General features: G+C 44.3%; 3 protein-coding genes across 3 annotated transcripts; all 3 read right to left on the bottom strand.

The window, feature by feature from the left end:
* Nucleotides 1-2,446: 2,446 nt before the first annotated feature.
* On the bottom strand, nucleotides 2,447-5,204 carry nutf2l (nuclear transport factor 2, like). Its single transcript, XM_036516112.1, has 5 exons — nucleotides 5,151-5,204; nucleotides 4,793-4,914; nucleotides 4,348-4,419; nucleotides 4,028-4,126; nucleotides 2,447-2,593 (listed from the first exon to the last, which is right to left on the bottom strand). Exons 2-5 carry the CDS (start codon nucleotides 4,889-4,891, stop codon nucleotides 2,477-2,479), a joined length of 387 nt encoding a protein of 128 aa, XP_036372005.1. The 5' UTR covers nucleotides 4,892-4,914; nucleotides 5,151-5,204; the 3' UTR covers nucleotides 2,447-2,476.
* Nucleotides 5,205-7,740: 2,536 nt separating this feature from the next.
* On the bottom strand, nucleotides 7,741-10,990 carry bloc1s4 (biogenesis of lysosomal organelles complex-1, subunit 4, cappuccino). The gene is made up of 5 exons (XM_036516128.1): nucleotides 10,657-10,990; nucleotides 10,125-10,196; nucleotides 9,548-9,649; nucleotides 9,196-9,330; nucleotides 7,741-8,401 (listed from the first exon to the last, which is right to left on the bottom strand). The coding sequence occupies exons 1-5, from the start codon at nucleotides 10,924-10,926 to the stop codon at nucleotides 8,300-8,302; spliced, it is 681 nt and encodes a 226-aa protein (XP_036372021.1). The 5' UTR covers nucleotides 10,927-10,990; the 3' UTR covers nucleotides 7,741-8,299.
* A 5,103-nt stretch (nucleotides 10,991-16,093) lies between these two features.
* Nucleotides 16,094-57,039, bottom strand: pard6gb (par-6 family cell polarity regulator gamma b). Its single transcript, XM_036515575.1, has 3 exons — nucleotides 56,822-57,039; nucleotides 48,402-48,624; nucleotides 16,094-18,444 (listed from the first exon to the last, which is right to left on the bottom strand). The coding sequence occupies exons 1-3, from the start codon at nucleotides 56,891-56,893 to the stop codon at nucleotides 17,447-17,449; spliced, it is 1,293 nt and encodes a 430-aa protein (XP_036371468.1). The 5' UTR covers nucleotides 56,894-57,039; the 3' UTR covers nucleotides 16,094-17,446.
* Between the last annotated feature and the right edge of the window lie 14,903 nt (nucleotides 57,040-71,942).

Raw genomic sequence — 71,942 nt, 5'->3', positions numbered from 1 at the left:
CAACATACTCTGTGGAAGACACTTGGCAATATGCTTGGAAGTGCATAGCATACCAATTACAAATACGTAGTTGTCTATTCAAGTATGCGAAACACAGACTAAGTAGGGCAACGAGTTCCGCAGATGCTGTGTGCGGATAATGTTTATACCATTTTAATTGATGATTTTTACATAATACGCAAATTTTATGGAAAAAACTTCGTTACCCGCTTTCAGAAAAAAAACAGGTTCGAAGAGTGATCACAAAAGCGCTAAATTAACAAAATTACCTGGTGACATCGAGCAAGCTACTGCAAATGCCAAAAAGTATCAAAATGATGTTGCGGTTATTTTGCTGACGAGCAAGCAAAATCTCTTTTTTTCTGTGTTGGCTGTACATAACCAACTATTCCAGATTTCCGATGTTTTGCGGCTCCCCTGGGGGTTTGGTGATATTTTGGTGACATCGGAAATTGTGATGGCGGCTTCTTGGTTTTGAAAGCTTTTCAATAATCTCCGACCCAGCTGTAAAAAGAATAATAACTGAAAGATGTAACTGCCGATTTAATAGCCAGCTGAGAGGTATCTGCTCAAAGTATTTCCATAGTTATAACATCAGTATTAGCGCACTTTAGCAAGTTAGGGGGAGCAGTGCATCATTTAAGACTGATGATGGCTTCAAAAAATTAGCCAATCACAAGGAAACACAGCACACTCTAAATTCTAAATCCTGGTCTTAATGCAGGTAACTGCAAGGCTTAAGCATAAAATCGGTAAAAGTAGGGGTAAAATTCCAAATATGTGTAATGGTACAATAATAACAGCATCACAGATTTAAACTCCGTGTGGAACAAAGGTGTTAAAGGACTCGGGCGGAGAATGCAGTTTCACAGGTATGTGTTTTGTAAGGACAAACGTGAGGTTAGAGTGTAAAACTGGATTACTTTGTGAGCAGTGGAATATTTGTGGTTGATCATATATTACAGTAAGTTAACAATAAACTTCCATTATATCAAAATTATGCATTACGCAGAAAGTTTCTTTCTGCCCTTTGAGGGTGTATAGTTAATTTATCAAGGACAGGATAATATTAAAAACATTGATCACATGCCACGTGATGCAGTGTAGCAACATTACACACAGGCTACTTTTCATTGGTGGTCCAGGATCAGATGGACTAAATAAAATATCATACATACTGTACATGCACAGAGCATTAACGAATCAAATTGAGAAAGAAGAGAATGACAAGTGAAGTAGCTCCTTTTTACAGGTTACCAAGAGTCATTTCACTGAGGCGAGCAGTATGCTGAAACAATTTAATGTTTAGCCTCATCTTTTTTCTAAAACGTTGAGTGAGAATATTTTAGGAATCTAGCTACTGAAATTGTTTTGACCTGTGAAATTGTTACAGGGTTACATAAGGGTGTGATGAAATTCTTTTAAAGATGGTAGCAATATTTTTCTTCAGATTTGTTGCCTGAAGTTTGGAATTTGGCTTGTACTTGTAGCTGTATCTCTTACCTTGTATTTGTAGCATGTTTTTGCCTAGGTAGTATAGCGGCACTTGTCCCAGTGACTGCATTCGATATATGTAACCTTAGATCAGATTAGTTCGGGCTTGCTACATCGACCTTGTGCTCAGCTTCAGCACTATCTGCATTGTATGACCTGTACACATCTTGCCCGTGTGCCTGTTTGCCCACTATATGCACTTTTGTACATCGCTTTGGATATAAGCATCTGCTAAATGAATAAATGTAAATGTAAATTTATTAACATCCTTACTGAAAACAAAGGCATTGATTAGGAATACCACACTAGCTTGTACATCTGTGTTCACCTATTACGTTCAGTTTATATACAGCAGGTGCTACTACTTTAACATGATTTAACCATGGCTTTTATGGCACTGCTGTTTATTGCTTATATGTAGGTTGGCTCAAAAATTATATCCCATAGGGTTTCTGGAAAAATGACTTTCTCCCCAGCTCAGTGATAACTGCAAAATTAAGACAAGAAGAGAGAATAAATTTGTTTTACTTGTGGGAGGGTACCTCACATCAATCTGTGGCTGTATAATTCACTGGATAAAATGCAAGAAGGCCATGAATTTATCACACAACAGTGGGAGAAATAAATATGACTTAAAAAAAATGGGGAATTTTAAGGGCATGATGTGTTTATGAGAAATGCAAGTGTAATAAAATTAATGGCCCAGAAACAGTCATACATTTTTTTCCCATGTATTCACTACATCTCCATTGGGACATGTCTTTGGGCTCTCCCTGTACAATTTTGCCTCTCATATGTTTTTCTTAAGCACAGATGTACTGTAAACCAGGAAAAGAACATGAGTACAGTATTTATTGGAAAAAGCTGAAACCATTTTAATCGTACAACACAACTGTACAGTGCTACAACCGTTGTCAGCATGAAATGTGAGACTAATATGTCAAATGCAGTGGACTGTGGAGGGAATCGGTACTGTATCATTCTAAGAGCCAAAGTTGTGTAGCGCCAATCTGAAAACATCATTGCAGCAGATCCACTTGTTGTCGATATTCTTCAGCAGAAACATCTGGTGAAATCCCATGACTTGGTCCTCATCTGCCTATCAAAACAAAGCAACAAAAACTGCTTACAATGATGGAAACAGCCCCCACTGAGGCTCAAGACAGGAGCCATTTTGGTCAACAGGTTGGAGACAACACCATTGATTACGTTTTTCCCACAACAAACTCAACACCAGATGGATGTCATAGAGCTTCAGCCATGATATTTTAGACCCGATTGGATCTCAACAGTATTGCCCTCCATGCCTGTAACCAGCTATGAGGTCACCGAGGTCCGGACCTCAGTAATTTTTTAGAGCTAAAAATAAAATTTGAATCTAAAAACAACTGGATAAATAAAATCAGTGGTTGAGAACTTCTCCTCCGAGATGAGCGCAAGCTTAATTCAGTTTAGAATTGTTATTTAGTGTCCGCTGTGTGTGAGAGTTCTGAGAGAGGGCGTGAGTGCAGCCCCTTGCATCATCAGCACTTCCACTGACAGCAGCAATTGGAATTTATGCACATTGGCAGCAGCAGGGGGCTTGTGTGTGAACTGGCAGCATACCATTCGGTAAGCCAAAACAATGATCGTTATGCCATTATCTGTACAGCCATGTGGTACAGCGTGGCAAGGCAATTGTATGAAACATGATAAATATGCGTACTCTGGCCATGATGAAGGCTAGGCTATTTCTTTCATATTAGTAGGCTAGCTAAAGTTTCACACAATGCCATTGATTAAAAAACAAATTATGTAGGTGACGGTATCAATAATAGTAGTCGTACGAAACATTTCACAGCCAAATTTGGAAATGAATATAAGTGTATAATGACGTTAGCTTGTAATGGTGTTACTCTCAAGCATTTTTCTTTTGTTTTTATAGCTAGCTAAGGTTACAAATAACCTTAGCTTAATTATCATGCTTCATACCGGAGACCTATGTATTTTGATGCTCTAGATCAGTGTTTCCCAAACCTCTCCTGGGGACCCCTTGTCCTGCATGTTTTAGATCTCTCCCTGCTCCAACACAGCTGATGATCAAATCTTCAAATGATCAACTCGTTATGAACTCCTGAAGCTGCTTAATAACAAAGTGATCATTTAAATCAGCTGTGTTGGAGCAGGGAGAGATCTAAAACATGCAGGACAAGGGGTTCTCCAGGAGAGGTTTGGGAAACGCTGCTCTAGATAATGTTCTTAATTTATTATTCATTCAGCAAAGCATATTAATATGAAAGCTCCACACATGAGAGGTTATTCAGTACAATCCAGTTCAGATGGTGTACCTTACAATTAGAACACAAATAAAATAAGAATGTAATGTAATGTAAATAGCAAAAGGTCCTCCCGGACCTCGCTATTTTTCAAACCCTGGATATGGCCATGTTACTCTACACAGGAACATTACTCTCACTGGTGGATATCAAGAAAGCCTACTAAGCTGCAAAAACACCTTTTTTAACTAAAACCAACCAAACTGCCTACCCCTTACCTTCAGCTGTCCCACCACCATGCTAAGGACGCAGCTGTCTGGGGTCGGCTGGTGATCCTGTGCCGTGATGCTGTGCTGAATGGTCTTAAAGGGCAGGCTCTAACAGGGGAAAAACAGTTTTCAGAACTGAGGTCATTATCCAATGATTTCATTCAATTGATAAATGGTCAAGGAAAATAGATCCATGTAGTGAAAAGATCAAATCTACCTTTACATATGCAGTATAACACATTTTGCAGAGTTGGCATTAAAGTTTGATCACTTTGTTTACTGTGTTGAAGTACGTGTCCAAAATTGTAAATTCATCCAGCATCACTTACATTGATTTTTCCCATAATAGCATTCTTTCCCTGGAAGCCTTCTCCCTCCCACGTCAAACAAGAGGCATCAGTCTACGGAAAAACAACAACGCATACTATAGTACACAACACTACACTATAGTGAATGTTAACTATACTCTTGAGATAAGGCAGAAGTAGGTTAGCTTTACAACAGGAATTTGATAAGTAGCAAGTTAGTATCACGTTGCCGATTTGTATGCTAGTTAGGGGTCAATTATTTAGGAACAAATATGTTCAGAAATATATTAATTATCCTGAACACGTCTGATCATGCACTACCTAGACTCCTGTCCATCAGCTATAGCACATCTAAAGCTGCAACAAGTAACAGCGCAATTGTCACAGGTCACAGGTAGTTGCGCGGACGAGCTGGCGTTAGCCAGTTAGCTAGGAAGCGAGCTAGCTAGCGAAACAGTCTACTTACATAAAGGTCTGCAAGGTTCATCCGATTTGCGTCAAACTGCTGATAATAATGTTGCACAAAACCAGTACCGATTTGTTCCCACACCGGCTTCTCTGCCATTGTGATCGAGGTTCCGATTACACCTGAAATGGGATACGAGAGATATCTTCCACGTGTTGCAGATCTACTGTCAGCCAGCTCCTTCAACAACACCAATGTAACAGCGTAACCGGCTTTCTAACTAGCTGGATAAATGGCAGGTAAATTCCTTGCCAATATAAGATACATGTCACAAGTTAGGTGCAAACATGAAAACACTATCTTGCGCTATTATTTCAGATTATTTTTTTGCTCAAATCACATACAACTCAAAACCCACCGCCGACAGAATGACAAACTTCCACTCACTTCGCGCCAGAAGCAAGAACTCCCGTCGTACCCGGAAAGAAAGAGTCAAGCTAATAATTTACTCCAGTTGCAACCAAGAGGGAGGGCCCTCTTTTGAGTGATGAGCAGCTCATAGGCTGTTCTGTAGTCTCTGAGGAGGTTACTCCGTTGAACAAAGACACTTGAGTTTGCATTTAGCTAGTGCACGTTGTTTCGGACCCAGTATTTCGTGTTGTTTGTTTTGGAGATGTTATCGGTTATTTTGGCTCTCCTAAACATTCTGTTCTTAATTTCCTATTTTGGGTCAGGCTTCTTCCTTTAAAATTTCCAGATATGTGTAGTGCTAACAGGACCAAACCGACAAAAAGATGGAGAGAGAACTTCTTTAGCTGCTTTTAGATTGTAGTTTAAATCAGATATTTTATTGAATTGTGTTCTGTATGTTATTGAACTGGGGTCCGGTAAAGTTTTGGGGGGGGGGGGGGGGGGGGGGTTGGGGGGGTAATGGATTTTGCAGCGGTAGAGAGGCAATCACTCACTAGTTGAGACAGTGCACGTGAAAATGGAGCAGCTTATTATTTTCCCCAATACAATTCAGCAATCTTTGTTGCTGTTGATACTTGTACATTTCACGAAAATAAAAAGATTAAATTACACAAAATACAGCTTTGTTTTAGGAAGTGTGTAAAAGTAGCAATAGCTCTGTCTTAGCTCTGTCACTGAAAGCAGAGAGAATCCAAAGCTACTGGCCACACAGTTTAGCAATGTTTTACTGAGGAGAGTGCTCATCATCCAGATCATATTCAACCATGCAGCAAAACCAGCATGAATTCCTTTGTAACAGCCCATGTCTATGGGGTTAAAGTTTTATTTAGTCAAGGTGTCAAATGGCAGTTTCTGAAAGTTTTTATCCCAAAGATGCCAGGGATTGTTAAAGAGAGACACAACCTTCGAATGGGGGGGGGGGGGTTTGGGGGGACTAATGACCTCCTAATTAAGACTTGATGCCTCCAAAAGAGGTAAAAACAGTTGGGTGGGGGGGGGGGGGCATTTATATGTCCTTCTTACCTGTAATTGTAAATATTACAAAGTATGGTCCACTTTAGGGGTGTCTGAAATTGTATTACAAGATTCTTCCAGGCATGAATACGAGAAATATGTGATAAAACCTGCAACCTTCTAGTGATTCCTCGACCGCTACCTGACACTGCCATGAATTACACCTAAAGACAAGTGCTGCCCTGAACAGCAAGAGAACTGCGTACTTTTCCTGTAAGACATGATAACAGGATTCTTAGCACCTCACCTCTGCCCCCATGAAAAAAGTGTAAAGTGTCTGCTAAATCTTTACCACTTGGAAGTAAGGAGAAGGAACTGAGCTGGTCATAGGAGACATAACTAGAATGCACAAATGCCTAATTTTGTCAGTCAGAAGAACGTGGTGTAGGCAAATGTCTCTCTCTGTGGAAAGTCAAGACTTGGTGTGATGAAAATATCAAAATGAACAATGATTATGGTAAAGCATTGCATTTATGTAGTACCTTTCAAAGACCTCAAAGCACAGTCGAGGCAGAGTCCGTGTGGGGTGTGTGTGATATGTGTGGCACTCACCTGCGTTTAAACGGGTACAGAGATCAAGCCCAGAGATGGTAGGAAACATCGCAACCTTTGCTTAAGGGCTTCACTGTAATGTTTATATGTTAATGTTATGGGTATTTTTCTATAGGGCTGTCCATTGCTTTCACCCTGGGTGAAATACATGCCCAGATGAGCTCACTGTATCCATCCTGTAATGCTGCCTGTCCAGTCAAATGCCTTCATATTGTATTCTAGTTGTTATGCACAAACACAGAAGTGTCACCAGTGACACAAGCATCCACACTATCACCGTCTGCAACCTCAACTTCTGTCACCTTGCCCCTACACAACAAGTTTTTACTAGTTTCAGTACTGCATGTTCATTCTGGCTTTTGAATAGTCAGTTCTTTCAAAGTACTTTAACTAGTCTGATGCTTTTTTTTTTAAAAAAAAAAAAACTTAAACATCTAAATATTTGTACTGCAGTGTGCTACCAACCAAGTTTCTCCATAAAGCTTTAGATGAAACATGTTGTGTAGAGATCATCCATTACTAAGGACATAATAGAGAACCAAGACTGTGGTGCAATAAAGGACACACTTCCCTCTGTACTGTAGCCCCCTGCAATAGGAAGAATTGGCTTTATTTAATATTACTCAGTATTTACATCACTGGTAGGTTATCAATTACAGTCTAAACAATTTGGTTAAACTTCCCAAACAAACTACCTGGGGATGTGAAAATATGAGTGAAGACAGTAATACGCACACAAGCTGAGGAATGTTTGATAAGGGGTAAAACGCTGATATAATTAAGTTTAGCAACAATTTAATACTACAGTTGTAAATATGAATATGACAATGAGTAAAAAACAAAATGACAAGAGTAACAACTTTAACATTTTGAATGATCAACATCTAGAAAAAAACAAAATCTCTCTCTATATACACACCAGTATATACTAAAACAAGAAGTTCATTAAAAGAAACCAAATTTGACGTGTTATTCATAGCTCTTTAATTGGAAATTGTGGAAAAGGCTCCAGTATATGTCAAGAATCATATTGAAGTAAATTCTGTCATAATTATTTGTACAACTCTTTGTTCCACAGTTTTTCGTTTCGTTTTGTACCTGGTACCTAGCCTATTTGCCCAGTAAATTCATCGGCAGCCAGTCTTAAGAGTCCAACAGTAACTGATTCAGACTGAATAATCTTGCCTCCAAGGCAGAAAACAGTTCAAAGAAAAAAAATTCAGGCACTTTCTTTACAGGATCTTAGTAAATATACAGTTGAAAATCTAGGATAATGTTTGGCTACAAAGTCAGCTGCTCTGAGAGGGCAGTCCGGATTCTTCATTTGCTACGCTAACCAACTTTTATGATTTGATACGTTGTGCATCTGCAAGTGCTAAAAAGGACAGTATTGCTTGTTAAAGCTGTGCACCAAAGACCACACCTTCTTCCAAAATATTTATTGCCTCCCTCCGTTGTCCAGACAGTCAGGCACTGATAAAGCAGTGCGCCCACTGGTGGTGGGAAAATGAAGTCCATGTTGGAGATCACTCACTGCTCTGCTTGTGATGTGGATTTGAAGTAGTCCTCAGTTCTGAACACAGTGGGCAACTCCTGATGGTGGTGCTGCTGTCTTCTGGGACTGGCTGGTTTCTGCAAGGCAGTCCGAGTTTTAACACAAGAGGTTTGAGTAAAGAGGTCATTATTCTAACACAGAGGCACACAACTTCTGCTCTGAAGGGCCATCTGTTCAAAAGTGATGCAGCAAGACAAGTTCTACAGTGAACGATAGTAGGATTATTGTCGTTATTATTATTATTATTATTGCTGCTACTAATAGGACTTTACATAAAGGCAGCAACAACATAGTGCAAGAGAATGGAGCAAAAACACAAAAAACAATGTAAACAAGTAAAACTGGTAAAAACCAGATGTGTGAGAGACAAAAAATACACAAAAGACTAATAATGTAGTGTAAATGTCAAAGCAAGCCAGTATAGCAAATAAAAAAAACTGTAAAGCCAGGACATAAATGCATAAAACAGCCAGTGCCAGAAACAGGTTGAAAGGATGCAGTTACACATTAAAAGCCGGGTTAAACAGGTAACTCTTTAAAGGGCTTTTAAAAGCACAGCCGTTTCCACCTCTCTGACAGGTTGCAGAGGATTGTTCCATAGGCTAAGTGCCGCACTTAAAAATCTCCCACCGCAGCTGATAGTTAGAAGTGGGCACGGCTATGAGACCACATAGCTCTTGAGTAATGGTGTTTTGTCGTCTTTTTTTCTTACAAGAATCTACAAGATACAAACGCCTAATAATTCCCTTGCCACAGTTCAAGCAAGCGACTCCGTTTCATGATTGTGAACCACACTTTGCCTGAGCATATGCTTGCATTATGCTAACCCATTTAGGGAGAACATGTAGAACATGATACTTGAAATACTCACATTTAAAAACCCAGGGACGTTCATTGTGCGAAAGATCTTTTTGAAGGCGCCTGGGAGAGTACCCTGTTCACCCTCTGCTTGCGTCACCTGTTCCTCCATCGCGTTAACGTTGGCGGCAACCATCTTCACAAAAGCCTGGGAACCAAACGATGGGACAGTATCAGCCATTTAAGATTTAAACCATGTCCAAAAAACAACAATGTTCTCCTTTCTATTTGATATGCCCTGATAGCAAAGGCCATTACTCTTAAAAGGCTGAAATGAATTATTTCTCTCTCCCCACATTATTCTTACATTGTATTACAAATTTGCATTTAGAAAAAGTACACCTCTCATTGGCAACAAAACTTACCTCAAGTTTATCTATCTTTCTGTATATTTGTCTCATTTCTTCAGATTTTCTGTGGATTTGAGGTAGGTTTTCATTGACCACCTGAAACGTGTCACTCCGGATCTGAGGAGATGAACAAAATTTAATACATAATAAAAAATAAACTATTAACTGTGGTAAACTATAAACTGTAGTGATGACGTGAGCTTCAGACTTGCATTTCTCAATTCAAAATAAAACTCTACAATGATAAGCCTATTACACTGTTACAATCTCCAAACTGTGGGACCCAGTCACTGTATCGTAATTTGGGTGGATTGCACTAAAAAAATCCCCTTCCCAATTCCAAGGCAAATAGGGTCACTGTGATTCTGCCAATGACCCGCTCTGCATGAGACAGGTCACGGAGCTTTGCGAACTGGATGCGTTGACTTAACGGCAAACTTCAACTTTAGCCGTAGGGTTTGAAATGCAAGATGTTCGTGAGATATTACACGTCTAGCACGTGGATTGTATTTAGAACATTAAACTGACACGAAGTCCAGCTCACGTAGCTGTATCCATTTTTTTTTACATTTCGTTCTTAAAACGGGCGTACCATGTCAAGCATGCCAACAAACTCATCCACCCGGGTCAGCATTTCCTCAAGGCTCTTCTCCAAACCATGGATCTGCGAAAACAGTTTTGTGAGAATCTCATGTATGCATTTGGTCTTATCTTAACTCGCAGTTGATATGTTTCAAGAACATATTTCTTGCAGGGCTACGCCTGTCCTTCGTTTAGCATCTCAGACTAAGGTAAATTGTTTCCCCTAGCGTGTTTACTTAATACAGTACATTTAATGAACAACAAATGACAGCAAAAACTCGCATAGATGCTTACTAAAAAGTTCTTCACAACACAGCTATTATGCCCCAGGAAATGAATTAGCTACCCACTCGGTAGCGTGACGACAACACAAGCTTCTTTGTTGGCTACTTAGAAATATTTCCTTAATCGTTTGCCACGCCTTCCCAATTAAAACATGTCTGGACGCCCGGGCCATGGAGTGGGTTTATTGCGATCTGCAGTAAATAGCCTTTAGCGTAGCTACTCTATCATAGCGCCTGCATTAAACAGCGTGGACTCACCTCGTCGATGGCAGTGGCCCTGATGTAGGAAGAGTAGCTCTGAGCGGTGTGCAGCAGGATCAGCTGCTGATCGTCTGGCTCCTCCGACTCTGCCTGTGCCACCGCCGCGTTGAAGCTCTGGCTCTGGGACACCGTGCCGCTGCTCAGTCCCTCGCTGACCATCGACAGGCTGCTGGCGCTCTGGGACACGACCCCGCTGTCCCTGCTCACCTCGGCGCTGGACTCCTCCAACGGAGACAGGAGCCCCGCTCCGCCTATCCGCATTTCCATCTTTCGTTGCTCTCTTTCTTCCCTTCCTTTAGCCAGCTACCCTTGTTGTCGTTCAGCTGATCCGATCACGTGGGCAAACTAGGGCTAAATGTGGACGGGGGCTTGTAAGGGTCAGTTAGAACTAAGCGGAGGAAAGCGATTTTTCGTTTTCTCTTTTGTCATCGCGTCTGACTTTCTATGTTCTAAAACGACACGGACAAAATAACCCCCTCTCATCGAAACAAAGTAAAATGCACAACTTTTATACGAACACATGGCTACTAAATCCAGCATTTGCAACAAAAGATATTCATTTACGAAGTGTTACCGTTTCATGCGAATTGTAAGTATTGTCTCCTGACAAGTAAAAGTGTTGATCTGTTCGTTTTAAAGACATGTCTCATACAATATTACTTCATGCAGTAAGGACGTCTGTATTGCTACACAGTGAGTCAGACAGTGACGTAAGTGAAATTTTCTTTCAGCGTCACCTTCCGCCTGTGAGCCAGGTCACTTACACCTTCACAAATGTTGTGCGAAAAAGCAGCTGGACCAGACATTTCCCAACGGAAGGTGACATGAAGTTTCCTTCACCCAGACTGAATACAGCCTACATTTAGTTTTTCCTGTATAAGACAGGAAACTATACCTTTTCATGCCTTAGCATCAGTGTTTCGGGGTATAAAGCAGAATAATGTCAGTGGCCAGCCATGAATGCCTAACACAATGTTATGTAAGGCTATAGTACAGTGGTCTGAAATTATGAAGTTGACTGAGAAGCGTTTTTATTCCACTATAAGAAGCTCCAGGGCAGTTAGGCCTCTGATGCCACTCTCTCACCACCCCAGAACTGAACATTAATGGAGGTTAATGTACTATAATGACATGATATACAGATGATCCCTGTTAATATCACTTTGCTTAACATCACAATCCTCTTAATGTCATGCTTTCCCCCTCAGACCTACTTGGCATGCACCATTGGTTTCAGTGTTAAATGAATTCTTTATAGCACCAGGCAACGTGATTATTGTCTCCTTCTGCTAAACCAGCTACAGCTTTTACTGACTCTTTAGGTTAGTAATTTTAAATATTTGATTTAAACGATAACACCATACTTAGCTGTAGAATCACCATGAACAACCAATGAAAGTCTGTGGGACGTTGTTGCAAAGGTGTATCATCAACAATGTCATTTTGTCATAGCTGTACACTGGACTCAAAACAGTCAACAATACACTCATTTTTAGAAAAATGTCAAGTGTTGCCTAATGTTCACTTTTGATTTTGAGGCATGTCAAGACATCTCAGATAGCATCATCTAGCCAGTCTACCTGCAGTTAGGGACATGCAGTTGCATATCCTAAGTAAGCTGTATATATCTACTTAGGCACTATGACTGTTCTTCTGGCGGCTTGACTGCCTATGCTTCAGTGGTCCTGACATTTTAAGAGAAGATCAGTAAATCAGTATGACAACTCAACAGAAACAGATGTAATTCACATTTGCCTGTTTCAACTTCCTAAATACTATTCCCTGAGAGAAGTTTATAACTGAATGCGCAACTGTGTGCTGAGCTGTGTGCTTGTTATCTTAAAAAAACACTGAAATGCACAAAATGTAATTTAATTAGTTTATTTAACTGCAAAAAAATACAAATAAGGACATACTATTCTTTGTTCGGACATGTGATGGTGCCATTGGATACTAATGGAACTGTTAAAATCACACAGGCTTAACATCACATACGTGGCAGATGTGATATTAAGTGGGTTAACACTGTATTATGTTAAAGAACACTCATCTCCTACAAATCAGCTCATCATATCAATGCTAAGCAAACACAGAGGCCTCAATATTATTGTTCCTTTGACACCAAAACCTCATGTTGTGTTGCATTACTTTTTATTTTACGCTTACCCAGACTATTAATGTTACCTAGACTATTAGTTTAACAAAATGTACCATCTCAGGATAATCTCACATACAAAAGAAATGCATTAAACTAAAAATCATTTGAGTGCTATTTAATCAGATTAATTCAGACAAAATGACTCAATTGCCTGCTGTTCCTGTTCTCCTGAAAAGTATAAATATCCCAGAACTTCTCAAGATTGTGTACAGAACAGTTTGATGACTCTATTTAAATTATTTTAATTGTTTATGTATACATTAACTAGCCTATAACTTGCCAGAGTATGAAAATAACTTGAACATCCTGAATCACTGGCACTCTAACCCACCCTGAATTACAACAGATTTCGGCAGCTTTTAAAATGCCCCTAGACCTCCAATAAAAGATAAGTTCCAGAATAGTAAGCATTCCATTTTCAGAAGCCTGTTCGATGAAAGGCTGGAGCAGATTGGGGATGGAAAGCATTGTTCTGTGAAGTGGGAAAGTAGGACATCAAAGCTTTGTAGTTTACTCCATTTACACAATGAAAAGATCAAATTAAAATAGGAATGTAAGTACAAAGCACATTCAAAGTAAAGAATGTACTCAGACTATCCCACATGTCCAGCTTTGGAGGAAAATACTGTTTAACAGAACAGCTGGGTTCTTGCTCAATCAGCTGTCTAAACATACAATTTAAATTTGCTCTCATGAATATTTTTATTTTGCTTACACAAACATGAAGTATGTCAATAATATAAATGCAATGCATTTCAACAATGCTCTTGAATGCAATTTGGAACTCTCAACAAACGTTATGGTAAAGTTTCATAAAGTGTTTTTTTTTTTTGTTGGTTCTGGGTGTAATATTTGTGGAATGACATTTCAGACAAGGAAGTCTTTAAAATGCTGTAACTTCCATTTGTAAGGATGCTGTGAGGTTCATTTAGTTATTTTAAATAACATTTTGATATTCAATATTCAAATCATTATCTTGGTATGGCATTTATTTTAATAAGGAACAGTAACATAATGGATCATACAGGACAAGGGTAAAAGTGGGAAAAAAGCCAGAATGAGACTTCTTTATTTCCTTTATTTTAAGTCTTCTCTTCAAAATACAAAATAAGTTCAATTAAACAATAAAACAATAATAAGGAAGTGATATTCACACACAATTAAAATGAATTGTATTAACTGAGGGTTCCACGTTCAAGTGACACATACTACAGATTAAAGAATGCACTACCCAATTTTATCCCCTAAACGTGGGAGAGAAATGGTTTTAAGCGTGGTCAAATTATAGTACTAAAGTACAAGTGATGGACGAGGTTTAATGTTGTGCAAAAAAAAAAAAAAAGTGTTTAAGATTGTTTAGATCTGTCTCAGAGTACTGTCACTTCAGAGACAATAAAGGAAGCTGTCCATTTTGTAATTCTGTAAAACTAAGTGTTTTTTCAAGTTCTTATCTTCTGTTGTGCACCACTAGTTACTGCAGTCACAAATGCTGACTTATTTCTTAATACTTAAGTTCAAAGTTCTGTCCATGCAAAATTCAGCATTTAGCAGAGAACATATCATTGTACCTTAAAAGCATAGTGGAACTCTTTGCCAAACTTGAAATTTGAGAATATAAGACTATATCTGACCATTCTTTATTACATTACGCTGTAAGGAATACCAATTTGCCAGCAACTGAACATCTCACAATGCAATGTAAAAGTGGTGTGGTTCCTCTCTGGTAAAAATCTTCTCGTACCTCTAAACTCTTTCCAAATTAGCTTTGCTCATTAGTGTTTTGATTGTTGGGTAGAATTATTACATATAAGTTGTAACGTCTATTGTAGCAACATCATTAAAATGCACTAAATGTGTACACTAAGAGGACAAACAAGGACAATAAAACAAGAAGAACATTCAAGCAAATTCAGAGACGTTTCAATAATAAATAATAGTAAAAAAAAAGTTACAATTTAATTCCTCGTGTTAGGCGCTTCTGTGGAGTTCAAATCACACAATGACTGCTTCCTACCAGCAGGTGGTGCTTTCCTTAAGAAAATCATATCCAGCTTGTAGACAACAGTGTGGTCTAGATTAATGTTTTCCAGTTGTAGAGATGCAGGGGATTTTTGTTCTCTAAAGTCAAAGCTCTACAGTAATAAAAACAACATGAAGTCGTAAATGGAAGATGAAAAGCGAACAAATTAAACAGATTCTGATCACATACATATATAGAAATATTACAAAACTGGGACAAAACAAAGAAAAAAATAAATGGAATTTGTGTAAAAACAATTATTGGTTTAAAACAAAACTTTTAAGTTTAAAATGTACCTTCTTCATTTCAACTTGAGAAAGCTGAACTAAAGCCTCCAAATTGTGGAAAAATGGTTACAAAGATGGTGACGTTTAAGACTTTTACTTCACACGCGGACCACAGATTTTCCTAAAGAACCCAGAATCTCTGTGCTGAATTTGGTGAACGGTGTAATTCTGAGAAGACGCATCATTGATGCGCTTCCACATTGTGAAACGAGTGTGCTTTAAGACCAGCGTGAGTTCCCAAAGTCACAGCTGGATTACAAACTTGTGCCTGTTAAGAATTATAGTGACTGCATCGACACCCATTTATGCAAACGACAGCTAACAGCAGGAAGTGAGCGTGTGAGCTGAAGTCAGAATCGACTGTCATCAGTGACAACAGCCGGGCGATCCATCATCCGTGCCCGAGTGGGGGGCTCTGGGAGAGTTCACAGCTCGGGGCCTTAAGTAAACGTTAGAGATAAAAGTTAATTAACGCTCAGGTGACAAAGGGGCCGTCTGTCCCGCCACACAGAGCGCGTACACACAAAAGAACCCAGATCAGCATTTCCTGCAGCCCTTTTCACATCCACGACAGACAAAGGACCAGGTCATGCGTTTTTTTTTCCCCAGTATGAAACAAAGAAATCTCAGATAAAATATTTTTTATTATAAGATATTTACTTTAGGGAAAAAAAAAAGATATAAAAAGGTGTCCCTTTCCATTCATGGTATCAATTTTAAGTCAAAGCATACTCTGTACCTCAGTTATATATATAAAAAAAAAATGCTAAAAAAGTTGTTCATCTTCCCCGCTGTAAAATACTTCTACTCCCTGGAAGTAAGTCAGATAAGTGAATATCACCTATTCTTTAGCATTAAAGTGTAGTGACATGAAAACCTAGCACACATTACTAATTTGGAAAACTGCAGGCCAGTGTGGTGCGAGTAAACCTGACGCACTAAACAGGATCGGGGGGGGGGGGGGGGGGGGGGGCTGACATCCCACAAGTTTTAAAAATGGACAACCGTGCTTCACTTCGCTACCTCAGGATTCAAAGTGATTTCAGAGGCAGGTGGTGCCATCCGCCAGTCAGTGAGGCTGTCCTATAGAGTTACAAAGCACTGACGACATCCCCGGGATGAAAAAAGTGATTGGCTACTTCTGCCAAAGTACCCGGCTGTTACTTTCCACTTTATCGCGCTTGTGTTGTTCGCAGTGGTAGTTTTCTCTGTGCAGCTCAATGAAACCCTCGTGCTCCCAACACAACCTGTACTCCTGGTCTTCCACTTCAGGGAGTGTTTCTGGCATGGCGCTGGCATCTTTTGCCACTGTATTGTTCTCCCCTGGCTCTCTCGTCGCTTGATTGTAATTCGGCAGTAAACAGCTTACAGAAAAAGTTGTTTCTCGTTGACACTTTGCTTCGGCGGAAGGTTCGTTTTCAATGGCTGTTGGCAGTCCCTGGTGGCTCCTGAAACATGCCACTGAATGAGAACTGGCTAGCCTTTCCACATTTCAGCCCAAACCTCAGCAAACTTGTGGCAAACTCCAGCTATTAAAATAGCGAAATCAAGCCCGAAAACAGGAACGTGTGCGCTAGGCTTAAGTTAGTGTAGGCTGACCCATGATAGAAGGATTTATGGAATTCTTTCAGGGTAGATTTATGAAAAAAGAATGAAATGCAGAAGGTCCATCTTAATAACAAGCACATTTGATACTGAGAGAATATTGCTGATTCAACAATCTCAACGCCACTGAAAATAGTCTGCAATATGTAAATTACAAACCGTAAATCAAATTTAAGCAAATTTATCAGCTTTAGGAACATTTTGCAGGCTCATCCTATAACACTTAAAATAAGTACTGACTGGAATTGTGCAAATCTGTCAGACCAGCTCAAGTTAAGACACATTTTCAGTTGCCTAAAACCATAAAAATATGAAAGCTTTATGAACAGCACCTGGTTGTTGGTCCCAATACCATGACATAGGCAAAATGTCTGGTGTTAACAGATTGCCGTTTGAGCACTACTAACAATGCACGGTCACCCCATTCAGAGACAGCGGGCCGGCTTCAAACTGCCGCTACGCTTTAATCCTCATCAAACGCCTCTCTTTCAAATGAAACAAAAAAAAGATGTTTTAAAAAGTCTGACAAAAAACCTACATAATTCCTGTATTACATACGTGTTAAAAAAAAGTGTTTCATCTTACAAAGAGGCGTTTTTAATCTTGAGTGTGGTAATGGAATAGAGTGAGTGGTCTGTGTGTTTGGAGGGGGTGGGGTTTAGTTTCTCAGGTGTTCCAGAGCAGTCTCTTGGTTGTGGGGAGGGGAGGGGGGCCGGACTATAGGGTAATGACAGTGCCGTCCTCCTCCACCCCTCCGCGGGGGAGGGCCAGACTGTGCCGGGGGTCTGTGCGCAGGGTGCTGAGGATTTTGTGCAGGCTGCCGTTGCTCTCCCTGAGGGCGGGGTTGCTGCTGTGGTGGGGCTGGAGGGTGAGGTCCCTGTGCAGCTTGGAGCTCAGGCTGCCGCCATGGGCAGCCCCGTTCAGGCTGGGCCCCGAGTGGAAGGAGGCGGTGGAGACGACGGAGGCGGGGCGGGAAGGTGGGCTGGGTGAGGGAGGGGGGGCGGGGCCGGCAGCGGATAGCGCCGGGGAGCGGGAGGTGGCCGACACGGTGGAGGCGTTGGAGCGGCGGGACGGGCGCTTGATGCTGCTCTCGATGACGATGTCCGACTCCTCGTCACTCTCCAGCTCGTCAGCGGCGAAGCCGTGCGCCCCGGCCACGGCGCCGGGGGGGCCCAGGTAGCCCGCCGAGCCACCGCTGTCCGTCGACTGGCCCGAGCTGCCCGATGTTCGGCTGCTCCGCACGATGTTGTTGCGCTGGTTGACCGGTTTGACCGTCACGATTAGGTTGTGGCTGTTGGCAATCATCATGTCCGTCACCTGGTCCAGCGTCTTGCCCGTCACCTCGATGCCGTTGACCTCCAGCACCTCGTCGTTGACGGCCAGGAGGCCCGTGCTCTCCGCCAGGCCCCCTGGCACCATGCGCGAGATGAAGATGCCGGGCACCTTCTCCAGGCCGTGGGGCGTGACCCGCACGCTGGTGCCGTCCCGGATGTAGAAGCCCAGCGGCTTGTCGGAGCCGTGACGGTACAGCCGCACCCGCCGGTGGGACTCGGGCAGGATGTCAACGTCGATGATGGAGGACACTGGCCGGAAGTCCTGCGGCATGCCAATGCGGATGTGTGGCCGCTTGCGGTTGACATCGTTGCGCAGGGTGACCCCCGCCTTCTTCCGCCGGGTCAGTGTGTTGGTGCCGAAGTTGCTGTAGTCGACCTCCTCTGCAAGGCAGAACACACACAAGCATGCTTTACTTTCTCTCCTTCCTGACTCACGTACCCGAGAATAATGCTCTGCCTGCTAAGAACGCACACCTACAGTCTCTAAGCTTTGTTATTCAACTGTTGCTAATTGCATGAAATTTGCCCAAATCGCTCTGTAATTACACAAACGGCTTTTATAATCCAGCTTTTCAAAAAGTACAGCCTCTTAGGTTGCAAAAATACAGAGGTACCAAGTATTAAATGATAAAACCCAGACACAATCATAAAAAACAAAGCAAACAAAAACTGACAAATAAAAACCATGTAAAACAAACCCTTGCTTTGATTCCCTCATTTCGGGATCAAAAAGCAAAAGCGCAACAAATCCACCAATCAGAGCAGCCCGGCTGGAGTTGCTTAGAGACACTGAAATTGAATTCGCCGTGCTGTAACTGCGCCACGAAGCCTGTCCTCCCTGTGCTGCTTGGACAGCTGCTTTTCATCGGCCTGGCTGCCAGGTAAAATAGAGGCGCGGGGAGAGATGAAACGCCGGACGCCGGCGCGCTCTCTCGTGAGACAGGCCGTACCTGCGCCGGGCCTGCAGACAGCCTCCCGCTCATGAACCGCAGCCGCGGGACACGCTTCAAAGAGCACCCCGGAGCCCGGGACATCCGCCAGGGACTCATTACAGGACCGTCCAAACCCGACATGGGGAGGCGCCCGGAGGGGAAGGTGCACTGGGACTGAGCCTGGAGCACGCTGTGCAGTGTGAGTGAAGTGCATACTACAATGGCCTCCCAAAACTCTCCATAATCCTACTCAGATCCCGTAAGATGGAGGTGGACACGTGGATCTCCACGTCCATTCTGCCTCAATCACACATGCTAACAAACTCTGTACTTCCTTCTCACAGACTTGGTGCTAGCGGGGGCTGCTCAAAGTGGTGGAGTAAAGTTCTATGGGTCACTGGCTCGGCCGCTGGTGTGGCGGCCGGGTCCCCTTCAGTGACTGCAAATTCAACGTCACGCAGAGAAGACAGAGAACGCCACTGTTTCCTGCTGACTTGTAGAACCTGACAGTGCTTACAGTCAAATGCTTTCACAATGATTTTTCACCTCACACCGAGTGTTAATTTGCCAGAGGTAGTGTGTTGGTTAGTGTGTTGGCCTTGAAATGAAAACACACCCCCGAGCTGTGCCAGCATTCCTGTGTTAATTAAACACAATAAGAAAACGAGGAGGGGGATGAGGAGAAGTTCAATCAAAATGAGAGCTGGGCAAGGATTCCATACTCCCTTTTTTCTACAGCAAAAATGCCATTCCTCAGAGTCATCCACTTCACGCCCACCCAATCCTTCATATTTGTTATTACAACACAGGCTCCAGACCCAAGGGCCCTGGTCTCAGACTCAGAGCGGGTCATTGCCATAGTACCCTTGAATAAGCCACTTCACTCTGCAGCATGATTGAGTGACGGTAGGGGCTGGTAACCTTCAGCTCATCGACCTGGCTTACAATAAAGGAAATCATATTATTATTTTATCTACTCATTTTTGCTTTTCTAGACTGCAGTGGTGACTTGGTCATGTCTGAGGTATTCATGCCTTGTTGACAGAATGAGCAAAATCATAAGAATCACATTACTAACAACAAGGCCACCTGCTGGGCATATATGTAACGTAGCTCAATCATATAAAGGCTATTTCCTCCTATGTTAATATCATCATCAGATCAACTCTGGGGACAGCATCATTCCGTCTGAATGTGCCCCTAAACACCCCAGTGTAACCTGACTCTTACAGAAGCATTAGTCTGTTACCATACCACAGGCTTAAGAGGCAGCATTCTGGTGCAATTACAGTTTCTGGTATTAGGACATTATTTGTGGTTTGGAGAATGTGCGCCATTTCTTTTGGCCAAATGGTGGTCTGGACCGGCCCCAGGTGAATGCTGGTTTTGGACAGTCAGCAAGGAATGGGTGGGAGCTTCCAGTGAGAAATGAAAGATACACAAAAATGCACTAGACCAACCAGGACATGCACGCAAACGCTGCAGACCAGTCATACACAGACATACAGGAGACCAATTAGAAAGACAGAATCTCTGCAAACCAACCAGAAAATGCATAAGACGTTTTAGACCAATCAGCGGATATGTATAAATGCTGTTGATCAACGAGGAGGTCACAAAAATCACTGTAAACTCAACCGGAGACACACACTAACACAGTGAATTAACCCGGGGACACACAGCAACACTACAAACCAACAGAACCAACAGAAATCTTGCCATGCGGCTGTCAAGTGCCCAAAGATCAGGCATGTGATGAGTGAATAAGGGTAGCAGAGCACAAAGGTGAATCTCACCTGCATGCAACATTCCACACACAGCTTATGTAACCTGTATTTTTTGAGTGTTTTTTTTTTTTTTTGGTCAACGGATCTTTCCTTTATTATCACAGCAGAATGTGCTAAAGGGAACCTTCTGCCGGCCACGGTAGCCCCATTTCAATGTGCTGATCCCGAAGCCTCTTAACAAGCTCTGCCTCAGGCCTCTCCCCTCTCTCCTCTCCTGCTGCCAGAGGCCAGCGGAAGAGGAAGCGTGAGCGCAACGATGCGTCTCCGAGTGGGGAGCGGAGGTCTGCGGGTGCGCCCGCTATTTCCGTGGCAACAGGGATGGGTCGTTGCCGCTGCCACGCATGTGTTTTACGTGCAGTCTCATGGGAGAGCAGGTGGTGTAGTGGTACAGAACACGGCTTATGACCTGAAGGTTGATGGTTCAATTCCCAGGTAGATATACACACACACAGACACAGAAGGAGAGAGAGAGAGAGAGAATATAATATATTCTCATGATTTACAGTGCATACTGCTCTAATGTAAATGTAAGGCACTTTCATATCTTAAGATCTATATAATACACAGAACTGCTGGAAGTGTAAGTCACTTCCATAGTTTGGGATTTATTAAATGCACGGGACAGTTGGAATTGTAGTGCTTTGTCCATTCAGACCGTAAAAACAACGGACAGAAAAAAAATAAGCCTAGAGCTCAACTGTGAATGTGTACATTTAAGCTCCACTCTCCATGAACGCCGCTGACAAATGGCCTTCTCTGTCTTCTCTTCTCAATGACCGAATTCATAAGATGATAGCACGAATTGTTGTAGTGGGCCATTCCTCAAGACAAACCTTATGGCACAATGACAAAATCATCGCTCTCCAGACAGACCACAATTATTCACATTAACACACCGCAGTGCTCTCCCGCAGCCAGCTCAGCCTGCTGTTGATTTTCCCATGCAAACCAGCCACGCTGGCTTTACAAAGAAAAGACTCCCCCTCTCTCCTGGCAGTGGAAAGCTCACTTATTGTTTGAAAACGCTCAAATATATTTTTAACAATGCTTTCTGAAGCTCCTGAAATACTTCAAAGCGACCGGGGCCCTGGTTATTCATAGCCTGGGCCAGGGCGGCATGATTATTTTTGATTGGATCCAGACACGGACATTTATTGCACGCCGGAATTTATGCCGCAAGTGCGAGTCCTTGATGAGAAACACATTCAGAGTTTCCTTTCGGCCTCATTACAGCCGCGAGCTGCACTCCCCGACACCTTGCCTTCAGCCTCAGACGGAACGCACCTCACACGACACGCCCCTGAGCCGGGGCCGCCTGCCCCAATAACAAACAAAAAAAAAAAAAAAAGCCTGGGATGAAAGCCACTCGGATCCCTGGGCTGGATTTCTGGATTTCTCCAAAGTGCCTAACAGGTTCCAGACACCGAGCTTCTATTTGAGGCTTCTGAAAATTTGGCGAGGTGCAATTGGTCAGTGCCGGTTGTCAGAAGTCTCCTCCAGACTTCCCCCCCCGCCCCTGGACTGGGTGCTGCACTGTCTGGAGCGTGCTGAGATGGACGGAGGATCTTCCAGTTCATTAACGCCTCGGGTAGAGCTTTTCATTGTATCAAATCAGGGGGGCTTCGGTTGCAGCCGCAGTTCACAGCCTGCCTTAACAACTCCTGACAGGGTAATCCCCGGCGCGGCAAGGCATGATGGGAAAGCAAACGTTAGCTCTGTGATCAAAGGCCGGCTGGATGAGTGGAATGCTCTAATGCCTTCAAAACTTTGGGAAAAAGTCTGCTGGTAGGGAAAAGTTTAAAGGTTCTCGGCTGAACGCAGACCTTCTCAAGTAACACGAATGGACGCATGCAACACACATTACACAACTCTTTCAGTGGCAATCCAATGTGCTTTATGCATAAAACCATGCTAATTCCTCAATAAAATGGAAACAAGTTCATTCACATAAACATGTCTTATTCCGATAAATGTCTACTGTGAAATTATCCACCAGCACAAGCTTTGGCAAACCTTCTTACAGCAAAATGGAACAGCAATCTACTAGAAGCATGAGGTTGCTCTAAAACTAAAATCTACAAAAACAAACAAAACCCTTGATGAGACTATGATGTTTTGACACCCACAAGGCCACACTTCATAGAAGCACAAGCAAAAACATTAACCCCCTTCCCCCAACCCCTGCCAAATACTGCTTTCACAACAACAGTCCTATGTGGTTAACAAATAGAGGGGCCAGGATAAAACCAGCCTTAGTGATCACCTGTGGCTCTTTGTGCTGAAGTGGTAGCCCTGTAACCTCACTGTTCCAGTGCTCTCCAGTCCTGAGCGCCCCCTGCTGGTGTGGGTGCCTCAGATGCCTGGCGCCAGGTGTACTACACCCTGTGAGCGCACCCATTTGGCAGCTGGATGGAATGGAGTCTGAACGTCGAGGTGGTGGTGGTGGTGGGGGGGGAATTCCTGATGCCTGGGCAGGGTGAGCCCCTTGCTAAGCGCATGGCAACCCACTGCTTGTCATGTGGGTAGGGGGTGAGACTAGTCCCCACCAGGCAGCGGCAGACACAGGCCAGAGTCATGTGAACACATACCGAGTGTGCGTGTGTGTGTGTGTGTGTATGTGTGTGTGTTTGTGCATGTGTGCGTGTGTGTGTGTGAGGGGGTGGGGTTAAAGTCCAGACTCATTCTCACACAGGAGCAACACACAGGTGGTCAGAGCTGGTGCATGTGTCACGCTAAGAGCGTGGGGTGAAGGCCACATCACTCTGTGCCGTGAGGCTCATGGGACCAGCCACTTGCACAGAGCGAGTGGCAGCTGGTTACACCAGGGTGACGAATTCGAGTCGTCTCTGCAGCCGGTGTCAAGCGGCAGTAACGCAGCTGAAGAATGCTCTTTGTTCCCCGAGTCCTGTCTCTCATTAGCTCCGCTGTGACAAGTCCTCTTTCAAGCCTGACCACTAATAAACCGGGAATCTGACAAACAAGCAGTTAGCCACGGTCGGGTCTTAGCAATGCGCTGTGCAGGCTGGCCTGGGCGAACAGCGAAGCTCCAGAGAAAGTTACATAAGTCATTTCTCATTTGGTTCCACTGGACAATTCACTCTTTTCAATTCAATGTTTTGTTGTTATTCTAGGAATTTAATCTATTAACAGTGGATGCACTGTAATTGCACAAAAAAAATTGTCCTGGATTTGGCAAAAAAAGTAATTTGTTAATGGGTTGTTAAATGGAGGCACCATTAATGAGGATTATAGAGATGTTTGTGTCGGTAGCAGGGGACGGAGGCCTTCTACTAACACAAGCCTGCACTACAAAGGCTGCCTCTGCCTGCCCAAAGACGGTTTCATAATAGGCACATTCTGTACGACCCGGCAGGGCCAACATTAGCTAAGACTTACATCAGATTATTACGCCATACATGGGGTAAATATCAGAATGAAAGTTCACTGCAGACATTACCTTCAACTCCTGTTTATACAACACCCCTCTGGCCCGAACATAAGGCAAGATACAACAAACCCATTTTAAAAATGAAATTCCCCTAATATCCACGGACAAGCCAAAATTGCTACCACTAACGCTAAGTGCTGAAAGGTGGTACCATTGGCCCAAGTGACTCCTCTGGCTTCAGTGGCTGTGGTGAGCTTCGAGGCAGGAAAATGGATGAGCCTAACTACAATAATCATGTGGGAAAAAGAGCTGATCAATCAATCGAGGACTGTTAAACCACAGTCTCTGAAATGTATGTGTGTTTTTCTTTGCCTTTACTGGGATAAGAATCCACAAAGAAGAAAGACGAATGAAGAAATCAAAATCCATCTTGGGAAGAGAAAAGAAAAGTGGGTAAGAAACACCATGTTCTGTCACCAGTGTTGGACTCAGCAGGACCTTGTTATATAAAAGGGATAAGAAGCTGTCAAGGGAAAGCCAGCCAGTTACTGGGCTGCCATTGGACCTTAGTGTATCTCCTGGGGCCCTGGCAGCCAGCAGCAGACTGTAGGGTTTCCCTGAGAGCTGCAAAGTAATCTGGAGTAATCTCTGAGAGAGGGTGGCGTCATCAGCAAAAGGAACTTTTCATCTGATTTACTGAAAAAAGCCAGGGCATTCTGAAACTGATCCCTGGAGAACGCACAGGTCGTGTCAGTGGGTCCTACTGTGATGGGATGACTTGGCTGGCACGTCCAACCAAACACTTTCCTTAGAGAGCGACCCCAAGGTTCCTCTTAAGCACCTCTAAAGTGGGTCTTTATAAGAGACAACACAAGGGCTTTTTATCATTAGCAAGGTCTTCCTTCCAACCCCGTCCTTCGTCAGTCAATTCACCTCAGCAATCGCTGTTTAGAGACCATGTTTGTACACTTACAGGGAGCACAGTCCACCCTGCAGAACAGGAATGAATCCAGACCTGGAGGAGATCTGGATTCAATGCTGGCACCGACCAAGAGAGGTTTGCTGAAAACAGCTATACCCTTTCATGTAGAGAGCAGGGGGCCGAATTCTGAGAACTGTACGCATGACAGTGCAGCATGAATGCTGTTTCCTGGGCCGTTTCACAGTGGAAATCCAATTGTGCCAAAAAACCTTGGCATAATCGAAGTTGACGGAGCATACAAGCATGATCGCCAATTTTTGCCATGCAGTTAATGATGACACTGTGTGGCCTGGAGTGGATTTCATTGATGGGGGTCAGCAGGGACAAAAGGGGCAAGCCAAAAAGCGGGTTTTGGGGTTGCTGTGTTCTTCCCTTAAGGTACGTCAAAAAAAAAAAAACAAAACATTAAGAAATGCTTCAGACAAATCAATAAAAATGGGAATATGCAATGAAAGCAACAATTGATCTCTAATTTTTGTGTCTCTGAGTGGAACAAGTTAAGACACACAAACGCCTGAAAGGGCACCGTCTCCCAACACTGTCTAATAGTGATGAAATTTCACTTATCTAAACAGCAGGGATTTACGTGCCAGGCAAGTTGCAGCCAGACAGCAATGTTAGTTAAACACTCACAAGAATGGAATAAAAGACAAAACTTAAAAAAAAAAAATTTGATGTGTGCAAGACATAGTTCACATTCTTGAGGGGGGAGCATGTGTGTGTGGTTCAGGGAGTGGGGTTGGGCAGGCAGGGCTGGAGACCTAAAAAGAGAACTAATGACAGCCAAAACGGCTCTCCAAACCCTCTGTAGAGAGAGAGAGAGGAAAAAAAAAAAAAAACTCCAAACGACATCTCTGCCCAGCCACTTAACTCACAGAGTGGCCTTTAACAGCGCCTGGCAACAGCGGAGCAGGATTCAGAAGATGCCACTGTGAGGACTCTCTCCGCACTAATTACAAGGGATAGGAGGAAGCCTTCCCAGAATCCCCTGCTCAAACGCCTCCAATTGTGCTCACTCAGCATCGCCTCCCGGGCTCCTCCTGTTATTGCTACCATGTACCCTGCAACACATCTGGGACAAGTTAACGGTCTGCATAGCTGGGTGGGGATTTCTTTAAAGGATTAGGTTCCCATTCCTCCTCTCTCGCAGACAGATCGCATTTTTGCCACAGGTCATGGTGATCAGACTGCTGGACGGAGTGCCGGTGGAGTGGCCGGGGTTTGGGGAGAGGCGGGGTTTAGGCGGACCGGGCCGAGCATTCCATTGCAGGCCTCAGAACGAAAAAAAAAAAAAAGGATCGTGTCTTTCTGGCATTCCCTCCCCGAAACCATTCATGCTGGAGGATTGTTTATGAGGAGGAGTTCTGAATGAAAAAATGGCCCTTAATGTAGGTGGCCGATGTGCACTGCTGTGATCTTGGTTTTTTCGGTCAGCCGCCTCTCGATCGGCACAGGAAATGATCTACATCGTGCTGACATGTGTTACTGGTTAAACCTTCACTGACCACAACAATGTTCTGCGGTCGCCTTCCTTTCTAGTGATGGGCCCCTATAAAAGAAACGTAAAGAAAACTCTGCATTGTAGCTGAGGTAAAAGATTAGTTTGCATAAACTGCACTATTCAAATTTACAGGGAAGCTAGTGGCTTGTGTTTGCGCCACAGCTGCTCCCATGAACATTGGGAGCACCAGTGAGTTTACATAATACACACTGTATGCTCGCGCACAATGTGTTGTCATTTTCTATTCATCAAACGCTACGCTCTGCTGTCAGAGTGAAAGGGGGAGAAGCATCTGCGATGTAAAAATGAGATGAGGGCTGACGTACAGAGTGAAATACAGTTCATCCTTGTGTGTTCCTGGAGCACAAAAGGAAAGTCATCTTGTACACATTACCCCGGAGCAAGGGAGACAGAGAACGCCGGAAAGCTCGATACATCGATACGTCGTTCGGAAACTCACAAAGGGAAGATCCGCTTTGAGATTACCTGAAGGCCTGCTCTTGCTTCATGGTCTTTAGAACCACCCATGAGTGAAGTGCAATGTGAAAGGAGTAGAGATGGAGATGAGGGAAAATGAACAGAGTGAAGCACATTTCATCCTTGTGTGTTCCTGGAGCACAAAAGGAAAGTCATCTTGTACACATTACCCCGGAGCAAGAGACGGAGGATGCTGGGCATTAAGTGCTTATACAGTCAGGATGACCGGGTGGCCAAACTACGCTCTCACTTCACAGTCTCTAGAAACACCCATGAGCGAAGTGCTATGCTAAGTGCACCTGAATGAAGTCAGGACAGAACAGTCTGTTATATGAAAGCCGTCCCTGTGCCTCCATACCCAAGGTCACTGTGTCTTCCACAAAGGTGTTTAGCTTGGTCTAATTTCGCACCCCACAGGATTGTGGTACAAATCAAAGGCAGAAAGGCGGTCTTTGGCAGCATTTTTGGTTTTGCGATGCGAGTCACAGCGGTGGCCTGGACACCATGGCCAGTGCCACCTGTCAGTGAAAACTGCAACATACAGTATAATTTTTCAAGCTTGCGTGTCTGCAGAAATAAATATGGGGTCATGCAGGGTCAACCAAACCCCAAGAATTCAATTAAAGTAAGTGCAGTACTACAGCAACTTTCACCGAGGCATCATATGGCTCCACGTGCACACAAAAACTGCACTACCAGACGCTTTGGTTGCAATTTGTCAAAATCGCGCCGAAAGCACCCAGTGCCAAAAAACCCTCCATGAATAAAGGGAACAGTGTGTGGCTTAGGAGTAATTCAGAGAAATTTCAAAGCAGTCATTCACAAATTAAATACCTGTTCATTGCTGTAATAATTTTGCTGCTTTTCATGAGAATGGAACAGACACTGGTGCAGCGTCATAGATGTATTTAGGCTATCACACATATTCAGTCATGCAGAAAGCTTTCGCGTGCACAGAACAGTCAATGCGGAGTCAAAGATGGCAGCTTCATAATAGACTACCCAGGCTCTGCCGGTTCATGCTTCACAAAAGAATACCCTGGCACTGCTGACAAACGTTTCACAATCGAGCACCCTGGCGCTCCACACAGCCTAACAGCTCAGTGGCTTTTAAATCATTCCCAATGCTGCCGATCCAAAAGCAGTCACAGCATCTCACTGCCGTGAAATATTCATTTCACAGCAGCATTCAGTCAAACGCGCACACGCACTTCTGGAGAGGGATGTTATAATAACCGTCTCGCAACGCTTAAATGCTTTTAAAATGACATTGGACTGACTTCATAATCCACGTTTCTGACAGAGATGCACCGATCCACTTTTTTTCAGTTCTGATCCAATTCCGATACCTGAATTTGGATATCTGCTGATACCGATACAGATACTTACACCAGAGCTCTTTTTTCTTGAATTCTATTATTATCATTATTATTATTGTTGTTGTTACATGAGATTGTAGTAAACCACACAGCACTTCGTATTAAAAGGGCAAAAAATATACAAAAATGCATTAAATTTAAATGTATTCCAAAGCAATTTATTTGAACTGTGGTTTAACCCTTTCGCACGTAACTTATTTTTTATGCTATGTCGCCCGTGTTACGTTACATGGTTCGTTATGTTTTCGTTAGCGTTATTAAGCTGCTCATACTTTTCAGTTAGCATTTGCTATATTTTTAATGTTAAATCGCTGTTTCCTCAAAGCAAAAATTAGCTAGAATTTTTCCAATCTAGTTTTCTAATCGCACTAGTTTTAGCATAGGCTACACGCTAAACGGTTAATCACACCGGTGTGACCCTACAGGCGAAAGAGTTAAATGCTCAAAAATATGTTCCCATGACTCTGTTTCATTTGACTATGTTAATGTGGTCAAAATGCCAATGGATTTTCTGATTGCCAGATAGTCTATATGGAAAAAAAAGGAACGAATAGTCCATAGTTCCATAGTCACATCAGACTATGGAATCTGCATCGGTACATGGATCAGTAACGTCAGTCCGATATCCAATGAGTGAATTACATCAGTATCAGCGCCCAATACCAATATTGGATCGGATCAGTCCCAACTCTAGTTTCCGAAATCAATTGTCTTTGACGTTCTGAAAAAGGCCGAACATCTGCCGTTGGTGTATTTGGTGAACCAACAATTAGCATGAGGTAAAAGTGTCCTGTATGAGCCAGAGTAAGGCTTACACCTGGCCATGACAGCCCCCCTCTAAGGCCCCACCCTCCACCCCCGTGCAAAAAAAAGGGAAAAAAGTTTATCTGTCAGTGAGTGACCCCTGACCTGAATGGAGACAGACCACATCACTAATCTACGACACCGACAGTTGATGGCAAGCAGGGCTTGCATGGAGGGGGATTTGAGGTTGAGGGATTAGGTCTAAATACCACCTCAAATCTCCTGTGGTGGGCAGACCCTTTCACTGATCAGACCGTCCCACGCTCCTAAATAAGGTGGTGTCCGAATGTGATGGTTCCCTGACTGCTACGGGGAAGGGATCACCTTGGATGCTTGCGCAACATTTGGAGTCAGGCTACAGGGATCGAGAACAAACCTTTACACAGCTTTGCTGAAAGATCCGCAAACCAAGCATCACCGACAGAGGTGAATGTTATGGATCACAAGCTGGCCATCTGTAAACTAGCACAGAGTTGAGAGTGTTGTCTTTTTCTTTATGGATTCATTGTTTCGTTTTACTAAACAAAATGTGGCCTACTCCCCTTCACAGAACAATTTCTAAAACAAACCATGAGCAAACAAGTCAAAATATAATACACTGCACATTACAGCATGTCATCTGTCTTTTTACTGATCTGTGTTGTTTGTGTTGGGGACAGAAAAGCAAAAAGTCGAATCAAAACAGATAATAAAAAGCATGTCAAAACAGACATTGAAAAGCTCAGTGAATCCCAGTCCCGAGAAACACGCGGTTATGCTGAGTGACTAACCAGGTCTCAGCTGTAGTTCCAGGGCTCACTTTTCAGCACGTCACCATTCGCTTTTTGCCTCTGACGGTCTGTGTAGAAGTGACCTTTTCATGACACTCCCCTAGCTGACCAGCTCCTGGTGGTCTCCTGTAACAAATGCAGCACTCCAAAAACAGGCCAGAGTCTCGGACGAACACGAAAAAGTTTGCAAAAAGATACACTCGCCGTTTCCTCACAAAGCTGCGACCTCTTAAAGTAACCAGGTGCTTCCTTGTTTTTATCGCCACCTTAAAAGCTTTTAAAAACTAAACGAACACAACAAAATCAGTGATGGGAACACGCTTCAGAGATTCATTTTCTGCGAGAGCGTTCCACTGGGAGGGTTGACCTCCAGCTTCGGCTCGGCTTCATTTCGAACCACAAGACAAAGTCTGCCTTTTACTAAAAATACGGCGGAGGTGGAACTGGATACCGCGGACAGAGACGGATAATTACAGACTAATGGCAACAAATCTCAGGGTTCCGTCTTTTATTAGTTGCAGACAATGAACAAAGAGAGTGGGAAACGCTTTGAAACATGCTGAAGCCTACATTCAGCTTTTATTGGTTGCAGACAATGCATGGAGAACAGAAATGCAACAGGCCAAGGACTGCACTCAGAAGGGGACCAACTGCAAACAATTCCCCTTCTTCTCAAACTATTCCGTAGTTGGCTAAGAAACCCATTAAATGACACTGTACACGACTTGTGAGAAACAACAACAAAGAAATACTCGTCTGTTTAATTTCACGAAGCGCTTTTGTAGAGAACAGCGGTCAGTATATTCAAAAATATGGTTTCATTTGCTTGCATACTCAGGGCTGTGAACCCGAGCCCCACACCAAGATGCTTCTCCTGTCCTCAGATTTGTGTTTGTGAGATTCCCCCACTCTGCCATCACCTCCCCCCCCTCCCTCTGGTGATTGGGAAACCTCTGATCCTCAACAGGCTCTGACTGGCCTCCCGCACCTGAACCGCCCACGCCCTCTTTCACAATGCCCGAAACACGCCATTTCCTGCGCAGGCGAAACCCCCTGCTGGATCACGCTTCAGTCTCCTCCTGCCTCCGTGCTCTGGTTCACCGTCACCCTGGTGACAGGATAAGGAGAATGGGAGGGGCCCGTGACCGGCCTATCCTGGCCTTTGCCCTTCCCCTGCTGTGTGATGGCAGAGCACTGGTGAGGTTCTCATGAGCAGCAGAGGTTAGGGAAGTGAAGTTACAACCAAAAGGTTACCGGTTCTTATCCCGGATTATGTGCCAATGTTGGATAAAGGCTAAAGGCTAAGCAAATGAATAATATATGCAATGAAGGATTAACAATGGGAATAGTTTATATTCTGTGGCCAGGCAAACCTTTTGGCTGGAAATTGGTGATAACAGTTTAAGGCTGTACACCCTCTGACAGCACCCTTTCTCACAATGGCACCACATTTCAAAAATCGCACTAAAGATTTAGCATCTGTGCAGCTACTTGCAGGTTGCTACTTGAAGAATGCACTTTACTCTGCGTAAGAGCATCTGCCGAATGAATAAATGTAAACATAAATGTATTCATATTAAGGAAGGCAGTCAATAGTGCAAAAAACCTCACAAGCCAAACACCACAAACTCAAAAGTTCCAAAACAACATATTAAAAGTACAATTTGGAGAACTTGACGCATGTTCAAGCCAGCACACAGAAAAGGCCCCCCCCCCCGAGCTCAGTGTGCATGTTAACCTCTGCATGTCAGTGTGTATCGCCTTCATATCCACACTTTTAATCTGGAGAGTATTTCCCTTTCTCCCCTCCTCCACCTCGAACTACTGAACCACTGAGACTGATTGGCAGGTGGCCCACTTTTCTGTGGATGGACTTTGTGTTTTTTCCATGGGTAACACTTGGATATTTTTCCATGTGCTATATGAACATTCTGCTATGATCTAGACTATATGCAGTTCCACTGCGCGAGATGCATACAGTAATTAGGTTGGAGGACCTAGGGAACAACCCTGGGTCAAACGCACCAACCAGCACGTCTGTTGACACGTTTATTCATGAGCAACGCTGATCACAATGGGGAATGAACCGTGAAGCGCAAACGGATGCTGGCAGAAACAACGGCCCGGTTAATGGCTCAGAACGGGAGGAGGCGACCGTGAGGTTTAACTGTGCGTGGGGGGCCCGGGCGAGCTTCCAGGTCTGCGCGAACACCCGCAAAACGCGTCTGGAGGAGCAATGTGCCGTTTGACAAGCAGGTTTCAGAGGAAGCCTCCGGAGAGGAAACGTCGTCGGCTGAGGCCTGGCCAGTCTCGGGATTCTGGTCCTAATCGCCTTCCGGCCACATCACTTATACAGAGTTCCAGCGTAACTGTTCCATAAGGATGGTATCCTCAGGGAAGATTCACTCCAGGAATCTGCCCATTTTTTCGAGCCGAGCCCTTTGCCGTCGGATCCCATCTCGCTTGAGGCATTCCATTTTTTAATTGAGTCTTAGATGACCCCCCCCCGCCTGCTCTCAGCAGCTGAGACAGGAATCCGAGCTCCGCAGACGGGCCAGGAATGCTTCCGCAGCTCCGTGGAGGAAGCGATCAGCTTGCCAAGCGGTTTTCTTTTCGCTTCTTATCCTCCCGACTGCATCCCTCCCTTTTCCGGCGTCACCCTCTCGTTCCGATCCCGTTTCCCTTTCCCTCGGCCCGCTCTCTGATCAGAGAACATTCTGGAAACTGGGGGCAGAGGCATCTCTCTGGGTAAAAAGAAGGACTACAGTGGATTTAGTGTACCTCCTGTCGTCGCAGTCCTCGTGGCCTGCAGCTACGACCAAGATTATGCCTTGGCAATCGGGGACGGACAGTTATTTCTGCACGGCTGCCCCGGTGTCAAACGAGGCCTCGGATTCCAGCGCCAGTTATTATTAGATGGGAGACTCAATCGATTGGTGACAGGTTGCCTAATTGTTTTGAAGGCTTGACCCACATCTGCCCGTCTGTGAAATATGACTATCCACTGAGCTTTACTGTTCTACCTCACCTTCATCTCAGTCACCCCACCAGAACTGGAGCCCATTCGGGATGCTAGGAACAAACAACTTCCGAGATTATGCAGCGATTCAGTTAGCATTCCTCTCCACACACCTCAAGCATCGCCGGGTTCACCTGTACCAACAGCAACTAAGATACACCTCTGTGTGGAGTAGCAACCTTGCCTTCATAGTAGTCAATTTTGCCAAGGTGTACTAGGTTGGGCTGATCTAAAAACAAGCATGGAAAATTCCCATTTTTCCAGGGTAATTTATTAGCTTTGGCCATTCATCTACAAATATTGCTACATAGCTTTTGTTTTCTTTCTCTCAATAAAAAATGATCCTAGGTAAAATCTATGAAACACGCAAAATGCATCAGTGTATCCACCGCATCAATTAAATATGTTACTGCTTACGAACAACACAGAACAAAATATTCAGTTGTTTCACTGAATATTTGACACCCAGTTATTAAGCCAATACAAGCTCCCTGCGCTTGTAATCCTTCTATGTGGATCTGCATTTTTAAGGTGAACCCCAGACACAAGAAATTCAACTGAAATGCAACCTGCCTCATTCTTGTAATCATATATCATACACCTAACCTGAGTGATACCTTATATGCATACTGACAGTATGTGAGGCTAGCAGAAACATGGCTTCAAACAGCCACTGCTATATTAAACACAAGTGCTGTAACCAGGAAAGGCACTAGTTACATGCAGTTTAGACCGTTCGTGTTGATTCAACCCTGACCGAAAGGAAACTGAGATAAAAAGAACTGGGACAAAACAACTGCATTCAAAGTGTCACGTTAACCTGCATCCACAGGAGCCTGAATTACATGAGAACAGCAGCTAGCAAAATCGCTTCCGTGTCTGGGAGTGCACTGTGCGCTCGCTAACATAACGAGGCACATATTGCCCTAACGTCTCAACAAAAACACACGCCGACACAGAAAAACAAAAACAACAACAAAACAAACAAACAACTGGAAATAAAACAAACACAAAAAAATGGTGAGTTCCCAAACAAACTTTGAGGGAAATCCAGGTGTTTATATTTTTCCCACACATAAACACATGGATTAAAATGTCATTCCATTGTTATTAAGTAAGTAGAAGCTAATGCCGTTAGCTCATGGTGAGGGACAGAGGAAAGATGATTCACACTTGTTTGAACAGAGCTGTGATAAAAGCCTGGCTGTGTTCCACTGCGGCCACACAAATAACTCAGACCCCCGGGGCCTCAGACTAACTTTGATTCAGAGAAAAGGCTTGCAGAGAGGCAGCCCTCATGACAGAGGCCAGCCAGTGAATAAAATCCCACTCTGAGCACACAGATACTAAAGCCGGGCACAAAAAAAGCTTGTTTCTGGACAGAAACAAGGGCAGGTGTCAGCTGATGGGGGAATTCCTTTTTGACCAGTAAATCCTTTCAGTCAATCTTCCAGAGGCAGGCCAGCAGAACGTTTTTTTTTTTTTTCTTCTCAAAGGCCCTCACAGGCCGGAAATGTGTCTGTCAATGCATTGGAACATCTGAGAACAGCAGGGCTGGTCTCACAATGCTGTTGACATCTGTTGGCACTTGACGGTAGCCACCCTCGATGGCTCCTGGTGGTTCAACGCATTGAATTTCTCCAAGGTAATATCTCTGTAAATCTTCACGGTCTGTAGCTCCCGAAGATGAAGTGGGACAAAACATCACAGATTGGCAAAAGAGCAGTGTTACTATTGTCGGCACAAATCCTCCTCGGGGTGTGCGGGTATAAAAGGATGTTTGTCTCGGACAACCATAAAATCTTGCCCTCTTCGTCTTGTTTTGTCTCGTCTTGATGGTCTGTGAAGGCCCTGAGGATTTCTGTAAGGATAAAGGGCCCTTAGTACACTGTGAACATCTGTCTTACAGCTGCTGGTCACATCCTCAGAGATGGAGCTCCTGTATAGACAAATGCAGCTCTTTTTGGGACCTCAGTCCCCTTGCTCTCACATTAACGTCTCCACAAGGGTCAGTCAGATGAACTGCCCGTGGACTGTGACCTTAACTGCACTGACGGCTGCTTATGAAATCATGCTACACAGACAGACAATGAAGCCAAGTGGGGTGAAAATATCCTGCGTGTTTTGGAAAAACGCTGCAGGCTGATTTAGGAAGCTCCTCTGGTGAGGACCACTCAGGCCGGCTTCCACTTCTCACACGTAAACAGGCCGACGCAGACGATAAAGCAACAACAACTGGCCCGGTCCACGCCCTTGGTGTGGAACGTCCCGGACTGCGGGCAGACACAGCTGTGGTGTGTGGGCCGGGCCTGGGGGAGGGCTGGACGGTGAACTGCGGCCTGTGGCTTCCTGTTAGCGTCACCAGGTGTTGCTCAACTTCGGTCCCGGGGACCGACGGTCTTTGCTCCAGCCAGGCACTTGGCTCGTCCTCTGTGGGCTTCATCGACTTCCAGTGCCAGTTCTTGCCGTTACTGGTTTAAAAACAGTGGAAAAACCTGTTGTACTGTGGCCGTCTGGACCGGGCCCATTACCACCTGTAATGGCCTTTTCGTTCCGCCACCCTCCCCCTTTCTCCGTGGGCAGCTGGTAATTCGGAGGGAACTTCGGAGCGGTGCCGTCGTCGTGCCTCCTGCGTCTGACACTCGGCTTGTTTGTCCCGTGGCTCCGGCCCAAAGGCGCTGCCAAAACATTCGCGCGGGCTGCGGCGAGCTGAGAGCGCTCCTGTGTAATTAGGGCCGCTCGAAATAACTGCTGGCGCAGGCAGCGATGTTTAGAGCGCGCCACGCTCACCGTTCTCACGGCTAGTGTGCGCCTGTGTTCACGTGCTGCCAACATGCTCGAAAACCGGGACATCTCGTGTGTTACTTTAGACAGAAACACCAAGCAGATGACCATTAAGGAATCTAATCTAGAACCACAGTAAGTACATTCTGGTAGCTAGACCAGCTTTTTTCAAAGAGCTCCAAATTTAAAACATCTGGAACATTCTACACAAATTCAGATAAATCGTAAGATCTGGGCAGTGCAGTGTACAAATGGAGACTCTGTGACTCAGACAGTAATGGGTCAGTAAGGAAAAGCTTAATGATAATCACCACTTTAAAAGGCCCCTCAGGCCTATGAGACAATAAAACCCATGGAAAGTGTTTGGCTGGACACACAACAGCAAATATTATGACTTTAAATTAGCCATGTAAGGACAACGGAGCTTTGAACTGCGTTTTCAAGTACCCATTTCACTTCTCCCTGAAAACTCCAAACCAGTTTCAAGCCGTTATAGATACACATGTGAAATGCCAACTGGAAGGTTGGCGGTACATATTTTATCCACACTACACCCAGACGCCCTTGCAGGATCACCGAGCAGCCCGCACAGCACTGCGGTGAACACACATTATTCATTCTTTTCGTTTAGTGAATCCCTGCGCAAAAAAATTCGGCGTCTTTTTATCTACCAGGTGGCCTAATTCCTTTGTTGTGATATATCCCTCTTAAAACCACACCAGCCCTCAAACTCCCTGCAGTGTTTTTTTTTTTTTTTTTAATGGGCATGCAGGGGAGTCAGAGGGAGAAACAGAGAAAGCGCGGCCTATTAATTTCCCCTAAAACGCATTCCTTCAGGTGACATCTCCATAAATCTGCCAGGCCGAGCCTGATGGGAGGCAGCAGCGGCAGACCTCCACCAGATCTGAAGAAGCGTCATACCTGCCCACGGCTTTCCAGGAAGAGTTGCCCTGATTGAGCTCCCAGCCATCTTGTTTATATTGAGGATTCAAAGGCAACAGTGTTGTCTTTTTGGATTATTTTTGTCAATCTAAGGCAATCAGCATAGATCAAAACTTTTGCTGGAAGCAACTAAAAGGCAGGTGTGAGGAATGTTTAAACTGACCTTTTAGAAAAGTTGCTGTGATTTTCTGGAAAATACTAACTTGTCCACAGCTTGAAATTGGCTGCAGTGGCACAGCAACTGAATGAGTTTAATTTCATTACATTACTACTTAATGAGTGCTAGGTCACTTGCTTCAAAGAAAAAACACATGGTGTTGATAATCGCGTCAACACCAGAAACAAGCGTCACGTTTTAGATGCAATCATGTAACAAACAAAGTGGGGTGTGTGTTAGTGTGTGCGTGTGTGTCTGAGTGTGTGTGTGTGTGTGCGTGCGCCATAAACACATGTGGATGACATGTTTTCACACTCTGTGGAAGGTGTGCAGAGTAGCTGCTGTTTGCCAGGTGAAATTACGCATGTTAACTTATGCGGAACAGATCCGCGTTAATGCAACCGCTTCTCGCACACGCTTCAAAATGTCACCTGGTTTCTCGTCAGTAGAGCAATAGCTGGATAATCCCCCAAAACAAGCATTTACATGTACGCGCGGCTGTGAATCAAAGGGGGGATATTGTGTGGAGTGATGTTAGCGCTGCACTTACAGTAAGAGCCTGCCGTCAGCAGCACAAGCCCAGTCATGCCTGCTGTGAAAGCCCAAATTACTGGGGAACCGGACTGTGCAGTGTTTGTGCAAACCGGAGGCTCCTCCGTGACGGCTTGCAGAGGAGAGGCTTCTACTGAAGCCACGCTGCGGCATGACGGGGTACCGCCCGCCCGGCCCACAATGCACCGCTCGGGGCGCCCGCCCTTGCGGACAGCCGTCTCTTTCACGTCGCCGTCGCCACGCTGGGCTGGATCCTCTCCAGAGACCACAGAGTACAGCCCGACGCTATAAACAACCCTTTGCCTCCGGGGCTCCCATTTCAACAAATCCGCTCTGGGTTTGGGCACTTCCTCTCACGGAACCCGAGAAAAGAGAACAGCGTCCACAAGGCAGGCAATCTGGGGGCGGCCATTTTTTTTGTTAAACGCAAAGGGGCAGGCATTGTGTTTTTGGTCTATGGCAGACTGACTTGTTTGCTGCGGCTGCCCCTCACCCTGTTTTGCCAGGGCTCCTAAATCCATATGAATCATAACCTCCTTCATGACTGTTTTTCGCAAACAGCTGCGTGGACTGACATTGGCTTTCTGTGGCTCGGCTGTGTGCCTCACGGCCGTTTGGGTACATTAGGGGAGGGCAAAACAACAGGGCAAACAACCCCCTCCGCTCTCCCTGGCACACAGCTCCGCTGGAGGACCAGTGTGAACAATGAGGTCCTGCCATGCCAGTAACATCTGCGACCAGACTTGCTCCGCCAGAGATCTGGCACACTCAGGTTAGAGGCGGGGCCACTTCACACAGCCCGAATGCAAAGCCAGAGATCCATTCATCCGCTCCAGGTCACAGCCAGGAGACAGGGACAGGGGAGAACACTACAGAGGACCATCTGAGAGGATATGCCCGGGTGGAAAACATTAAAGGGGAAGGTGATTAATCCCCTCCCAAAGTTATCAATAATGAATAGCTTGATATGGTAAGATACAGGGCTTGTACTCCAAAAGTTGCAGGTTCAGTTCCAACATGGGACACTGTAGACCGTTGAGCAAGGTATTTAATCTGAATTGTCTCAGTAAATACCCTGCTGCATAAATGTACAATATTCTAGCCATGGACGTTGCACTGGTGTGCTCCATTTGAGTGTCTGCTAAGCAGATAATGTTAGGTATTAGAAACAAGCACACGCTGAGAACAGTGAAACGCTTCTGCAAACCGAGGGGAAAGGTCCCCCCCCCCCCCCCCCCCCCCTCCCCCGGGCCCCGCCGTCATCTGCCTGGCAGCACGTTTAATTGTGGGAGCAGAAGCGCTTTTGAACAGGCCCATAAAACAAAAAGGGCTCCTCCAAACCGACCTCTCGCCAAACACAACAGCTCGCTTTAACCGAGGTAAACCCGCGGCTCCACCGTGCCCCCGCCACCACCGTGGGAATGGAGCAGGCGGCTGCAAGGTGCCTGGAGGGACGCAGGCGCTGTGACCTCAGGGCCCAGGGGTGAGGCTGAGGCTGCAGGGGAAGGAAACACGGGGGAAGAAATTCCATGAGAGGGGTAAATATCGAGCCTGGATGCATGAGCGCCCTCCCAAACGCCCTGTGCTTGGACGCTTTGGCAGAAACTGCCCCAGAGCGTCATGCAGATTTGGGCCGAGACACATCTGAGGGGGGGGAGATTTAAAACGGCTCAACAAAAACACCACTTCCGTTCCTTTTCCTGGAAAGGGCCGTTAAGCTACAAACAGCGGCAGGAGAAATTTCACGGGGAGCTGGGGGGCAAGACAACGGCACAACTTGAGTTTACGACCGCACCACACGGGAGAAATGGAGGAGGGGCGGCAGGGGCCCCCTCTGGATGACCTGAATGACTTGATTTAGGGCCTCATCGCCGATCCCCATTACGGCCCCGTTTGAGGGGCGGGGCAGACGGCACGCAAGACGACCGGGGTCTCGATTAGGCACGGTGCTGCCGCGCCAGCTTGGCAGCCTAACAAGCGAACCTCGCCTCCGCCCAGTCTTTACTGCGGCTCTCTCTCTGTGAGGATCAGAGGGGCGGTTAACAAGCGGAGGGCCCACACACGACTTTTACCAGTGCTCCCGGAACACAACATTGTTTTATATCACCTAGGAGAGCAGGGAGGCAGGCCTCCTCTGACAAGGGGCAGGGAGACAGAGCAGGATTCCTGCAGGGGGACTGACCCAGGTGGGGACAGCTCTGGTCCAGAGCCTTCCAGAACCAGCCCAGCCCTGCCCTGGCCGGCCAATCTGTGGGAGTCCCTCACATGGCTCAGATTACAAGAATGTGCTGAGGATATGCAGGCTCATTCTGCTGATTCTCTCTCTCTCTCTCTCCCTCTCTCTCTCTCTCTCACACACACACACACACACACACACACACACACACACACACAGGCATGATTCAGACATGAATGTACATGGTAATGTATATTCCCTGCACCACATATGCAGCTATATTGGAGACTATATCTGTGGTTCAACATTGTTAAAAATTGCAGCTGTGTACCTTTTTTTAAACTGTTTTAATGCTGTTAATTAATGTCACGGACATACGTAAAAATAGTGCACCGATTTCTGAATTGTCACAACCATAAAACATCCATTATTTAAAAATTAATTACTGTTGTGTCTAACTATATTTTGTTCATTAAGTCAACAGCGGTTACTGATTGAATATTACTGACTTCTAGCACACAGTAAGATCAGAACCCGGTGATGATATGTATGGTCTATATATGTATTTTTGAATTTGTGGATAGCTAAGCTAAGCAAAAATTGCATTTACATGTTGACAAACCCCAACATACATATTTAATGAGATGACATAGCTTTATGGTACACAGCACACTGTCAATGTACTTCCTTAATTTACCAGGTAAGCAAAGTAATTAAACCTAGATTGGGTGGCCCATATGGAAAAAGGGGCATTTATCACAATTGAAATAAAATTTCATCCCTGTCCAAAAGTTCTGCAGTATTATTGCAAAAAAAAAAAAAAACCTTCCAGAGAAAATGTTGTTTTCCTTCCTGCCTCAATGTGCTTATTTTCCCTGCTTGTTTTCTATTGGGCAGCGTGCCACCTCTACTTTTCATTTCTGCTCCAAGCCAACTTCCTGCACAGGCACTGTTAATCCCGAACAATGTGAAACTGAAAGCTTGGCCACAAAATATTTCTGCAGCGCGATGCGTCCGAGAGCTGCGGCACAGCCCTTAGAACCACAGCTGTGAGGCGGAAACGCCTTGCTCCCGGGATCAGCAGTTTTAGCTCAGAAAGTGGGGGGTGAAAAAAAAAAAAACTTTTGGAGCCACTTGAAGGAAATAAAAACATCTATGAGTAACACGTAGCTCAATTCACACAGCTTCTCATAGTGTTTGGAGCTTTCACCAAGGTGGCCAAAGCCAGTTTGTGGCATGAAACAAAAATATTTTTGTCAAAATACTAAGAGAAAAGAGAGCACAATTGTCCTGTGGTGCTCTTTCCATAAGACAAGGCATGAGCTAACATCTATGAAAAATTAAAAGCAAACACTTACACACTCAACAATTAATACATACAGTAATATAACATACAGCAAAATAAAGCAGAGAGCAACCAAAACTATCTTTCTATTGAGAAACTTAGCATGGTATGCATTTTTAGTTTGACACAAGCTTCACAATCCTCTGACATGCTTGCATAGACTACAGGACGAAACAGCAATTTCATTTCAGCCTTCTCACAACCCCTTGCTTGCATGGACTGAATACATCATTACAATTTTGTCTCTTCACAACAACATCACCACAGCTGTGTTTTTCAGTCCCATTATCAGCCAGTTATTCCCAGTGACATGCAATTTTTTTTAAATCTAATTCTAACCCGCTCTGCTTAAAGAAAGTTGCGCGGAGCTAATGAGCAGCTGCCATGCGGCTTTCTGGAGACCTGAATATAGAGCGCACGTGGACAGTGGAACACAGTCATCACAGCGGGATCCTCAGAACCGCCATGGCCTGAGGTCTGAGCCAACCAGATGTGCAGGCTGCCGCCTGTAAAAGGCTGCCGAGGTAGACGGCCAGAAAAACATCACAAAAAAAAAAAAAAAAAAACACAAAAGGATCGGAGGTAGACCAAACAAACTTTGTCTCTGTGATGTCCGACCGGCTAATTCTGTTTTGCTAATCGCATTGCGCTTTGCTTAAACAAAGCTGCCGGTTAAGTGAAAGTCGTAAAATCTAATTTTCCTGCAAAAAGGGGACGCAAAGGGATCTGCCAAGTCTATAATGGGTCACAGGGCACCATTCTCCTCCAAGAAGAACATATGGGAAATATTATGGGCTTAAATGTTGAATATTATTGAGGATCTGCACAAAGAAAAATCTTGATCGGTGAAAGACAGGTGAATTATACCTCATCAGTGTTTGCAAGTTAAGATTTTGATGTTCAAAGAAAGTGACAGGATGAGCTCTGAGGCAATTGATTTCTGTGATAACTGCTGTGCTGCCCAGTCTCATCATTTAATTGGAAGGGTCCTCAATGCTACCCTATAGTGGCCACTACAATGCCTGAATTGAATCCACCAATTGAGCTCTTGTCATAGTAGCTCTCCAGCCTATTTCCTCACCAATACTGTAAATAAACAGCACAGAATAAACTTGACAAACAATGTAAGGCTATGACACAATGAAAAAAGTAGAGTGTGAGGAACTGGCCCCACAGATAAACTGTCATGCCACCGCACTCATAGCTCAGTACAGGCCTGTGCTGATGTGTAAAACCCTCACCCTGATTCCATTACAGAGCCAATGCAAAACAGCTGCCCTCTTGCCTGAGAGAGGTGGGGGTGGCCTCTCTGTTTCCCTCCAGGTGAATGACGAATGCCTTCCAGATGCAGCGTGCTCTAATCTCAAAATGTACCTCCTGCTTGCTGTGAGGGGCGGGTCTGGTTTTAATGTCGGGCCGGTGATTGTGCGCAGGTGTGTGTGTGTGTCAGGGGGTGTCTCCAGTTCCCCTGCACAACGCTGGGCCTTGCCCAGTACACAATCACCAGCCCGCAGACCCATGCATCGTAAAGGAGTTTGCAAACACAATCATCAAAGAGGATGAACATCTGGAGGTGCCCAGTTCAGCAAACCCTGGGGGTGAGTGAAACCTCAGAAACCATGAAGGGGCGTGGCCTTCAACAAGCGTGTCGCATGTCATTAACCCCACCACCACAGCTCCTCCCACACACATCACATGAGGATAGGTTGGCCATGGTATATGGCACTGGTACATTAAATGCTTCAGAGACAACAGTGCAAGGTATAGCACCAATCTTGTCTGTCAATCCCAGTAACGGTTCCCTGCTGTAAAAACCCAAAATAAAGGTTATTTTCCTCTCTTTCAACCAATCTCAGAGAAAGACAAAATCAGTGTCAGAAATAAGGGCATACTTACAAAATAAAATCCTATGACACACTATAAATGAAATCAGGCTAGACTTACAATGTTTAGTAAACCGGTTCAAAAAGTGATCGGTCCTGGATTTTTCCTATTTCCAACTCCTCCATTCTTCCAAAAACTATTCTGACAACATGTCCAGAGATACAGATAAATAACTGAAAGCACAAGACATGTGTCTTCAAAACATAAACAAAACTCCTGATCTTTTCTGCCAAACGCAGTGAAGCAATAGTTTAGCACACTTCTAAAAATACTTTAATCCTTTAATAGCAGGCTGCTGGCACATAAGTGTCAACACACGGCAAGCTATGTTATTTTCCTCTTTTAAACTCTGATTTATTCCAAGTTCAAAACATGCTATAAAATGCAGTTTTAGTGCCTAAAATTCTAGCTTCAAAACAAACACACTTCCGTTTGGTCATTTGGCTGGTACAAGTTAAGGCTTAGACCTGTTATGAGTGAGTGTGGTGCTTTATTCCAGCTATCCAGATGGGCTCTTTCTGGCTTTGAACAGTGCTGTCACAATGGACTGTGAGTCTAATTATTCTCTGATATAGAGCTGGATAAAATACAACCATGGTCCCACCTGCTTCAAGTTTACAGCTGATAGTAGGATGATCAAAGCTCTTACAAAACCTGCACAGCTGGTATTAAGTAAGTCTGGAGAGCCTGTTTATGTAACACAACATATTGTGAGCTGGACCACCTAGCCTTACTGAAACGACCTTGGCCCTAATTCTCAGTGTTCACTACATTTTGGAGATTGGACCTAATCCTGACTCATAAAAAAGTTTACTCCAAATGAAAGGACATCAAAATCCTATTTTGAAGCTATCCCATCAAAATTGATTAGGGAAATGAACACAGCCATTGCTGTATATCACCTTAATCAAATACAACAAATAACCAGAAGTCACACGTTAAACATTTTAGGTCTACAACTATAATTACTTAAGTGTTCCAAGAACACAACTACAATTTAATTAAGAAGTAATAAAAGTTCAAAATCAGAGGAAAAAAAAACGGTTTGCATGTTGAAAGGTGGTAGTGACATTTCTTTAAGGATTCTTAGTCATCTCTTAAAAGCTCTCTTTCGTTTTTCAAAATCCACCCAAACCATTCTGAATGCTGCTGAAAGCAACCTTTAGCAGGGCGGGGAGTCCAGCAATGGTCAAGACCAGCCCTGGGAGCCTGCGAAAACGGCTTGAGCTGTCAGCCGGACGAGACAAAGACACACAAGTGGTGCCCTTTGACCCGAGGCTAATGCGAGTGACTGGCAAGATTCACATGACTGGCCAGGTACAATTACATCCATCCATTCTCAGCGGCCGAGCAGGAAACCGCAGGACGCCAACTGAACAAGGCTCCCCCTCGCACCCTGCCCCTTCTTGTCTGCTACCCCCACCCCACCACACATCTCTTCCACCAATCCCGTCTCACTAGTTCTTGAGCATGCCACATATCTCCATATTTTCGAATGAGAGGCGGCATGCGACAGTTCCCAAGCTCAGTGACCAACATATTTAGGTCCAAGAAGGGAGCCTGACAACAGTGGTTAAGAGGGCTGCCAAACCAACGGACAATTCAACCCTCTAAATTCACTGCATTTTCAATGGTAATCAACTTTCAAGAAGACAGGATTTGAACAGATTATTGGGCTTCATGGGAACAATATATATTTAGGCACTGTGTTAGGGAAGATGGAATGGTTCCTAAAAAAATTCAGGCTTACAGAGAATTATACAGGAGATCTTTTCCCTGCTTACTCCAGCAGCACAGTGCATTTGTGCTGAACAAATCCTACCCTGGGAAAAAAAAGGAGTAGAACATCTTTAATCCTTAGTTCATTGTAGACCAGTAATTCAAAAGAGAACTGTCTGACCAATAACTCAAAGGGAACAATAGCCAACACAGCAATAAAAAGGGTACAGGCAAGCTGCTCCACACGTGGCCAATGATCCAAAAAAACTGATCCATTCTGCTCTGGGACGGTGTCCCAGTTACCTGTCAGTAAAAACAACAGGGGGAAGTCACGTCCTGTTGCAGGGGGTGGCGGGGGGGAGGGGGGAGATTTAGCGCGACCGGACTCAATTAAACAAGAGAATCTCTCATCGCAGTGGGCTGCCTTCCAGGTAACTTCCCCTGCCAGCACAGAGATTAGACATTAACCACAGATCAGAGCACATTATTAATCCCGCGACAGATCAGAGATCAGCACCTGCACAGACGGCCGAGCCGCTGGCGCTGCAGTGGGCCGTCTCTGCCCCCGTACAGAGCCCCTCGGCTTGCCGAGACGTTTTCAAACAGAGTGCCACTGATTAGGCGGTTGACATAGTTACTGAATCGCTTCGTTCTGCTTCTTCGAGTGCAAGCCTGCCTAGTTAAAATGAAATTTAGAGAAAAAAAAAAAGCATTACGGTGTCTCACAGAAACTGAACTTTTTGTCTTGCCTTTGGGTAGCGGGAGAATGCTGGAGCTTGAGTGTGTAGTGTGTGGTGAGACAATCTTTGCATTAGAATTAAGCACCCTGTCTGACAGCGAGCTGATTCACCGTCTGGAGCTCAATGCCCAGAGCAGCGTCACCTTAAGGGTCATAACCCCTCCCCATCCCCCACTCCCAGCTATGCCTGAGAGGACAACCGAACCATTCTCCCATGATGCACTGGGCCTAGTTAATACCAGCCTCATATTCTCTGCATAAGTTGCTCACAGAACCCAATAGGAATGGATAGATTGATTAAAAAAAAGAAAAACTTGCTTTGCAATTCACAATGAATTCTGTGAAAGCAGTGAAGAGTTCATGGTTATTTGCAAAATGCATTAGATACAGTACTACTGTACCAAGCCCATCATCCTCTGCCTTCATGCTGTTGAAGGGCTTCATATGCATTACTGAGTCAACAAAATAGGCTTGTCAGTGTCATGAAATTAAACAAAAAATAGCTCAACAAATAGCAATTTTCCAGATTTGATCTGCTGCCATGTAGCTATTTCACAATTAGAATTTAACGACTTAATGGTTGTCAGCACGCAATGTGGCATTAAAGCAAAATTATGTAGCTGAATTAGCTAATTAAATGTTACAAACAACAACATGCTGATCCCACTGTAAAGAAGCCAACGCTTCTATTCTCTTTTGTTCAAGGGAAAATATGAGCCCGTTAAATTACATGTGCGGTTGCATGTTACCAGAAGCTAAAAGCTTCAATGAGAAAAGGTACAGGAATTCTTTGACAACCTCTCACCTTTGCTAGTGAAAAGCCACCTCTATGCAGTCTGCGGAAGAACACACTGACCCTGACGTTATTCCTGGCCTCACAGTCACCTGAGCGAAGCTCCTACGATCTGATTATTTTCAATATTCAGGGAACTGGCATGATTTACATGGGTCGACAAGCCTAATCTAAATGAAGAGAGCTTTACTCAATATCTTGTGCGTTTTCTCAGGTTTAGTGAGATTTCACGGGAAATGACTAAATTTTCAACACAAGCAGAAAACACAATGGTACAATGCGGGTACTGAGAAGGGCCACCATGGCAAGTACACGGTCTAAAATTTACTTTGTAAATATTCTACTTCCACAAACTCCTTCCAGTACTCGTTAGCATATCTGAAACACACATGCAATCAGTGTTCAGTCTCATTTCCAATTGTGATGAGTGAGGGGATGCCTTGGTTCCAACAAGACTATCGCTCTTATTATAGTCTCATTATATTTTACCAACATGGAACATTTCAGTAATTTCTTAGCATAAAGTTACAGAAATCACCAAATGTGTGCCAGCAACAGACCCTACTCTGCCCCCAACACTTCTCACTTCTCCGTTCATTCTAAACACTAACTGTTTCATGACAGAAAATGACAGCTTTTCAGTGCACTCATTCTGCTCAGAGTCACGGGTTAAACTGTGGCATTCTTGTAATAGAATTTCAGGCCTGCACATCTTACAGGCCTACGATTCTATTACAAGAATGCCACACTTCATTCAATTCGTCCTTTGGCAAATTTGCATTTCAATTATGTAAATATTGTCCAAAAAACCAAGTTGCCTTCATGTCTAACAAAACAAGGCTGCTGACCCTGAAATTCCAGAGAGGGTTATTATTTTTTTTAATCCAAACCATATGAAAGAAGAATGGTGACGAATTCATTTGTATGCTAGTGGCTGTGTCCATTCCGTCCCTGGTGTACTCCAGGGTCTATTTTAATTCAGGCACGCCAGAGTCGTCTCTGGACCTGTACTCGGATTACTTTGTGAGAAGCCTCTTTCATGCAGAGCTTTTGTTCTTGGGTAATTCCCGGCATGCCAGCAGACAAGCCACCCTATGACCCACTTCTGGGGCGATGGGTTTCCTACAGACAACAGCGAAACTCTCGAAGGGACAAAAACAGCGAGGACAGGGCCCACCAACACAGGCTGACAACCCCCACTCAACCCCCCACCAATGCACCCCGCGCGTGCGCGCGCACGCGCACACACACACACACACACACACACACACACACACACACACACACCATGTAGTAATCAAAAAGACTGAGCCAACCATCAGAAAAACATGTGTTCGCAGCATTTCATTGAATATTCATTTAAAAAATATTCAAATGTCCATGCAGATATGGCAAGATATTACAGCGACTGTGCATAAAAGAGCAGACCCAAACACTGTCTGGTTTCCTCGATACTATCCTGTATGGTAAACATTTGATCAGCTCGTAGGTCAAATGTTTGACTTGGTTTGGACCCAGTCTTTCCTCATAAGAGGTTATGGTCAGGCTGGTCAGACGTTTCCCTCTGGAAGACACAGGCACGCTTAGATTAAAACCACCGGCCTCACTGGAATCTGTATCCTAGCCACATGTCCTGCGGCTTTAAATCTAACCCCCGTGTCTGTCGTGTGCAGCACACAGCTGTTCAACCAGGCGAAAAGCTGATACAAACCATCAAAAAGGACAGGGGTACTAAACGATCACTGATGAAGAGAGAAGAATGTCAAGTGACGCCGGCCACAGAGGGTGAGCTGTGGAGGGCGAAAACCACAACCCTACGTCCCGCTGGATATAGTCCGCTGAGTAATTTTACTCAGATAGGTCTGTATTTGCTTTTCCTAAACAGCATGTGAGCCAGTGCAGTTTTTACTTTAATTTTAAATCCCCAAAATAAGGACTCATTGGACAATAGTGCTGAGGACTGCAGTACATAACTGACTTTTTGACTTATAAATGACCAGCTAATAATACTGGATAATAAAAGGGGGTGGACCCAAATTAGGAGGGAGCACCTAGTTCTGGAAGCTTTCTGGATTTGACCAAGGCTAACAATACTGGATTATATTGTTAGATACTAAAAGTAGTCAAATTAGGGAACACAAGGGGTAGACCAAAATTAGGAGGGAACTCATAGCTCTGGAAGCTTCCTTAGTTTCACCGAGGCCTTACCTTGTCTCTGTATGAAGATTCGGAGCAGTGGGTGGGCGGTGGACACGGCTTTGCAGAAGTTGTCGTCGTTGTTGATGGGGAGCAGGTCCCCGTGGATGTCTGCGTAGCCGATCATCACCTCAATGTTGGTTATCCGGTGGATGTGCAAGATGAGCTTGTAGAACTCCTCGAACTTCCCCGGCTTGAACCGGTCCACCGAAAACCTCCTGAATTCGGCCCCATACTGGTAAGGAGAGAACAGGAAAGAACCAAACTTAGCAGGGAGGTTGCCATAGAAACCGAACCATGGCAGAGAGTAGGAGGGGTGGTGATGCAGACTTAAGCCTTGCACTCTTGTCTTCATACCATTACCACAGAACTAGACGATGGAGGCAACTGCACAGCTTCCCTAGGAACTGCTGACTACAAGAGTCCATCTAGAGACAGTGCTGAGAAGTGAAAAAGTGAATAACAAACATCACGCAAAAACATGACATACTTTATGTGTGACCATGGAACAACAGCTAAGACAAATAGTTCCTGCATTTCCAGAGTCTGTGATACAAGCGCAAAATATGAGATATTAGTGAATGCAAAAAGAAGTTATTAAAGTGTTACGAAGTGCTTCTGTTGGGCGTACCTGGCAGGGCTTAAAACTCAGAGCACACAAAGTACTTTCCACACATGTAATTTTTAGTTTTAAATTGGTAGTAAAACCAGCTACTGTGAAACACATGGAAAAGGATAACTATCTCTCAGATGGAAATTAGGTAATAAGTTGTGGAGCCAAGCTGAATCTTCCTATGGAACAATCTGCATCATGCTCTCACACGTAGCTTGTGATTGAAAAACCACAGATTGTACATAGATGACCAACACAAGATTTCATGGCTCGAAAACGACAGAGGGTTCCTGCCATTGATTTACAGTAAAAAAGGGGTTCTTTGACTAAAATAATAAGCTGTGATAATTTCACGTTTTTAGGCAAAAAGCACCTGCCAGAGTGGCTAGTGATCCTGCAACTTTAACCCACCAAAGAAGAAGTCTACCCACATTTTGATATGTCTCCGGCCTCATTTTTCAGACCCTGAAACAACATTCACAACAACCTAATTATTAAGCTAAGGGAGGGACAGACAAATCAATGGCTCTTTGGTTGGCTAGGCAACCACCTAGCAACAGTCCTGTGTGTTAAGAACTTCACTACTGTGAACAAATGAGGGGTTATGAGGAGGAACTATCAATGAAACTAAAAAGGTAATAAAAAATAGAACAAGATATCATCTGGTGCAAAAAACAAAACAAAACTGTCAGGCAATTGTACCCAAAGTTTGGTAAACAGGCTTCAAATGAAATTCTAGTTTGAAAGCCTAAAAAACTAATGTTAGATTAATTAAGGCATGGCTCACCCGCTCTGACCCACGTAATGCAGTGTTTTGATGAGCGATGTGTCTTTTAGGCTTAGATGTACTGAGCTGTACCCTTGTGCCCACCAGACCATGCTTTATTGGTTTCAAAACAAAGCGCAGTTTGCCAATCCATTTACAGCACCAAGATGACTGTATTGGTCATAGGCACAGCCATCAAGGACTGAGGACAGAATGGAAAAGCACAATATTCTTTCAACACTGGAGTCAGCACTGTCAGTCCTGTTGTGGACACAATGTGTGCATATAGACTGGAACATTGTTACATGAAACACATTTTTCCACTAAATTCTATGAACTCAGTAACCTACTAGCACTAAGAGGAGTGATGCCAACATAACTACTAACCTTCGTCTAATCTGTTTTTTTTTTCTTGTTGGAATTGTGAGCCGCAGGACCAAAAGCACAAACAAAGCAGGTCTGTGCTCTTAGCTATGCAAATTTAACAAAGTTTGTGGTTTTGGCTTTTGTAACAAGGAAATGTGTTGCTGACCAGCGGGAAAAAAAAAAATCACATAATAGCACAAAGCAGGTAACAGAGTCCAATGTACAGCATGAGCACAGATCATTTATATGCGGACCAGATGGTCAGCTTGGTGTGGGTTACATCCGTGAAATCAGTCAATCGGTCAAATCGGTGCCTGCCACCGCTGAAGCCGTAAAATGTTGATTTGGTGACTTGTGAATATTCTTGAAGGGGCATGGCCTAAAACAGAATACCAATAGCAAGCATGAGAACAGACAGCACTGGAAACTACTGTTACCAAGCGGAACCTCCTGGATGGAGAAGGGAAGAGATGCTTCAGCTGAATATCGAGCCGCAATAGAAGATCTGTGGCATGAGCCAAACCGACCACCTCGAATGGAGGCCACACACGAAAAATGGCAAGAAAAATGGCATAATCTGTGCTGCAGACTTTCTGATCCAAGACAAACACAGACAAGCTGTCCTTTTTTTGAGACTTCAATGTGATTATTCTCACCACACATACACACACGCGGGCACGTACACACACACACACACGCGTGCTTGCACACAAACACACTTAGCTACAGTTTGCTCGCAGCAACACAGAGTAGCGATTGTCTGTCCTGGCTGAGACACCCGACCACCAGAGAAAGAGCACAGAGTCATCCAAAGGTTATGGCTCTCATCAAGCGACTTGTTATAAACAGTGAAAACACAAAGACCGGGTGCGTGGGCTAAGTGATGAATGAGATGACTTAGAAAATGCAGGGCTGACTTTGTCCTTACAATAGAAATGATACATTATTATACCAGTAATTTGTGGATCGTGCTGCAGGAGGTAATTACCCTCTCAAGAAGAGAAGCCCGCTTTAGTAGTCTACAGTGAGTCATTACTGGGTGAAATATGATCGGTTGGACATGGGAGGGTTTGGTGGGCAGGCGTGACACCAGATGTGAGATGCAAACTCACTCTCTCTCTCACACACACACACACACACTCTCTTCACTTGTTTCACAATGCAGACTTCCATCACAAACATCTACACCCCCCCCCCCCTCCCCTGCTGTGTAAATACGCATCACAGCTCTCATGCCAAAAACGCCAACGCTTAGCTGGGCCGGTGTGCGGAGCAAACAAAAGAACCCCACTGACAGCTCTGGAGCCTAAGATTTACCCTGCCAAACGTAGCACTTTGCTCAAATTTGCTCAGGACTACATGTCTTGTTCAAGATGGTGGTGAGGAGAGAGCACCAGATTCAACTCTCATCATCACTAAGAGAAGAAGCCAATCAGTCACCTTCAGAAAGAGCAGAACTGAAACCTGGAGCAACAGAAACCATGAATAAATAAATATACAGGCCACCGAAAATAAAACAGAGACCACGGTAGCTTGCAGTTCAAGGTCAGCTTTCTCCAAATACCAGAGTCGTGTTGAGCTAACTTTCGCCGAGGACAAACTACACCTGTGTGTTTGGTTATTCAGGACTGAAGCGATACTGTACTCCTGCACGGCTTGTTTGCTCAGCCAGTGACCTCATCAGAAGCAGACCAAATCATACACGGTTTAGATTGCACCAGTCAGTCAGAAAACAGCAGTCAACTATCCACGCCATGACTGACTTTCTTCAGGTTCTGCTCATCAGACACATCAGAATTTGACACAAATCGGAATATTCATGAACTAAACTGCTAGTAGTTTTTTTAAAACTTAACCGTTACCAAAACCCAAGGTGTGTTTGATTAAAAATTTCACACAGCTGTCTGGCTGTTCTTCGACAATATAAAAGCCACATCCACTGCCCCCTGGACATCTGGAGACAGCCCCCATTGAATAATCACCAGCACATGTAATTACAAGCCCTTTCAAATGCAGTGTTATTTGAAAACCACTGAAATGAAAGCGCTTTGAGGTATGAGAGACAGTCAGTCATCAAAAACATCAAACCATCATGGTCTTCTTCATATATACAATATTACAAGACATAAGAACTGAAAAAAAAGTTTTACTAGCCAAAATCAATAATCCATGGCCATAATCTATTGGCAAATATTAAAACACCATGCAGAGAACCAAAACTGGATTAGGGGTCTCCACATGCTTTCATCAGACCTGTGCTGGAGTGCCAGACCTTTTGAGATCTGAACATATGTCCTATAGAATATGTGAAAAAAAACCATCAAATACCACAATATTTTACAAAATGCCCACTCTCAAATTTGAACATTTATATTCAAAAATAATACAGTATTTTTATGTTACCCCATTACTTTTCAGAATACATAAAAATGTAAAAATATCTACATGCCCATTACATGGACCAAAATAGAAATTCATTGTCAATTGAACTGCATTCCTCTATCAATATGACAAGCTCGCTCTAAGCCTGTAAGACAATTTTCTTCCACCTTGACAGTTAAAAGCGAGTTTGAACAAGGTTACAGCAAAACATTTTTCCTCCTCAAAACTGTGAAATATATCACCGCCGCAATGACAGCACAGGTGTTTCTGTTGCTTCGGGATCAGTTGCAGGCTGAGACAGGCAGAGGCCATCAATGCAACAACAGCAAAATACGCCAGTTTCATAATTATTCTTTGCGTTTGTGGCAACTAGCACTGAACTGTTTCTTGGCTCTTCTACCAAACTGTCAACCTCTCATACCATTTGCCTGAACATAAACATGAAGCCTTGAAGCTTCATTTATTCAACTGTTTGCTCTCATTGCTTTATTTAGTTCTGTAGAGGTGGTCGTTTGACAGACAGGCGTACGGATACGTTACCAAGCCACATCTTGCATCACGCCAAACATATCAGATAAATTAATCACAATCGGTTGTGCTTTCCTTCACTTTGCCATCTAAAACTTGGCAGCATGGTCGCAAATCAAGTCCCCTAAAACTGCAGCCATCAAACTGACAAAGATAACGTTTGGTTAGTGTCAGGGTATGTTGTCACTCCACGCTGTGAGCGACGTGCAGAGCAAACTCGGGCTGGCGATACTGCCCCGACGGCGAAAGGGGGCCACAAATAGACCTGCCCCTTCCACAATGACCGAGAATGAAGCCTGGCATTCCAATTCATCACATTAGCGCAGGGCCACAAAGGAGAGCTTTGTGACAGCACAAATGAATTCATCTTCCCTTCAGCGGCCCACAATGCCGTGTTTTCCTGCGCGCTTATATCTCCGCAAACTTGGCGGGATATCTTGGACGGCATCAGAGACAACGCTCACATTATAATCGACCAGACTCATGTGGAGTAATGAGATAAAGTCAATTTAGGAAAAAAAAAAAAAGATGGAATTCCTTGCTTACCGCTGGCTGCTGCTGTTGTTGTGATGCATCTACATTATAGCACTTCATGCTCATCTTATTTACACTGAGTTACATTCTCTCAGGTCAGTCAATGCAACACTATCCTCAACCAGCAAGAAAATTTTTTGAAAAATTCAGATGTGTTTCCAGAAAACAGGAGGCTCCATCTGGGTCATTATATCACTTTTGGGTTTTTGTGGTGCAAGACTTTAACTGTACAAAATAAAAAACTGTCATTTAAAATACAACGGAGCAAAGCACTTATGTGAGAGTGCAGAATGCTTAGATAGAAGCTAAAATGTCTTCAAGGAAGCTTAAATAGGCAATAAGCATTCAAAAGATAGCCACTTCAATTAACCTTATCTGAAAAATGGTTAAACATTTGACTGTGCGGTTCCTTCCAGGGAAGCATATTGCATGTGGTAACTTTCAAGAAAGAGGGGGCCGTATCAGAAGTCACACAGAATGACTCCATTAAATAAACTTTAAGCGGCCCGAGATCAGAACGATTCCAGCGCAGAAAAGCCCAAGGGTGCCTTCTTTAAATGCAACAAAGCGCTCTTTCAGCGCAGATAAGCGGACTGGAATTTCAGCCCCCGTTGTGAATTGGAGCGGGCCGCATGCCGGGGTGCGCTGAAACAATAGGAACGGGCCTGGCGGCGAGCCAAGCGCCCGTGCGCCCGTGCGCCTCGTCAACGGAGCCCACCACTCCACCGCACCTCCGCAACCTGAGTTCGGGGCGGAAAACGCTGTGCAGCGCCCAGCAAAGGTGCTGAGACAGGAGGTCGCGTCCGCAGCTGCAGCTCAGGGATCACTTTCCGCTTCAGACTGGTTTTTTTTTTTTTTGCAGCCATGCCACGACGGGCAGCCAAGAGGACGACCATGCTCTTAAACATGCGACCTGGATTCTTGGTGTAATATTCAGCTCTGAACTTCATATCCCATCAACCCTTGCATGTAAAAGCCTCTAAAGTGTTTTGCTTACTGAACCCAACCCCATTGACCTAATGTACCGGCCGCATGAGGAGCAAGGAAAGACCATAATAAATTACATATTATAACAAGAAAAGGGCTTGCACAGGCACTTTCTACTCAGACATAACCTACAGGGGCTTTGAAACACCTGCTGTTTGCCACATACCACAGCAAACACACTGGACTATGGTCAATCTCTATGTTTCAGAAGAGCCCTTGACCCCACATTTGTGGATGTGTGGGCAACCGAACAAAAGACTACAAGGTAATCTGTACGACAGATAGAGCACAACATCTTAAAAGGTGGACTGGCACACCAAAATTTGCTGTGCATTGCTCCAGGTCACACACAAACAAGTCTATCCCAACCTAGCCATTTCAACAAAATTTACCTTCTCTGTACTTTTAACTTGAAATGCAGCGCACAGTCCATCACTGCACAACTGTCTCAAGAAAACAATGTTCATCTTCCCCTACCACTTCTATACATAAGCATTCACATAACATATCACATATTCAGTTTTGTGGTTGAGGGAAATACATGGACGAGGTCAGCTAAAGGTAAATGTTTATGGAAGGGAACTTTTAATCCTTAGACAGCAGATTCTAGCAGCATGGTGCAGAGAGGGTTGGGTGTTTGTGAGCACTGAGGAAATTCCTGTGGCCTCCAGGGTCTGACCTGGCTGAGAGCAATCACACAGGGACTGAACTACAAACACACACACACAAAACCACCCTATATCTCATATGTTGTTTAGATTGTGAAGTGTACAAACTGCATTATAATTAAACATTCTTGTATCCTTATTCCAATTTCACACAAATTACTTTTCCAGTTTTCGAGTCAGGTCGACATATCTGCTACATTCTTATGTACCATAAATTAGATCGTGAGGAAACAAAAGTCACTTCAAAATATTGTGGATCCATTTTTGAGTGCATGTGTAATCTTCCATAGCTGTTTCAACACCGATCTTAGATATACTTGTTTTAGCACGTTCAAGAACTGGCTACGATGTAAACACTACTTCACCCGGGAGATATGGGTAAACGGCACACGCTCAATTCTCAATAAGTTACTGTAGCCTACAGGAGACCGGTAAATTGATTAACAGTGAACACTGTAATGGATCTGTGTTGGCTATATTTCTGTGAGCGCGACAATCTGTCCATATGCACGCATATTCTTTTTCAAACTTTTGTGAAACAACGTAAATCCTTCACGCGTCAGGTTTGTCGTTGATTTAAACATTCCAATTTCGGTCAGTTTTCTAACAGACGATATAAAAGCATCGCGATGGAGATTACAGATACCACCGAGGAATGCTACGTGTTGTCAACCACAGCAATGTGCTGCTATCCAGACTAGTAGTACCGATCACCTAACACTGACTCCGTTGCAAGTGTCAAGTCCGTGGAAAGAGTCAATCAGTAGAACACCATAACGCACGAAGGCTCGTTTGTTTAGTCATATATTGCATGGTTACTTAAAGAGCTAATGCCACGACATCGTTTCCGATAACACGAGGTGATGTTTCCTCGTATTAATGTTTTAACCCGAACCCTCCTGAAAATCCTCATATTTCCCGTTTTACAAGTATAACGTTACAGCTTGTGGGTGTGCAGGAAAAACAATCGAGATGGCTAGCCATAGCCCCATCACAAACAGTTTCAACTTCGCGACGCGTGCAAGTGTCCATACTTTCGATTAAGTCCAAGAAACGTGATTGCCTAGGAATCATGCGATTGTCCCCAAACTAACACAACCACGTAGACACGGGGGAAAAGGCATGGAAAGTTTGGTGGAAAGAGTTAACAACACCGTCCCGTCCTTAGCGTGCTCTGGAGCGAGCTAACCAGCAAAGAGTTGGATTTCTAATGGCATGCCACAATGTCTTTTTGCATTCCACATTACCACTAGCTAGTTTCCTACCGTACATTGTACGCAGCCAGCGAACTAGCCACTAGCTATCACAACGATAAAACTGGTTGATCGCTGTAATTCGTCTGAAAATGTGTTGAGTCCATAAGTAGCTAATGTTAACTAGCATGTAGACTTTCTGTAGCCATCTAATGTTAGCTTGCAATTTTATACATTCAGCATCTCCTGGATTTAGTCAGTTGGTTTATTGTAGTACCTGCTAGCTCACCGTTTATTTACAAACACGTATGAACCAAAAACTATTATTTTCCCTCTAAACATAAAAAACAGATAAACAACAATCTAGCAAGCAAGCTAGCCAACTACATTCTTACCTTGCTTTTAACTTCAACAGCACTGCAGTCCAAGTACCGCAAAGACTGAGATTTATTAAAACTCCGGTTCATTTTTACGATTTTATTGTAAGTTCCCACTCGCCCTCTTAACGGGCTTGTTATTACAATAAATTCCTTTGTCCCGCGCGTTGCGGACAGAAAAGTTTGTCCGTAGCAAGCTGGCTAAACGTATGCGTCCGCTCTGTGTGCTCCACTCCGCTGTGCGCTGGTTAGGGATTCAGCGAGGAAAACTGAAATGCACAGTGGTACAACCCGCCGCTCCTGAATGGGGGGAGCGAGTTAAGTTTTCAATGACATCATCGCACCCCATCCGAGATACGACTCCCAAATCTTGATTGTGAGCGAGACGATGAGTAATGCTATCGGTCCTCCGCCTCAGCAGAGGACGCGTTTTCTGTGCCCAACGCATGTGATGATATAAGTGAAAGTGTGCAAATTAATTTGTCAAAGCTGACAAATGTAAACCACATCAGAACCCGTTTTTCACACACGCCTCAAAAGAAGGCCTATTTATTATATAGGTAGGTAATTGAATTATGTAGTTGGAAACGCATGGCGATTAACATCAAAGTAGTCATATTTGTTGTCAACTCCGACAAATATTGTCATAAGTAATGAATCACTGACCCTTGGAATTCAAACCATTTTCATTCTTAGCTCTTGTGAATAACTTACATGAGAGCGGGGGACTGCTAGTTGCCACAAACGCAAAGAATTATTGTGCTACTGTTTACTGGAAGACTATCCCTTAAAGAACTTAAACCACGCTGGTTAGTGTAGCAAGCTCCACCGCCAGGTCCAACATGCCCCGGCCCGTCGGACCGCATCTCCAGGTTTACAGCAGTCTGGCGACTCGTAGGCGCCTCCGTGACAGCTGCAGCCCTCCGCGAATATCTCCAGTCCGTCACACTTTCACCGCGCAATAACCTCCACCGTTACGCTCTGTAAACAGGAGCCGACAACCCCGAATAACCTTGTTCGCTTCCATGTGTTGTGAATTTTATTGAGAACTTTGGAAATGTGTACTTAAAATTGTAACGTTTGTTTTACGTAGGATCATTCTATAAAGTGTATCTGTCGGTCGTTTTTACAAGTGACAGCTCACAATATTTATTTATGTATTTTACTAAGCAATTTATTTATTGACGGATGTGTTCATCGTGAAACATGACTCAAATAAAACGCAATTAAGACCGTTAAAGTATTGCAGAACATGAGCAACACAGCATTAGGTCGCCTCTAAGTGGACAATCGGTGTCAGTGCTGTAGTAGGGAAGAGGCTCGATGAAAATTTGGTAATAGGCAGAAACGTAACTTTCTGTTTGTTGGCATGACCTGGCATCAGGTCAGTGCGGGCATGGCAAGATCTGCTTAATGACTTAAAGATCAACGCATCTGGGTAGCATTAATCAAAATAACAACAACACAAATCCCTCATATTATATGGAGCATGTGCACTGATACCTGATTGGAAGGACAAGACATTGTTTACCTCATTACGTTAATTAATATTTTTGTCATCAGCAAGATTTATTAACTATGAAAGTCACACACTGATGGTGTGTGTGGGCACCACTGGGAGAAATATTGATTCACTGGTTTCAGGGCCCTAGATGTATCACACTGTCCCATGTCATCCTGTAAATGTTCATTGGATCTCAAGTCTGGCTCATATGGCATCATATTTGGTTCAGTTCAATTATACATTTTTCCCTATAGTGCCTTTTGCAAAGGGAGTTTGTCAGAAACAGGCTTTACAGCCCTGCTGGGATGTTGGTGCGTGAGGATGAGCCTGCAGGAAGGGCAGCAAGTGGAGGCCCCAGGACTTTATCAATGTAGCACCCTGCTGTCAGATTGCTAAGAATCACTGTACGTGGAGCTCTGTGTACACTGATGTCTAGGCCATACAGCTCAGACGTTCCTGTTAATTGATCTTGTACACATTAATTATCATATCATTCCACACACTTAGGTATTGCTGACACGTTACATTTACTTAACAGACACTGTCATTCAGAATGACTTACATAGCTTACAGTTTTACACATCATTCATGTATATACCTAGATATTTACTGAGGCAATTCAGGCTAAGTACCGCGCCCTATAGGATGACAGCAGTGGCCCACATGGGAATCCAGCCTACAGCCTTTGGGTTATGAGAACTGCTCTTTACCACTACACCACACCGCTGCCCAGTGGTATCCTTGCATTTTTTGCCATGTCATTAATAGGTTTATGTCGCTATTTAAAAAGTGCAATTTATGTTCTGCTTATGCAGGCATTCATAGTTGTCACTGTCAGTCACAAATGAACAGTTAATCAAACTGACACAAAAAACATCTGGGCAATGCTAGAAAACTGAACATTATTTTGCATGTACAAATGGAGTGGGGGTTTTTTGTAGGCTTTCCTATATACCACCACCAGATAGCAGTGTTGTGTAATGATGTATTATTCAAGGGTACGAGTAGGTACATAGATAGGTTTATGGGTGAATTTTATATTGCTTACATACTCTTTACTACTACGTTAATACAATCATATTTATATAGTCCTTCAGAATCCTACTTCACAGATTACAATAATTATGTATTTTGAGTGTGGATAAATTGCAGCCAAATAGAGAAACAAAATACAATACAAATTACATTAAAATTGATTTAATTCAATAAAGGCTCTTTCGTCAACTCTCCAAAATTAAAAATACCAAATCCTACCCACCATGACTGAAAGTGGAATTCTCTGCTGTTATGTTCTGCCCGTGGCTGAATGATACGCAGAGAGGGTACCTCCTGAATTGATCAGTCTGCTTGTCTGCTGTGTGTGAGAATGCAAAAACAAGGTGACTGATGACACACACACGTGTGTAGGTGTGCAGACCATTAAGGTAATCCCTGGAAACCAGTGCCAGTTAATTACAGCAGACGGGAAAAGTGGGCGTTGAGGGAGGGGCTTAAAACACTGCACATTGCAATGGGTGATGCAGCAAGTGCCGTGATGCTGTCACTGGATGTCAGCAAGGTTCTTAATCGTCAGGGCAAACCCATGTCCTTTGTGGCCTCAGTGGACCTCTTCCTCAGCCGGCTCATGACTAAGCAGAAAATTAAAACTGCTCGCTTCAACCCTACGTGTTCGTACGATGGCTGAAATTAAGAGGGCAGGTCGACTGTTCACACTTTTTAGGTAAGTCACACCCTAAAAGGACGTCCTTAAAGGGTTGCGCCTCGTGAGCTTTCGAGACTGTCACAGGCATTGCCACTTCAGCGCTGATCTTCCTCCAGAACGTGACATTCTGCGTCCTTCAATTCGGCTTCAGTGCCTCGCGCCGCCATTGGCTGTGTGATGGCAGCATCGCTTTAGGACTTCCTGGGTCCGGTAAGGTGACGCACACGCAGGCTCCATAGCTGACCATCAGCACAGTCACCCATAGAGCGGCAGTCTGTTCCTTCTGGCTCGTCTGTTATTTTTCCACTGCCTTTGTCACATTGAACTGAGATCCCTGGTGAAATGTAACGTTTTGTTGTTAAATGTACTTTGACAGAATAACATTGTGTTCTGAGGTCAGTTGCTGACTCTCTCAGCGTCTAGAAGCAGTTACCACGTGAAACTGAATCTAATAGGTAACTTTAACCAGAATGTTGATTACCATTGTTGGACAATAAAAAAATTTTCAGGAGGTCATACATGTTTGACGCGGGTTTTCGAACTGGTTCATCAGATTGGACACAATCACTGCCCTGCATTGGGAAGATTTGTTGTTATCAAATATAATAAAACATCAAAATATTTAGAATGATCAGGCACTGCTTGATTATGGTTAGTAAAATTTTCCATGGATTCCGCCAGTTTCCTATCACCTCCTGCTTGCAGTCAATGGAGTCCCATACTGATAGGAACTGGCTGTAGGCCTGCACGATATGTTATCAGTGAACTACGGATCATTCTGTCTTACATCCACTATAGCACCTAATAGAAATGACAGTCTACACTAAATATCTGTTCATTTGTTTTTTCTTCCCTCAGTTATTACTCATTTGAGAAACAGAAACGTACTGGGGGACGCGTAGTGTTTGGCATGGCCTTTCTGGCGGATTCACGTGAAGAAAATCATGAATGGATCCGCTGCTGCACGAAACACAGAACGACAGCATGAATCATGGCATGAGGTAACAACGACGGAAAGAGAAACACATAAGCCGTGACTGATCAGGTCGAATTCAGAGGCTTGGATTACTTTCCACAGGAGGGACATAAATCTTCACCTTCAGTGACCCAGCTGCTGATGAAGACTTGTGTTGGTGCACTATAATTATTTCTAAAGACGCTCTCAAATTATGTGTGCTCAGTTAAATGAACAACAGAGGTGACCCACAATGCAATGGGACAGGAGTCGCTGGTGCAGGGGCTTGAGGGGGCATTGCAGGGGTTCAGGAATGGGAGGCGCGGGTGCCAAATTCGGTGTGACAAACCTTGAGGGGTGGGGTCCATTGTGCCAGGGGTCTGCACAGGCACAATGGTGTGTCTGTTGAGTCTCCTCAGAGAGGGGGGCAGGGTTATGCCAATATTAGCACCCCCCCTGTGGCCAGCGTGGCAGATCCAGTGAACAATGCAAGTCCCCTCAGATGGCAGCAGGACCCACTGGTCCCCCCCTTGTCATGTGACTGTGTCACAGCTCAGTGGAGCCTGAGGCCTCTCGGTCATGGCCTCTCTGTGAAGTTGAGCACATTCAATTTAGGAGATGTTTTCTTTCTTGTCTGGTCTAGAGTGAGAGCCATGCAAATATGTGCATATAGCCAGGGACACAGGGTACAGCTACCATACTGGCTGACATAAGGAAAGAAAATCAATGAATGTGGTCAGTCATTTCAGTGAAAATGGAAATGTGTCAAGCACCCCAAAACACTTTGTCCTTTGTGTAAACACAGTCAAAAGAGCAGCATTTGCATTTTCTCATTTTTACAGTTATGCCATGTTAGCAAAATATTTTCACATTTTAAGTAAATTTATTTCTATTTTACATGCTTTAAAAGAAGCCAAACACAAATAATATAAATTATGATATAAGATAATATAAAATGGTTAGAAATAGACAACTAAAGATGCTTAAAGAACTGGACAATTGGAATACATTTTGAAAGCTTTTGTAAGTAATAAATTTTGTCTTCTTTTTCCACTGTAGCTTTAAACCTGTTTGCATTGCAGTGTGCTCTACCAGTAAAGGGTCACGTTTTCAGAAGCTTTGAAAGAGAAAATTAAAAAAAAAAAAACCATATGAATAAACCATCCCCAGTAAGCTCTGCACAGCACTGTGAGAGCAAACAAGGGAATCAGAATCCAACCTTGACTGCAGGGGCTATAAAGGATACAGACATTGTTACGCTTTGAAGCTTTTAAAACATTCAAATTTTCTGCATCTGACGGAGATGAATGGGAAATCTGTGTTCACTAAAACAAGTAATCTCTCATGGAAGACGTTTCAGCACAAGACATCCGTGACCTCTTCGCCATGCCTATAATGTGGCTCAACGCCCCTTTTAAATTCATGTTGCACTCGTGTTGACCTCAGGCAGGCACGGCTGCCTGATTTCAGACAGCGCATCTTGACTGTCTTCGACATCTTTAGAGAATGTGAAAGGATGGATGAGAGAACATAATAAAAATCTCTAGCCAATGAGCTTTCCTGCCTCAGTGGCCTTAGCTAATGTCTGCCTTTCTTTAAAATGCAGAGTAAATGGTAAGCAGAGCTAACCAAAAATAATTCTTTCCAGAAAGGTTCTCCAGCTGTTCTGATTGGCTCTTGTGCCCCTGGACATTCACATAGCCCCGCCTCATGTGACCCGATTGTGTGACCCCAAGAGTACCCAGCAGCCCTTGCAAGAGAACCAAACACTTGAAGCTGGTCACTGAGGCACGGCATTTTGGGGGAGGGGGAGGCTGCTTTTCAACTTGCAGCCCTGACTTTGGCCACCCTGGTCAGGAGCAGCGTGACTCTATTCAGTTTTTGCCCTCCCACTCCGGGTCTCTGGCCCAATGGGCTGTGACGACAACTTCCAAGGGAGGGCCATTACCCCAAATTCCAGCTTCAGTTGAACCCCCCCTCTAAGAAAAATCAATCACATATTGCACTGATAATAATATGCAGTGCATCACTTTAGTTATTGCTATGTACACACTTCAAACAACCAAAAAAAACCCCTCATATTTGTCTCTCCCCTGAGATGCAGAACATGATGAAGTGTGTTCTCGGTAGCACCCTCAGAACTGCCTGCGTGCAGCCTCTAATAGGCAGTAATTGCAGTCTATGAGTTACATGGGAATCATGCTGTTAGAGACATTATCACCGATGTGCACTCTTGAGAGACAAGAACCAGTTGTAATTTCCTGTTTTGTCTTCCGGATATCAAAGCCGCGTAGGAGAGCAGCACTCTTGCACTCGTTTTCATGATCTGAGAATCCCATGGAAATTAATGTCTGTGGAGCAGCACCAGTGTGCTTAATTCTTCATTCATTTGACTCCGTCAGTTTTAAGTCAGGTTACATTTCTCTGCGTGCCAGTGCTGGAGGTTTCTGTTGATTTCGTTGTGCCCTCTGTCGGGCCCTGCTTGGAGAGAGGGAGAGAGAGACAGGCTGACTTAATCTGCTAAAGTAGGATCGACACACGCTCTGAGTCCACGGCACCTTCAAAGGCCAAAAATCGTGTCAAACGTGTTATGACTGAAGCAGCCCCCTTTTCATCCGGTGTCTGTCAAACGTGCTGAAAGTCTCTGTGGATTCAGCCGGCAATGCCGCCCGCGGCAACCAGAGGAGTCACTCACAGACACGAACTGGCTGGATGTCCGCCTTTAAACAATCTTTCACAGAAATGATCAATCTGACCTTTTCACACCCACTGTCACACCAAATAAAAACGTATAGCCTACTGTATATGTCTGTTCATTTAGTCTTTTTCTTGCATTTGACAACATATGTAATTGCAACACATTGGGGGTCTCATTATGTCTCAGCACACTCTTCTATTGTAATATTAGTTATTAGCATACTCCTTTAATAACTTCAGATGGAAACAAAAGAGGATATGCATCATTTTATCTGCTGACAACATTATCTGTGTATATCCTACTGCACTAGTGGCCTGATATGGTGTATGGCTTTCATTTTGCACATATTAATGCAGCATCCCACAAAGGAAGCATCTCCTGGCAGATCTACACAGACCCTTGGAGAGTGCTCCACTGTTTCTGTCTTAGCGTTAATGCACTAGTATAATATTATTCTCATCAGTCATAGGATTTCAATAGCAAATTTTGAGTTTTAAAATGAATAGCCCAGTACATTCTCTTCAGGCCAAACAGCTGTGGATCATCTCAGGTGCATCTTTTTGTGGGAAAGCCCAGCAAATCAGAAGCTCCTGTTTCATGAAAGTGTGGGGTTGAGCATTTGTTATGTTAAAGTAACATTGATTGCTAAACACCACCCTCCCACTGCCCTTCAACACCTTTATTCAAAAACGTATCATGATTTACCAAAAATAACGAGGATTCATTCTGCAACTGCTGAATCTCCAGACATGTCAAGCATCACATCCTGTTCAACACAGCTGCACACATGCAGTGCATTAATGACACTGCTCCATCTGATTTTATTATAGAAATGAAAATGAGAGCTATAAAAGGTTGCTCATATCATCAAACTGTTTTGCAAATTCTGTTAAAAAGACACGGGGCAGCTGGCTCTTCTTCTGACAGTCCAAAGCTGTCCATATTCTCGCTGTACTCTCTGTGGCATCATTTACCAAAGCCAGCTGCTATCTCGTTGGAGTTTGTTTATCAGTGTTAACACACTCAAACCGTCCCCCTAAAAAATCTGCTCATGTTGATGTCCCCTAACAGAGACACGGCCGCGGAACCATTTTGTGTAGTGTCTCGATCTTGCCAGCAGAGGGCATAAAGATCACACTGGACGAGGACAATGTTTCTCTCCTTTGGCCTCAACTTCACTAACAGCTAAAAACCGAAACGGCTGTAAATCCTAAACTTACTCCTAAACATTCTCTGTTTTCATGTTTACTGAATTCAGAGGAATTTGTTATAGTAAAAGGCAACAGTTTGACTGAATACTTCAAGCTTTGTTTTTCACTCTAAAAATAGATCTGGGATGAGCCCATAGAACTGAAACAGCATGGAAGATAGGCTAATTTAAAACGTGTCTCCGGGCACATGCTTTTGTAGGCCAAGTGGTCATGACTGAAAGATGTTATTCTCTCCGACTGTGGGAGAATTTCGCCCTGGGGGTGTCTGGAATGTCCTATCGCCTGACTGGCAGCAGAGTGGTAGCGAGAGCCGATCCTCTTTTCTTCCAAGCGCGTCGTTTGGAGGTAGTTATTCTCCTTTACATTCCATTTACCTGCGCTGAAATGATTACTGCTCTCACGGCTGCTGCTGCTTTGCAATGCAAAAATTAGGAGGGAAAATAGCAGCCACCAGCTCGCTGCCTGATCAATGATTACATTCATCCTCTGCAAAAGTTCCACTGTGGAGATGATAGAACAGCAAGGCATCGGCTGTGTTCTCAAACCCCCACTGTTCTGTCTGTCTTTGTCCACTACCACTCATTGCATACAAACTATTTCTTCCCTCTCCTGCGGCCCTCAATGGAAGAACAGCAAAGGGTTCTTTCTGAAGGAGCGCACTCCCTCCCAGCATCGCCAGCATCACCACCTCTATTCTAAATAACGATTAAAAGATGATTCTAAATAATTGTGATTATGGTAGCAGAGAGGCGCAGCTGTAAAGAGCGGGGCTACTCAGGATTTGAATTACTGGAGGGATTGGGGGGGGTCCAACCCCCCTAATTAAGACTTGGATCCCCCCAAAAGAGGTAAAGACAACAATTCGGAAACATTCATATATCCTTCTTACCTGTAATTGTAAATATTACAAAGTATGGTCCACTGTAGGGGTGTCTGAAATCGTATTACAAGATTCTTCCATGCATGAATATGTGAAATACAGTATAATATTTACAATTACAGGTAAAAAGGATACATAAATGTTTTGACCTAAAACTGTTGTTTTTACCTCTTTTTTTTTTGGAGGGGGGGGGGGGGGGGGCAAGTCTTAATCAGGGGGGTCGGACCCCCCCCAATCTCCCCGTAATTCGAACCCTGGGGCTATTAATTGAAAGATTGCTGGTTTGATCCCCACTGGGCCACTGCTGTTGTACCCTTGGGCATAGTACTTACCCCACAATTGCAATAGAATACAACAGAAAATATCCAGCTATATAAATGAATAAAATTGTATGCAACCTATGTAAAATGCTCTGGATAAGAGTGTTTGCTAAATGATGAAACGTAAAAGAGCTGGAATAGATTATTAAAGGCAAGTATCAGATGCGGAAACAGGATGTGATGAAATTCAGGGAGTGACCATTAAGGGGCGATAGAGAGCTTCCCCAACACCTCCAGCGCCCCCCCCCATATCCCCCACCCCCACCCTGCATTCTGGTGCAGAAGAGGCCATTGCAGGAGAGGGATTACGGCACGTGCAGCTTCAGCTAAAGCCCTGGCAGATGCCCCTTGCCGAGCGTGAATGGAGATCTCGCTGAAAGAATGAGATGGAATTCACTGTGGCTGTTAAAAGGAATATTCCCGTCAGCGTGTTCTCTCAAAGAACAAAGTGGCCTATGGCAAGCCTTTTATCCCGCTCGCAGAATGGGCCTTTTTTTAAAAAAGAAATGCGTGGAAGTACACAAGCGAGATTGACGTTAGGAGAGGATGGTCCGTGAGAGAGGCGTCACTGTCTCGCTTTCTGCCATCGCTTTTTCACACCAGAAATGTCCCATGTGTTTGTTTTTAACATTACTCTTTTATTTGCCTTTTTAAAAGAACGGATTGACTTTTTATAGCTTAAAAAAAAACCTCGCGATATCTGAGCCGGCCGTGGGGTATCTTAAATGAACATGCTGAAATATTTACGGGGGAACTCACGCTATTCCGCTGCCAGGGCAGTCGGGAGCACGCAAAGCGAAACGTCCAAAGCAACTCCCTCTTCCCACTGATTGAAGCGGCTTCGAAGCGACATTTAGGCTTAATGCGTTAGTCGTACGGCTGCACACCGCGAGGGTTAAACCGAGTTAAATTCCAAAAACATAAGCACGGCTATACCCTTACAGACGTGTGTGATTAAGCCCACGATCTCGTGATGTGCTTTCAAATTTATACTGCCTGCTACGGTTCTCAGGTTCAGGTCTGGATTATGGCGTGGAGGCGCATAGCAGACACAGCGTGACACGCCGTAAACTCTCTCAGAGTGAAAACTTTGAAACCGTGGCCTTGGTTTCCTTTTGCAAAACGTGCAAAAGGTGTCGCCTCCTCTGTGGTGGCTGCGCCATGCATACAACCGTGGACGCATTGTACGTGCCTGACAAAATGTGTTTACTGTTTTACGTTGCAGATGTTCTCACCGAGAGCAAATTTCTCACATAATTAAAAAAATTATCTTAACAAATTACGTGCTGTGGTATTTATGGAGAAAAGTGGGGTTAAATATGCTTAGAAATTGAAAAAGCATGCTTTCGGTTACTCCTTACAGCTACACCACATTGCTGCACCTGAATAGATCAGGTGATTCAGATGTGAGGATCCGTGATGCTTACTGAAAAATGATGAAGGGTGAGCATTTGTGTAAGAAAGAATTGCATACTTGTTGTCTTCCTGATAAACCAGAACATAGCAACCCCAATATTAACTTGGTTAAATATATCATGTAATTATTGATTAAGATTGCAGTGGGATACTAAAATGATTGTAATAATGATGATTAAAAAAAAAGAAAACAAGAAAGGAAAGTTGGCTTGAAAAAGTCTAGCATGGTAGTTACACGCTTTGCTTGAGTGACAGACTGCATGTGTTGCACCTATAGCAGGCCTATTGTGACGTAAAACTACACAGATTCTCAATGTTCTGTCCATGTCAGTCAGTCAGTCGGGGCTATAGCCCCAAATATTTTAAGCCTAGCCCCGAATAAGGAGGTGTTTAAAGCAAAACAACAGATAGACTGTGTAACAGAGTGGAACTTGAGTTGCAGTGTCCAAAGGTGTGATATTTATTTATTATAAAGGTAGATATAACCTCCCCAACCTACCGATGTCGATCTCTCTTAAAAAAAAAAGACAAGCCCCAGGCAAACTTGACATAGCCCCTGATCTTTTCAATAGCTAGAAACGCCCCTCATGTTTCAATTTTTCAATGTAAATTGTAAATATATGTAAATTTTTCAATGTAAATTGTAAATATATCAAAAAATATTTTATGTATCAACACAAAAAGCACAAGAAAGGCAATTTTATACTAGCATACAGATCTGGCTTGAAAAAGGATAGCATGGTAGTAGCTAGTAGTTACAATCAACACAGTCCCTTACTAGTTGGGGTATTGGCCAGATTTCATAGGTATAGCAGAGAAGTTGTGGGAGGAGTTCCATACAGAAAATCAAATGGAATAATAATAAGAAAAAGGCAAGTAAATAGTAAGAACATAGAAAAGTACCTGTACTGAAGGCATCCAATGAGTGTTCATTGTGAAATGTGTACGTAAGTAAACATTTCCCTATGTCCTTCATCTTACTGTTTGCCTATTGACTACAGAGAGGAAGTGAGAGAAGGGTTGTATATATAAATATGGTGTGACAGTGGGTTTGAACAATTTTGAGGTTTTTGTTTCTGCCTTTCTCATTTAATAATCTGAAGATTTACCGTTCATTATGTGTCACTCTGAGCCAAGTCAACTACACCTTCTTGTGATAAGATTTTGATGCTCTTGAAAACTTTGTTTTCTGGCCTTAGAAAAAACCTGCCAAAACAACAAAGAGAGGATACAAACCGTAATTGAATTCTACCACCCTTTTCATGTAGCTGTGCACATTTTAGGTGTCACATTAGACCGCAGCGAATTCACTTTTCAACGTTGTGCGTGAAAATATGTGCGCACCCACCCACCCAAGTTATCACAGGGCTAGAGCATTTGGTGTAGCTTCCTAGAAGACATTTGTCTTCCACTGCACAAAGTTTTAGGAAGAACAAAATCTGGTCACAGTGGATGTTATGGGATTCAGTTGATTGGACACGGCATCGCCCAAGTGCAAGAGACGAGAGATCTGCAGGAACAGCAAGACAGCAGCGCTCACATGAATCATGCGAAGCAAGAAAAACCAGGCGGCTTGTTGGGTGAAAATACAGTTGAGCAAAGTTTGTGGTGAAATTAACGGTGGTGAAAGATACCAATAAAAAAGTTGTGGACTGTGAGGTTAGGCACCTTTCCATCAAATTCTGTGTGCTGTTGGGAAAGGGAACTGTTTAGTCCACGGTTCCAGTGAAAACCTCAAGCCGAAGCGAGCGAGTCAAAAGATTGGCCCAGAATGGGTCTGCCCCGAATAGCTCTCCCACTCGCCTTTGTCCGAACAGCAGCCCCCGCTTTGAGCGATTCTTCGCCCAGGTGGATCCCCATGGCAGTTATTCTCCCCGCCCCCAGATCTTTTGTGGAGGAGGGGGAAAAAAAAACTCTCATTACAGCAGTAGGGGCCTGATCCCTCACCCTCCATAATTTGTGCTCCTCCACTTCCTTTCTTCCCCGGTCCGCTTAATCCCCTCACCTCTGGCTTGCGCTTGTCGCTGGGCTCAATGGACACCAAGTTCAATAGCTGTCAGATGGCTCCTCCTCTCTGGCCCTTGTTCCTGCCTCTGCCCGGGGGCTATCGTCGATTGCATCATGGCCTCCTCATCCCCTGGCGTTCCTCTAACTAACTCAGAAGTCCTGGGGATTTTTTTTTGTATGTATCTTACTACTGACTAATTCCCACTTCCCAAACCCGATGGGTGTCAATGGGGTGACTTAAGCCTGTGGACCGGGGGATTCGATTCGTGGAGCGTTGGCGAAATAGCTGTGCATTCAGGAGCTTAGGAGCTTGGAGTCTGAATAGCCGATGGGGAGGGGCTTAAAGAGGCCAATGGGGTCAAACAGGCTTCAGATGTATGATCTGTGTATGTGCCAAGGCTGGAGCAGCAGACTTCATGTTTGTTGTGAGTAGAGCACAAAACCCCTTTGGACTGAAAAATTCCCCAGTAACAACTACACATGGTTTCATTGTCTCCAATGCATATGCTTCATTCAAAAAGCAAAATCTTTTTTGTGGCAACATAATATATGTTGCTTGGTGTACAACATTATAAAACAGCTGATTCCCCAGGTTTCCTACTGTTATTCTGTGTCCATGTCACACCTCACCGTAACATGCACTTCTTCTCAAGTGAATGAAAACATCACCACCAGGACAAAGACGTCAAAGGTTAATTTTCCTCACAGTGGTAAAGTGCCATTGCTTAAGGATATTGAGGGAACACAAGACAGCCTGCCCCCGCTCTCCTCAGTTCCCACATTAAGCATTGATGATGCTCTGTTCAGTGTATCATTCCTTTCTCTGTGCTCTCCCTGTACAGTCAGACACTAGAAGATCTCCTCTGACATTGACAGAAAAGGGGTTAATTGGCTACCTCTCTAGTCCACTATAAATTATCAGCAGGCCAAAGAGATCCCGCTGTTCCCAATATGGAGGCGAGTCGCCTGGATTCATCCCTGAACTAGGTTATCTCGTCCTCTCGCCGGCTCACACCGAAACAAAGTCCTTGACGGCCAGGGATGCCAGCCTGTGCCTGTGTAACAAAGACGGCTCTCCCTCAAACTCTGTGCCTGCCCATCTCAGATTCCCTTCTCGACTGGTGTTTTATTGAAATGAGGAAAAAAATGAAAGAAATTATTCACGGAGGCAGGGAACCGTGCCAGACCTGCCCGGGACGCGAAGACAGGACTCACAGCTTCACAACTCTTAAATCTCAGACCTACCAAGTGGCTCTCAAGGCCTCCCTGAAGGTTGCAGGAGTAATATAACATGCAAGGCCTGAGGGTCTGGCTGTTTTGTCTAGATTTTTAATATACGCTCTGTGAGCTGATTTAGATAGAGAGGGAGGTGAGGGGCGGAGGCCGGCCCGACCTCCAGCGTGACGCTCTGTTTGGGATACGGCGAAATCCCACTGCTGACTGTTTATCCGAGTTGGAGCTGGAGCACATCCCACGCTGCAGCACAGCTTCGAAAAGCAAAAACAACATCAATCTCGCCCCGGCCCCAAGGCCTTAAATAACCAGGCCCGTGTTTATGGGACCGGGGCACTCAGGGCGATTTAACTCCTTCCGACTGCATCCCATCGGGTTCTGCCCGCTGACTGGTGGCTCCCAGCGCGTTCTGGCCTCCTGATACACTTCCACCAATGAAATGTCACGGCTACGGGCCACAGCGACCGCGCTTAAAGGGGCGCTCCATTAACAAAGTGGAACAGAGGGGGAACAGACTCTGAATGTGAGGCTCCTAAGAGTGTGAGTTTTCTTTCTTGCTCTCTTTCACTCTCTCGCTCTCTCTTCTCGCCCTCTTTGTTGGCAGGGATTTCGGGGGGGGTTGGGGGAGGGGGGCGTGAATGTTATTCTTTCAGCAAGGCCTGACTTGTCTTTTCTTAATGCGTTTCGCAGCGGCCCCGGGCCGAACAAAACAGGCCCCACGGAGAACAGCTGAGAGCGTGGAGGGGACGGCCTCCACATTGTTCCCTCCGCCGTGGAGTCAGGGCACGGAGCGGCCGCTGCCGGGGTAAACATGCCCCGCTCCTTCTGCTCCCTTTCTCTCCTTTTCTTCCTCGCTCGGCGCTCAGGCCGCCCTCGTTTACAGAGGCTCCTCGTCGATTGCTTTGGTTTACTCATTCACAAACACGGGCACGCTCGCACAAGGAGCCGAGGGGGTGGGGGGTTTGCGGGTGCAGCTGAGAGAAGTTGGGCTGCCGAAAAAGTAAAGGACTGTGAGTTTCCGTAGGCCACTGATTGTTTGGCTAAATAAGCGAATCAATTGTTTGGTCAAATGAGCAAATAAATGCATAAAATGGTGCCAAAATTCCATCTCGCTGCCTTGCAATGGAATTTCATGCCATTTGCAAAGACAATTACTTCTTCCCGTTCATTTATAGCAGCGTTTAATTATTAACGAATGAGTCTAAGTGGATTG

The sequence above is a fragment of the Megalops cyprinoides genome, chromosome 21 (assembly GCF_013368585.1).
Source record: "Megalops cyprinoides isolate fMegCyp1 chromosome 21, fMegCyp1.pri, whole genome shotgun sequence".
NCBI classification, from domain to species: domain Eukaryota; kingdom Metazoa; phylum Chordata; class Actinopteri; order Elopiformes; family Megalopidae; genus Megalops; species Megalops cyprinoides.
The sequence above is the reverse complement of the archived record's forward strand: the minus strand, read 5'-3'. Positions and strand labels throughout refer to the sequence as shown.

Bases quoted from the DNA above. Each gene is read 5' to 3' on its own strand.
- nutf2l (XM_036516112.1), bottom strand. From the start codon at position 4,891: ATGGCAGAGAAGCCGGTGTGGGAACAAATCGGTACTGGTTTTGTGCAA. The intron at 4,127-4,347 runs GTAAGTGATGCT...TTCCCCTGTTAG, and splicing joins CTATTATGGGAAAAATCAAT to AGCCTGCCCTTTAAGACCAT. The intron at 2,594-4,027 runs GTAAGGGGTAGG...TTGTTTTGATAG, and splicing joins TGGTGGTGGGACAGCTGAAG to GCAGATGAGGACCAAGTCAT.
- bloc1s4 (XM_036516128.1), bottom strand. From the start codon at position 10,926: ATGGAAATGCGGATAGGCGGAGCGGGGCTCCTGTCTCCGTTGGAGGAG. The intron at 10,197-10,656 runs GTGAGTCCACGC...CTGTTTTCGCAG, and splicing joins GGGCCACTGCCATCGACGAG to ATCCATGGTTTGGAGAAGAG. The intron at 8,402-9,195 runs GTGAGTATTTCA...ACTGCCTTGCAG, and splicing joins ACGTCCCTGGGTTTTTAAAT to AAACCAGCCAGTCCCAGAAG.
- pard6gb (XM_036515575.1), bottom strand. From the start codon at position 56,893: ATGAACCGGAGTTTTAATAAATCTCAGTCTTTGCGGTACTTGGACTGC. The intron at 48,625-56,821 runs GTAAGAATGTAG...TCTCCTTACCAG, and splicing joins CTGTTGAAGTTAAAAGCAAG to TATGGGGCCGAATTCAGGAG. The intron at 18,445-48,401 runs GTAAGGCCTCGG...TCTGCCTTGCAG, and splicing joins AATCTTCATACAGAGACAAG to AGGAGGTCGACTACAGCAAC.